Source organism: Stenella coeruleoalba (assembly GCF_951394435.1).
Source record: "Stenella coeruleoalba genome assembly, chromosome: 8".
NCBI lineage: Eukaryota > Metazoa > Chordata > Mammalia > Artiodactyla > Delphinidae > Stenella > Stenella coeruleoalba.
The window spans coordinates 108,014,807-108,086,895 of NC_137154.1; positions in this window are offsets into that span (position 1 = coordinate 108,014,807).

Here is a 72,089-nt window from a genome sequence, read left to right on the forward strand (position 1 = left end):
CCCCCCTTCCCACCAGTGGGGGGCTTGCAGCTCAGGCCTTGGGCCCGGTCCCTTGGCGGGACGCGCCGTGCCGTGGGCGCTGTTCTCTGCGGCAAGGGCTGCTTTCTGCGTCCTGGCTCAGGACTCGCCACCTACCCAACGAAGAGTCCCCGCGCCGCTCCCCTCCCGGGACCCAGAAGCCGGAGGGTCCGGGGTGGGACGAGCTTTAGGTCAGCTCTTCTTCCTGCTTACCCGCTGTCCTCCGTGGCCGCTGCCCCGTTCACATCCAGAGACTGGCTTCTTTAATTCTTGTTCTTGTTTAACTGTGCAGTGGAAACGTAACTCAGCAGGCTGCATTGATTAGGCATCCGTCCCGTGAGGTCGCTGGGTCGTGCATAGGGGCTGCAGCCGTGGACCCCAGGCAGAGCAACAGCAGTGGGGCGGGGGGACGGGGCCAGAGCCTTGCTGAGGGCACAGAGCACCGAGGCCTGATCCGGCGGACCCTCTCCCTGGCCTCGAGCCCCCAGCGCCCCCACTCCAGACCAGATCGAGGTGCCTACAGGTGGATCGCTGGGCAGCAGGACCCCCATGGGGACACCCATCTGCGTCGTCCTGACCCCACGGCCACAGCGGGGTCGTCTGGGCGGCCTTTCCACTCCCGAGCCTGTCACTGGCCCGGCCACGCCACCTCCCAGGGATGTGACCTTGACACCTTGTAAACTAGTCAAGCTCCCTGGGCCTTGGCTTCCCCCCACACCCCGGTCGTGGATGGAAGGTTGTTCTGGGGATTAAGTGAAGTGGTGCTGTGGGTGCTGACCCGGCCCGGCCTCCGTGCGTGGTTACCGCTAGTGCAGCCCGGCCAGCGTCCTGGGAGGTGGGCAGGGCGGGCCTCACATTTTCCTTGTCACAGGAAAGTGGGTGGAGACTCGAGAATAAAGAGCCATGTCCGAGTGAAGACGGGCTGAGGTTCCACCCAAATCTGTCCCATCACGAGAGAGAAACGGGTCGTGTTCTGTGCCTAGAACAGCACACGTTACGCCTGCTGAGAAGGACAGTGAGACGCTCGGAGATACTGCTTTGGAGCAACTTCTAAGGCTGCTGAGAACAGCATCGGGGCGCCCTCGCCCGAGCTCCGCCCACACCCCAGTGCGCCTGGGCGGGGGGGGGGGGTGGGGTGTGCAGGGCCCGGCACAGAGGACGGGGTGGGGCGGGTAGCAGGGGGGCCGCCAGCCCTGCTGGGAAGGAGGGCAACAGTCTTGAGGACAACCGATTACACCTAATTCAATCTATGGAAATATTTGATTACATCAATGGATGTAATTTATTATGCAAAGTTGCCCTTTCTGACAAATGGAAGCGGCTCGGGTAAGTGGGATTGTGGCTTCAGTGGGCAAACAGAGCCAGCTGGGAGCCCGGGTGCCGTGCTCAGGCACGGAGCTGAGGAGGATGCCCGAGGGGTGCCAGACTTTCCAGAACTGTGTCTGGCCCCCCCTCTCCTGGGAGAGTTGCCAGTGGAAGGAGGGAAGCTGTGAAACTAATGGGACGGCTCCACCTAAGCAGAGATTTTGGATGCGGCATTTTGGGATGGTTCCATGGATAACGCCATCAAAGTTCACACCCTCAGGTCAAGGCTTGGGGCTCTCAGCCCCTCAAAGCACCCCACGCCCCCTCCTCTGGGATCCTGCAGTGGGACCAGGCCCGACTCCCCAGACAAGGGACAGCCCCGAGGTAGCTCCGTGTGCTGGGCCGAGGGAGGAAAGCAGATGCCGGGAAAGGAGCCGGTCACCCTGGCTGGAAACAGGATGGCGGCTGTCTTGAGAAGCTGGGGACAAGCTGCACCCTGGACTCAACTGTCTTCCTTCATCTGCAGGGGCTGACTTGTACCTCAGCTTATCGTCTGATGGTTATTTAATCTGCATCTGTAGTCACTTCCCTTCCGCCCTTCATGCCGATGGGCTTGCTTTTTTTCTCTCGTCTCTGAAGCCCTGACCCACATTTCTCAGGCACAGAAGCCAGCTGCGCGGCCAGCGCTTCCGCGGGGATCAGTGATGGCCAGCGTGGTCTGGGGGCCTTGTCCTGCTGGCGGTTCTCCTAGCCTGAGTTCTCCCTGATCCTGGTGGGCTGGGAGCCTGGGAACCTTCCCCGGAGCCCCTGGTTCCCGGGTTGGTGGTCTCAGCCTGGGGTGGGGCTGCAGGGGGCACATGGTGGGGCGTCAGTGGGTGACTCGGTGGTCAGTCTGAGTGACCTCACACCACACGCTGTGTCTGCCAGGCTGCACTTTGGACAGATGGAGACCACTACCCCGAGTGGGAAGAGGGCCTGATGGGTTCTCGTGTGGTTACAGGCAAACGGGGAATCTACTTGAGATCAGGGCTGTCTCCGAAAATTCAGGCCACGCCACTGCTGTTCTTCGGCCGTCTCTTGGCGCAGAGCAGGAAGGGAGAGCAGGTGCTGTGGCCGAGGTCCAGGACTGGTTCAGCTTCACACACCGGGTGATGTTTGCAAACCTCGGCCTTTCTGGACCTGCTTAGTTGTCACGGGAGGCTCAGGCCTCGGAGCGTTTCTATGACGATCAGATGAGACCCTCACCATCTGAACTTGTGGACTAGAAAGGGTGGCCAAAAAGATAACCCTTGATCTGTTTTAGAATCTGCACTCTCAGAACTTTCTATCTCCAGCTTGAGAAGGGCAGGCTCAGGTCACCCTGTCCCTCTGGACGGCAGCTCTCACCGTGGGAACCTGGGCCGCAAACGCGTCTGGATGGAGGGGCACCGTCCGTCAGGGGCTCCCGGTGCTGACAAGGCGGTGTCTCCATTCAGCCGCCTGGCACGTGTCAGCAGCTCCTGCATCCGCATCCAGTGAGCCCGCGGTCCTGCACCCCGGGTGTGGCTTCCGGTGATCAGCCCTTAAAGGTCTCCCGGATCACAGCCCACATGTCTACTCTTGCGGGGGCACAGGCTGGAGACCAACACATCACAGACTCAGGGTCTGGTCTCTCCTGGCTAAGGTGCTGTCACCGTCCCATGAAAGATACTCCTCCTCTTGTCACTCCTGGCCCCCGAGGAAGTCAAATCATCCTTGCAGAGAGAGGTCCTTTGTGATGGGCTTTTCTATTTTTCACAGGAGCCCTTTCCCTGCCCCTGTGTCTTTATTTCTACTTCTGTAATATAGATTTATGACCTTCTATAGCCCTGGAGCAGGAAAAATGAGGGTCACTGCTGCCAGACGCCCTCAGGATCCTGCACGCAAAGGCAGGAACACCCTGATCCGTGGTACAACGCATCCCACTGGGTGGGGCTTAATAAATTGTGCACTAAACGGGTCTGTCCAGGAGACAGAATCCGTCTTACTCAGGACATTGGGCAACCAAAAGTTATCGCCCACGCTGATTCTTTTTCTCCTAGAGGTGTCCTGACTCCTGTTTTCCTTCAGCCATCATTGCCAAATAAGAAACATTTACTTAGATAACAGGGTCCAAAATTAAAAGTAAAAATGTGCAGGTAAGATTCTTTTTTTTTAATGATTTTTTAAAAATTAATTTATTATTTATTTTTGGTTGCATTGGGTCTTTGTTGCTGCGTGTGGGCTTTCTCTAGTTGTGGCGAGCGGGGGCTCGTCTTCGTTGTGGTGCGCGGGCTTCTCATTGCGGTGGCTTCTCTTGCTGCTCTAGGCGTGCGGGCTTCAGTAGTTGTGGCTCACAGGCTCTGTCGTTGTATCTCACGGGCTCTAGAGCACGCAGGCTCAGTAGTTGTGGCACACGGGCTTAGTTGCTCCACAGCATGTGGGATCTTCCCGGAACAGGGCTCAAACCCGTGTCCCCTGCACTGCCAGGCGGATTCTTAACCACTGCGCCACCAGGCAAGTCCTACAGGTGAGATTCTAATTCCTCATTTCCTACTGTCCTCTGAGCTCCTAGGGCCGGGATGAGGCTCTGCGTTACTGGTCCAGGGGTCCAGGGCCTTGCTCATCCGTGGTCCGGTTACAACCTTGGGAAGTGCTGGGCCAAGCATCCGCTTCTGTAAAGCTCAGGTTCAGGGTGGGGAGTCCAGGCAGACAGGCTAGAATTGACGTGTGCCTTAGAGGGCCTTGTCCTACACAGTTGGCTTCGTGTCCACTTTTAAAGCCTTTTTGGAAGAATTCAGAGTTCCCAGGATATCCTGTTCCACAATTTAATAACCTCTCTTCTCTGAAAGCTGGCATGTCTGTCTATCTATCTATCTATCATGACCCAAATCTCCCTAAAGCTGACTTTGCTGTGCAGCTCTGGGAACCATGCTTAACCTCTCTGTGCTCACGGTGGGTTTCAAAGCCATAGCTTTGCTCTTTATATACCATGTCTGTCTGTCTGTTGTGCTGCAGCCAGCAGGGTCTACTAACACAGAGGACAGATTTCCTGCAGCCCACAGCAGAGGCAACACGGGCAGCTGAGTGCCTTGTACAGTCTAACACAGTGGGGTTGGCCTTTCCTTGTGGGGGGATGGGCAGGGGGCTGCCCAGGGCTCCCAGGAGCAGGGCTGCGGTTTGCCTGTCAAATGTCCATCACAGCACACGGAGTCTCCAGCCCTGGGTCCTTGCCCTGCATGCCTGCTCTTGCCTGCAAGCACCGGCCGTGTTCACATGCCCTCTAGGCCCAGGCCTGGGAGTGGTGCCCATGCGCCTGTCCTTGTGCTTTGGTTGCCAGTGGGACCCCCAGCAGAGAGAACAGACCCTAGGTGAGATAGAGGAGGAGACAGGCCGGGGTACCGAGTTCCTCCCTCTCCCTTCCTGGGCTGGCTGGCTGCCTCCCTAATGGTTCCTATTAGGCGGCTCTCCCTCCAGTGCCAAATGAGAAACACCCAAATACTCGCCAATAATAGAACAAATTATAATATACTCACACAATGGAAAAGTATGCAGCAATGAGGAGAAACTGCTGCGACACCCAGCAACACAGATGCGCATCACAAACAAAATGCTGAGCAACAAAGCCAGACACGGGGTGTGTTTACTGCTCTACTTCTGGACAAAAACAGCCAACAGGGATCTGGCATCAGAGACCAGGGCAGTGTTACGTTTGAGGGCGATGTGAGCAGTGCCTAGAACAGGACGGGGAGTCCACTTTGCAGATCTCATGAGACAAACTCAGATGTGAGTACTTTTATGGAGATATGTTTCTCATTCATCTAAAAGTTTATGTAAGAATCTGTATCTCCGTGAAACTTCTTTAGTTGTATGTCATATCATGCATGGATAAGGTTTCTAGCAGAATACACAAATGCTTTCCCTGATGATTTTTATCACACACAATTGCACTTACTCATTTAAAATTGGATTCTTCTTCATCCTCTGACTCTGCTGCTCATTGTAGACTGGCAGATGTTACCACCTTAAAAAGCAGCCCTAACAAGTCTACTAGGGTTCCACTATCAATCCCCATTGGAATTGAAGCCTGCTTCAGTCAGGTATCCATTAAGAAAGGTTTTAGATGAAAACTTCAAGGTGTTAATTGATCCCTCAGGGGCATTGATGTTCCTTTCCTTTTGTAGTTTCTTTGAAGCTTTGCTTGGCTTCACCAAAGAGGCCTCCACTGATGTCAGCTGAGTGCCGATATAATTTTTTTTTTTTTTGCGGTACGCGGGCCTCTCACCGTTGCGGCCTCTCCTGTTGCGGAGCACAGGCTCCAGACGCACAGGCTCAGCGGCCATGGCTCACAGGCCCAGCCGCTCCGCGGCATGTGGGATCTTCCCGGACCGGGGTATTAACCCGTGTCCCCTGCATCGGCAGGCGGACTCTCAACCACTGCGCCACCAGGGAAGCCCCGATCTAATTGTTTGAACACATAAAAGATCTTAGCGCACATACCCCAAATGAGATTCACCTGCACTTCCTGGACCTTACAAAGTTTCCTTCTCTATAAGATTTATAAATTTCCTTCACTCTGTGGAATATTTGCTCACTTCTATTTTGGAGATGCCGGTGCATCAGACGACAGAAGTTCCCAGCGACCTTGGCAGTGGGGGCCAGCACAGCCGGGGTGAGGAACCCACCGCCTCGTGTTGGCGGTGGAGAGTTCGCTCCAGGGCTGACGCCGCATGTGGGCAGCGTCACACGTGAAGTGGGCTCCCTAGCTGGGTACCTGTCACGGGTGATCTCCCAAGGCCCTGTGACTACGAAGCCTGAAAGCTTTCTATATTCTATATTAATTCTATATTCCCCTCTCAGAAGTGATAAGTAAGTTACACATATTCAATGGTCACAAACACCTGCAATGCCCTTTTATCAGCCAAGTCTCTGCCAGGTGCTCTTAGTCTCCCAAGGAAAAAGAAAGAAAAGCAGAAGTAAACAAATAGAACCTAATCACATTGTCACCAATTAAGTAAAACTCCTTGGTATCCTCAGAGGAAAAATTTTATTATAAATTCTTAAGAACGTATTTAGAAATATCAGCATGATCATTATAATGCATTATTCAGTTAGTTAAATGTGCTTTAAAAAAACCGTGAAATATATCTTCATTGTAAGAGCATCTGCTGTTTTTTGCAAATGATTCGCCGTCACTGAATCATCAATTTTTTATTTTATTGTGTGTCTCAGGCTATTCGTTCTAATTAACGGCCACACGTGGAGCTAAGCAAACGAGCCTCCTTCTGCAGAAACGGGGCTTTCGGGCCTGCTCTGTGCATTAATTCCATATGGGCTGGACGAGCAGCCCCCAGGAGGGACGAGTCTCAGGGTGTGGGCAGGGATGTTGGGATCCCGACCTCAACCCCAGCCCGGCAGGAACGCTTCAGCCCACCAGGACCACCGAGGCCTCGCAGGGCGAGTCCAGCCCAAGTCCCCCTCCTGCCCGGAGCAGCTCTGACCCTCAGAGGACAGGGTGCAGAGGGGGCCTTGGCGGCCCGCCGTCCCGCTGCTGCCGGCTCAGGTCCCCGGGGGACGCAGGGCCACGGTGACGGGTCCCTGGACTCTGGGCCGGGAGGGAGGCTGGGGCGGGAGACCAGGGCTGGGAGGAGGCGGGGAATCCTCCCTGAGGCCTGATCTCAGTGACAGAACCCCTCCCCCACCCCGTGTCTCCGCCTCTTGTTTGTAGAAAAGCTTTAGTCTCCTAGGCTTTCCCCACGTTCCAAAGAGCAAATTTAAACAGGGAGGTGAGAAAATGCGAAAACAAAGGAAAACAGTCAAGCAAGACAAAATAATAATAGTTTAGCCATTAAACAAAGTCAAGCACCTTCACTTCCTCCTCAGGGGCTGCAGATAGTATTCTGAGCTGTGTCCTTGAATTGTCTTGCAGACACAAAAACCCCCTCCAGGTGGAAGAAGTTAACTGTTCGCTGACCACCGTAGACCCCAGACAGGTTGGAACCAGAAAACTGATACTTGAGATTCTTGAAACATCACCTTGTTACCTCACCATCACCCAATCAGAAGGTCCACAAGCTGGCCACGTACCGCATGACCCTCTCCCTCACACTGTCTTTAAAAAGCTTTGCCTGAAAGCCACTGGGGAGTTTGGGTGTTCTGAGCATGAGCTGTCCGTTCTTGCTTGGCCCCATGTTGGATGCCCTGCAGTTAATGCTGCATTTTCCTTCCATAACCCGGGGTCAGTAGATCAGCTTTACTGTGTGTGAGTGAGGGGACGCGAGTTTGGTTTGGTAATGAGGAGGGAGTGGTGCTGAGAGGCAGTAGGGGAGAGGGGTGGGCTTGGGGAGCAGGGGGCGGGTAATGTTCACTGAGAGCCACTGTGTGGGGAAGCAGTCCAATGGCTCCAGCACCATTTTTCTTAAAATTAATTTTTATTGGAGTATGGTTGATTTACAATGTTGTGTTAGTTTCAGGTGTACAGCAAAGTGAATCAGTTATACATATCCACATATCCACTGTTTTTTAGATTCTTTTCCCATATAGGTCATTACAGAGTGTTGCGTAGAATTCCCTGTGCTATACAGTAGATTCTTATAGTTATCTATTTTATAAATCCAGTGCCATTTGTTGAAAAGACTTTCCTTCTTCCAATGAATTCCTTTTGCCCCTTGATCAAAACCAACTGGACATATTAAGGGGATTCATTTCTGGACCCCCTTTTCTGTTCTTTCAATCTGTGTGTTGTTTCTCCACCAGCACCAGGCAATCTTGATGACTATAGTTATCTAGTACGTTCTGAACTATGGGAAAGTGATTCTTCTACTGTCTTCTTCTTTGTCAAAATTGTTTTTGCTTTTCTAGCTATATTTCAGAACAATGTTGCTTGTATCTATAGAAAAAAATCTTGCTGAGATTTTGATAAGAATTGTCTTAAACCTGCCTACCAGTTTGGGAGAGAATTGACATATTTACTATGATGAGTCTTCTACCCCTTCTAACTCGTGAACGTGGCGTGTCTCTCCATTTATTTAGATCTCCTCTTATTTCTTTGATGAGGACTTTGTATTTTTCAGCATACAAGTCCCGTGTATGTTTTGTTAGATTTACAGATGAGTATTTCACATTATTTTGAGTGATTACAAATGGCAGTGTAATTTTAATTCTGGTATCCGTGTGTTCATTGCTAGCATACAGACGTGACTGAGTTTTGTAGGTTTATCTTGTATGTTACAATGTTGTTTTACTCACTTATTAGTACTAGACTTTTTTGTGTGTGTACATCCCTAGAAATTTTCTACATAGGCATCGTGTAATCTGCAAATAGGGACACTTTATGTATATATTTATTTATTATTTTGATCGTTTATGTATTTATTTCTAATCTGCATGCCTTTCATTTCCTTTTATTGCCTTATGATGCAGACTAAAACTTCTAGCATTATGTTGAAAAAGAATTGCAGGAATGGACATTCTTCTACCACATAAAAGAGGGAAAGCATTTCTTCTTTATTCATTAATTATAATGCTGTAGATTTTCTGTAGATAATCTTTATTACATTGAGAAATTTACCTTCTATCCTTAGTTTTCAGAGAATTCACTTTTTTGATAGTGTCTTTTATGTATAAAGGTTTTCAATTGTGATGAAGCCCATCTTTTCTGTGTTTTCTTTGGTTGTACGTGGTTTAGATGCCACGTCCAAGAAACCATGGCTTTATCTAACGTGACAAAACTTTACTGTTTTCTTCTGAGAGATTATTTTAGATTTAACTCTTATGCTTAGTTGTTTTGTCTATTTTAAGGTAATTTTTGCATGTGGTGTGAGGTAAGGGTCTAGATTCAGTCTCTCATGTATGGAAATCTAACTGTACCAGCAGCTTTTGTTGAAAAAAATGTTCTTTGTCCATTGAATTGGCTTGTAATTCTTGTTGAAAATCAATTGTCCATAAATGTATGGGCTTCTCTGGGGACTCTCAGTTCTATTCCATTGATTAATACCTTAAGGCCAATAGGACACAATATTGATTACCATTGTTTGTAATAAGTTTTGAAAATGTGATGTGTGAGTCCTCTAACTTTGTTATTCTTTTTCAAGATTCTTTTGGCTATTCTGGATACCTTGATTTTCCATATGAATTTTAGGATCATCTTTTCTATTTCTCCATCTGCCCAGAAGCCAAAGTCCTCAGTACCACTCCATCTAAAGTGACCAAATTTGACAGTAGATTACCAGGACTGGCCCTCAAAATCAAGTGGTTTTAGGAACCACAGTGCTGTCAGTGAGTGGGGTCAGATAATCCCTGGCATCCATTGGCATAGAGTTTCTAAGGCTTTTGTATTGGGATGAGGTGAATTTAGAAGTTGAGTAGTAGTGATGGTCCCTGATTCACATGTGTGCAGCAATAAATAGGAAAGTATGGTCTTGGGATAGAAGCAGCCTAAGTGTCCATTGACAGATGAATAGATAAAGCCGTGGTACATACATACAACGGAATATTACTCAGCCAGAGAAAAGAATGAAATAATGCCATATGCAGCAAAGCGGATGCAACTAGAGAATATCATCCTGAGTGAAGTAAGTTAGAAAGAGAAAGACGAATACCATATGATATCACTTATATGTAGAATCCAAAACATGGCACAAATGAACTTATCTACGAAATAGAAACAGACTCACAGACATAAAGAACAAATTTATGGTTCCTAAAAGGGAAAGGCGGGGGGGAGATGAATTAGGGGTTTGGGATTAACATATACACACGACTCTACGTAGAGCAGATTAACAGCAAGGTCCTGCTGTAGAGCACAGGGAACTATATTCAGTATCCTGTGATAAACCATAATGGAAAAGAATGGGAAAAAGAATATACAATGTTTCTATAACTGAATCACTTTGCCGTACATCTGAAAGTAGCACAACATTGTAAATCAATTATACTTTAATAATAAAAAAGAAACAAAATAGGAAGAAAGAAGATTCACACACACAAAATGTGGTCTTGGCTGACATTTACTGTGGCATTTGAGGCCTTGCAGAAAGATTGTTAACAGGCGCACAGCATCTCAGTGCCTGTGAAGATGAAACTGGTTTTCTTCAATGCTGATCTCCTAAGCCAGGATGTATATTTCTTTCTATGAGAGGCAGTCTCCTAACTGCCGAATGAGTTGCAGGATCTGGCTGTTATGTACAGCGGGGAGTTGGACGATTGTGGAAGGTGTTTGAGAGGGTCCTGGGGGATTGGATACGGCAACAAGAGCAGCAGGTGAGGCGGAGGTGCTGCTGCGTCCTGGAGCAGGGCTCGGGGGGCTCCTGAATTCAAATACATCAGATACGACGTGGGCACCCAGCACCTTCATTCCCCCGGCCCAGGAGACCCCTCTCCTTCTCTGCTGTAAACAGCATCTCACAAACCGAGGGGACCTGAGTGCATGGAGCTCACCCAGGATATGGAGAAGGGACCTCCAGATCCCTTCGCGTCCCAGCTGTGCAGCCCTGTGGTTTCGTAGCTGTGCTGAGGCTCCCAGCACATAATGGCCATGGCCGTCTGATGCCAGCCTTCCCGTGACCCCAGCACCACATTACCCCCCCCCCCCACCACACACACACGGTTGTAACCCCCCTCCCTTCCCCACCCTGTCCAAGTGTGTCCTAGACACTGCCCCTGTTTTCAGACTTCACGGAGGATGAAACTTAAGGGGAAAAAAACCAAAGGTTTAATTTCAACAAGATATATTTAAGTTAGATAATAAACAGTGCTCCTAAGTAAGGGCTGACCAAGTCCCTGGGGAAGGGCATCGAGGCAGGTTGTGAGGTTTCCTCATCTGGAGAACATCCACGGAAGGCGAGAGGACTTTCTCCTTGTGAGAAGGACTTTCTCCTGAGCCAGGAGGAGGGACAGACGACCGCCTGCTGCCCGTGTCTGGGCCACGGGCCACGGGCCACGGACCGCAGCCACAGAAGCAGATGAACAGGCTGTGTGGGTAACTGAGCAGCTCCCAAGCATTTCGGTTCATCTTCGGCGAGAAGGGCCTGCAGGCTGCCCTCCCAGAAGAACAGCCCTGGGGCTCAGACTGGTGAGGAAAACGCAGGTTGACACGGGTTCTGCCCGAGGGGACCCCTCCCCTGTGGCTGTTGGTGGGGGAGAAGGGCCAGTTGGCTCCCCTGGGGGCCTCATCCTGTCCTGACATCGTGGTCCCAGTGCCGCGGGGTGGCAGGCCCCTCACCCCATCAGTCCTCCCCTCCTGCGGCCTCATCGGCCCTTCGGAGCTGAGCCTCGGGCTGGGAGCTCGAGAGTGACTTTCCAGGGCTTTTGCGGACACCGTTGGCTCTCTCGCAGGTTCCTTTGCGGCCTGGGGAGAGGGAGCCTCCTGAGATCTGTCCTCTGTCTGCACCTTGGGGCCCCGGCTTCCCAGGCAGGTCTTGCTCCCGTCCCTGCTGGGGGACGGCCTACAGGTCATGCCCTCAAAAGAAGAGGGGGGCTTCCCTGGTGACGCAGTGGTTGAGAGTCCACCTGCCGATGCAGAGGATGCGTATGCGTGCCCCGGTCCGGGAAGATCCCACATGCCGTGGAGCGGCTGCGCCCGTGAGCCATGGCCGCTGAGCCTGCGCGTCCGGAGCCTGTGCTCCGCAATGGGAGAGGCCACAACAGCGAGAGGCCCGTGTACCGCAAAAAAAAAAAAAAAAAAAAGAAGAAGAAGAAGAGGGGACTGGGGTCAAAGTCAAGTCTGCTCCGGATGCAGTGCGTTCCTGGGAGTGGCCTTGACCAGGACGAGGGTCAGCCGGAGGAGGCTCTGGGGGCAGAGTCTGGTCGCTCGGCAGGAACAAGCCGCGGACACCTTTGTGGAACCCACGCTTCTTCCCAGAGAGGCTCAGTCAACTGTTGGTCACATAGTTTACTGACGCAATTCCAGGAGAGGGTGGAAGATGAATTGGAGGAGCTATTGGAGATGACATTCGTGAATTAAAGGGACAGGAGTTACCTCAAGGGTCTGTAAGACTTCCTATCATCCCGACATTCCATGCCTGTATGATTTGTATCTGAAATGACACCAGGAGATGCACACTTTGGTGTCCCGGGTTCAGGCCTGCTTCAAACAACGAGCGTGTGAATGAGGAAAAGTTGGTGCTATTAAATAAGCCCCGGTGTCACCAGCACGCCTGCCTGTAGAACATGGCTCATTGACTCACATTCTAGAGACAATGACTGTCCCGTGATCTCACCCAGGGTTTTCATGCCCTGCTCTGCGGCAGAATCACATGTGAACGTTTCTGTTGACCACAGATACCGGTCATCAGCCCTGGAGTGACTGAGTCAGCATCTCCCTGGCTGGGGCCAAGGACCTAATTTTACAAAATCTACAGAAGGTCCCCCTGCACCGAGATCGGGAGCTGCCTCTGCCACCCCGAGACCCCAGGGCCTCTGCCCTGATGGCCCTGCTGTGGCCCCTGTCTCTGCCCCCGATCCCCCCACCGTCCTCGACTGTCCGGGGGCTAATCCACACCAAAGCCCGGCACCCAAAGGGGCTGAGGAAGGAGCAGGGGTCAGTGTGCTGGACACAGGCTGCTGAGGGGAGCAGGGCGGCGGGCAGACCCGACGTGCAGGCTGAGTTCTGCTCCAGGACCCTGTGCTTTCGTTTAACTGCATCTGGAAGAAATGCAGGTGCTGTTTCATAGCAGGTTTGACCTGAACTTGAATTTGCAAATTTAGCCTCTGTTATTCACATTCATGGACAAAGGATGGCCTCTCTTCTGAGAAGGAAGCCCTCTCCTGGGTCACAGTTTCTCCAAGGCTGGGAGGTGGAGTGGACTTTGGGGGCTGGGTAGAGGAAAATGTTTTATTTTTGGCTTAAAACTCATGGATCAGAAAGCCAGTTTTCCCCCAGGCCAGTGATGGTGGAGAGGGTGACAAGAGTTAACGGGGCAGCTGAGGAAACGTACTCTGTGTCTTCTACCTGAAACATGAGTCCCATGACGAATACACATCAAAAAATGCTTGTTTATGCAAAGCTGGATCCGCTGTGTTCTGCTTCAGATAGAGCTTGACAGTCAGCCCCAGGTGATAGGAGGACACGAGCCCTGCTGGTTGGATGAAATCTGCTTCCTCCTGTCCCTACACGAGGCTGCAGCTGGAGGTGGGGACCACGTGTCTCCAGCAATGTCTGTGCCCTCGTTGCAGAGTCTCTGCTTCCTTTTGTTCTGGTCTCCTCATCCCCCCTTGAGCCCACGAGTTTACCCATGACTCCAGCCATTGCTTTTCCAGGAACCATGCTTAAGGGCATTAGACAAGGCACTGATTTGCAGAGAGACCGTCAAGGCCTCTGCAAAGCCAAGAAATGCACACTGTTAAACATTTACAGTAACATCGACTGCGACCGTGAAAACAATTTTACAGCAGATTAAACACAGTTGGTGCAGAAGCCGTCCCAACCCTGGAGCTTGGTCAGCAGCTAGGAGAGCCTGGGAAGCGGTAACCAGCGGCCGCCGCCCGCCATCCTCCCGGTAATCGTCTTCAGCGGACGGGGGCTCTTCTCTCATTTGGGAAGATTTCCCTCCTGAGATGAGAGATCAAACTACAACGAGGGAGAGGAGAGGCGGGAGTAGCCAAGTCAGAGGAAGTGGAGGGAAGACAGAGGATGGAACATCTGCTCGAGCCGTGGGGAACTTGCTGTCAGACAAGGGGAAAAAGGCCAGCGTGCGGAGGACGGAGGACGGTCTCTTACCACGCGGCAATAATAGGTCTGAGAATAATGGATTCATACTTGGATGCGAGAGAAGAAAGCAATCAAAATTGCTAGAAGACCCTCTGATTCCTCTCCTTCTCCATCTAGTTTATTTTGTCCACCTTCTTCCCACTGAAGCAAGGCCTTCTCTGCTCTGCATCTGTCTCATCGAGTCCCTCCTTCCCCAGCAACCAGTCGCCACCGACGAGCGCTGAGCATGGCCGTCCACCTGACCCAGATCACCGGGCTCTTTGTGTGTGTGCTGGCTGGGAAAATCTCAGCCAACCAATCTGCTCTTAACTTCACACTTGATTTTCTGTGTTGCAAAAAGCCAGGGCCATTTGGGCACTTATAAAGAAGAAAAATAAATGACATTTGAAAGAGGTGAGGCTGTCAACATCATTTAGAATCTCCCCATTGTGAGTTGACAAGTAATCACGGGGCCTGGTCTAGAGAAGTGACTCTTGAAAAGGAGACAGAGGAATGAGTTTTGCTGGGAAGTAGCCACCACGAGCGTGAAACAGAGAAGCACGGTGTGTGCTTGAGTGGTGATTCTTCAGACCAGGCCAGGCCCTTGGGAATACAAAGCATAGGCTCCCATTATGCTTTGTATTTTATTCACCATCTGTCAGAGGACCTAGAGCTTTCTGGATTAAATAATCTCCCACTCACTGGTAAATACTCTTGGGGAAAAGAGAATTATAATCACATTCATATTAAACCTAAAAATACAGGAACACAAGGAAGAAGACAAAACCATGATATCTAGCTGAAAGCAAGTTTCTTCTTGATTGAAGTAATATGAAGATGCCACCAAGCAAGGGCTACAGAACAGTGCATAAAGGATGTTATGGGTTGAATTATATCCTCCAAAGAAGATACAATAAAGCCCTAAATCCCAACACCTCAGCACCTGACCTTAGTTGGAAATAGAATTTTTTCAGATGTAACCAAGTTAGGATGAAGTCACTATGGTGGGTGCTAATCCCATGTCACTTATGTTCTCAGAAAACAGGGGAACTTGGACACAGACACGCACAGAGGGAGATGATGTGAAGTTGGAAACCAGTGATGCGCCTACGAGCCAGGAGCACCCAAGGCTGCGGGACTGGGGGGACCTCAGTCCTCGCCCTGTGTCCCCAGGGGGAGCAGGGCCTGCCAACACCAGATTTCAGACATCCTGCCTCCAGAACTGGGGGACCATAAAATTCTGTGGTGCTTTGTGACAGCAGCCCCAGCAAACTAACATGGGGGGGTTCTGGAATTTCGTGGGTGGTTCTGTGTTCCAATGTCATTTGATTTGTTTTGCTTCTAGATTTGGAGAGTCCATTTGTTGGTCATCTTTCCACTTGGCGTAGGCCATGCTGGAAACCTTGTGCTGGGATCTGTCTGGGGAAGAAAATGGTCCTTGTTCTGCATCAAGAATGGTAAAAGGGGGCTTCCCTGGTGGCGCAGTGGTTGAGAGTCCGCCTGCCGATGCAGGGGACACGGGTTCGTGCCCCAGTCCGGGAGGATCCCACATGCCGCGGAGCGGCTGTGCCCGTGAGCCATGGCCGCTGAGCCTGCGCATCCGGAGCCTGTGCTCCGCAACGGGAGAGGCCACAACAGTGAGAGGCCCGCGTACCGCAAAAAAAAAAAAAAAAAAAAAAAGAATGGTAAAAGGTTCACAGGAGGAGGAGCGGGGGAGGTGGGGAGGGAGGAGGGTGGGGTCGAAGCAGCTCGTTCAGCATCATCTGTGCCTCAGCCTCTGTTGGTCCTTCCAGGCCTGCAATACCCTGTGCGCCAGGTGGTCACTCAGGGAGGTGACTGCGTGCTCAGAGGAGTGGTCATCCACAAGTTATAAGTGCATCCGCCTGAAGAAAAACAGACAAAACCCACTTGCCTGTAGTGACTCAGGACAAGTGAGGTTTAATTCTTCCCCAAGCACAGAGAGTCTGGAGGTGGGAAGATGCTGGCCGTGAGGCAGCACTCAGACAGTCCAGGACCAACTGCTGGATTCTCCTTCGTGCTTGAGGCCTCGTGCTCATCATATGGTAGCTGTGGCTCCAGACCTTTCGTTGGGGATCCAGGCTGGAGGAAGAGGGAATAGCAGCATCGATTTTAACTGTTTCTTTTGTTAGAAGAGGGAAGCCCTTCCCAGAAGCAGCTAAATCACATGCATTTCATTGACCTGAACTATATCATGTAGACACAACTGGTAGTTAGTTTTGTGGGAAAATAAGTGTTGAGTTTTCCAGCCTGTGCAGTGGAGGAATAGGACAAGATCGTACTGGTGACGGCTTTTGGGTTAGCCAAAATCCAGTGTGAGCCGGAGAGGCAGAGGGAGAACATGAACCCGAGGATGTTACATCCTTTCCTCCACAAGACTTTCTTACGGCGAGGCCGCCAGCCCGTTTCCTATAAGCATCTCTTCTGTTCCAGAGGACCGACCGGATCCCTTGAATGCAGCTACGTCTTTCATGCCAGGCTGCTGTGGTATTCTGGTCAAATTTCTCTGCATAGAAATAAAACAGCCTAATAGGAACCACACCATCTCAGGAGACAATTGACCTGGCTTCTAGTCCCAGTTTTGTCATAAATTTCCAAGTATTTTTCCTCTGTGCCTTGGAGTAAAACAGAAATTTATCCCACATACTTTTGTGATGTACTTGAAAATAATTTGGGAGGTTCCAAATGAGTTTTTGATTGGATTAATATGAATAATGTCACACAAACCATTGCCAGTATTTGGACAGTGTTTTTAGCTTAAAATTACTCTCAAAATGTATATGACCTCACAATAGCTATTATCAAGTGGACAGAGAGAAAGTTACCTTAGAATAAAAGTTGCACATGTAACCAAATTTCTCCCACCTTCAAATTATTACAACAATCCCAGGAGAGATATTCAAATTATGTAAAGCTTTTTTTCCTGCACATCTTCTTTATTCAGAGCAATCCATACCTTACACGTTACACAAGTTCTTGAGTCTGTTTAATCCTCCCCTTTCTGTGATTCCCCCTCTTCCCCCAGCCACAGTTCTTAAGGTGGTAATTGGTTTGGTACTCCTGTACCTGCTCCATATCTGAGTCTTATAAGTGGACTAAAATCAGAGGAAACTGTCTTCAAGCTGACATGATCAAACACACTAGTCAAAGCAACCCTCTCCTCCTTCCTGGGAAGGCGGGGCTGTCAATGTCAACGTTTCTTATCAGGGACCGTCATTTCACCTGGACCATTTGTGGAAAGAGATGAACCACAAAGGAAAGGGTCAGGTCTGGGCGGCGAGCTCCCCAAATCATAGGGGTGGGAAGGGTGAGGGTGCCGAGGGAAGAGGAAACAGAAACTTCCCATCCCTGGTTCCCTTTCCAGCATCACTACGCCTGGAGAGATGCTTATTCTTAGCTGGAAGGAACTCTGTCCTTCACGGCATTGCACCAGAGAATCGCTTAGTTGTTTTGGAAAGATGTCCCTGTTTGGGTTACTGCCGACAGGGCCCTGAAACTGACCCATTCTCCTTCCGTCTCGGGTTTTCTCAGCCACCGCAGGAACCAGTCCTAAATATTGTACACAGAGCTCTAAGGACCGCCTTCCCGGGACCCCCTCCCCCTAGCTCTGCGCTTGGGGGGCAGGACTGGCTCGCACTGCACAGCTGCTGAGAGAGCCTCCTGAGGGGGCGGGACGACCTTGGTGTCTCCAAGGGACTGAGTCACCCAGACCTAAGGATCCGTGCGAGGCCCCGGGCTATCCCTCCCCCCTACCCCAGGGGTTCCCCTCCAGCAGGCAGGCGAGGGGGGAGAGGGGCTGACCCTCTGCCCACCGTCCGCGGTCCCAGAATACCTGCGACCATCTCTGTGTCGCTGGCTGTGAAAGAGAGGGGGCTTCCTTGAGGACAGTTGTTGGTGGGAACGGAGAAGGGATGCCCCTGGAATCTGAACTCACTCCACTTTTCCTCCAAATCCCTTCCGTGGCTTGTCCTTTAGCTTCCTCTTCTGAGATTTTCTAGGGCTGGGCTGACGGTGCCTGAACCATGAAAACTGTAGAAGACCAAGAAGAGCTGCTTCTGACCCAACGTCGGCCTCCTGGGCTCCCAGAAGTGCTGAACCTGGAGGTGGGTCTGGGACACAGATGGAGATGCTGTGGGTGGCCCAGGGACCTGCAGCTGCCTTCGGTCACCTTCTGCTCTCCCGGACACCCTAGACGGAGGGCGGAAGGTCAAACAGCAACTCTGCCACAGCCTATTTTGCACCATTAAGTGTTTTGAAAAAAGTCAGTCAACAAAAATGTTTTGGAGAAATGAGTCCTCTATGAAACATATTTCTCCACAGATCAAATAAAAACTAAAATTGGCAAAAAGAGTGTTCCTGTTCTTCATAAATATACCTATAAGAAATGAAAATTCTAAGGAAGTAGTAAGAAGTAGATGATCCCTGGCGTCACAGCAAAGTTTTTGCGAGGAAAAATTTATAACAGATTCCAGGATCACGAAATATATACAGAATGTACCTCAAATAAAAGCTTTGATAACGAGTCTCAGAAAAACGTGCTAATCTTTTTTTTTTTTTGAAGATGTTGGGGGTAGGAATTTATTAATTTCCTTATTTATTTTGGCTGCGTTGGGTCTTCGTTTCTGTGCGAGGGCTTTCTCTAGTTGTGGCAAGCGGGGGCCACTCTTCATCGCGGTGCGCGGGCCTCTCACTATCGCGGCCTCTCTTGTTGCGGAGCGCAGGCTCCAGACGCGCAGGCTCAGTAGTTGTGGCTCATGGGTCCAGTTGCTCCGCGGCATGTGGGATCTTCCCAGACCAGGGCTCGAACCCGCGTCCCCTGCATTAGCAGGCAGATTCTCAACCACTGTGCCACCGGGGAAGCCCAAAACGTGCTAATCTTGACAGGAGTTGCCGTATTGTAAAAGGAGGGTCTGGGGGTTTCTCTGTCCCAAGTACTTCTGTTGGGGACACCGGGGCATCTCTTTTATTACCAATTCATGACGCTACCTGGTACAGAAACCTAGTTCAAAAATACCAATTTCCACCACCGTCTGAGACTCTCCTTTTTGTCAGAGGTAAATAACCCAATTTCTCTGTGTTTTCCTCCACCCTTCTCTCCCCTCGTCCTCTCCCCGCTTGTCCTCTTCTTTGCCCCCGCCCTCCTCTGGCACCTCTCCATCCTCCTCTCTCTGCCCTCACCCTCGAAGGTCCTGTCCTCGGCCGATGACAGAGCCGGTCACGGGGCTTATATTTTTCTCCTGGGGCAGCTCCTTGTGGGAGGCTGGTGAGCAGGGCTGCTAGAGTTTGAAATATTTCAAGGGTAAGAAAAGGTTAGAAATAAAATTCAGGAGGTTGATTCTTTCAGGACATTCTGGGGTTCTCTGTGCTGGCAGATTCATTATTTTGTGAGATGATCACTGATTGTGTCTGGACGGGCAGGAGGCGTGATTTAGATCGTGCCCACAGCTGTTAGCAAACAATATCTCAGGCCGAACCGTAAAATGAACCCTTGCAGCTGTGCCGCTGGTAATCATCCAGTTTGCCAGTTCATCTTGGTCAGAGATGGGTGAGGGCCAATGTTAGATAATGCTCCTCATTTAGCACGTACTGTTTATTTATTAAGGTCATAACTTATCTTAACTGTTAGTTAGATAAATTTGGAGCATTACATATGCCCATAAAACTACAGCAAATTATAAAGCAGAAACTAACACACCATTGTAAAGTAATTATACTCCAATAAAGACGTTAAAAAAAAAACTACAGCAAAAATATGGTACAGAATATTTCCATCACCCCAGAAAGCTTGCTTGTGCTGTTTTATATAACCCTTCCCCCTCCCAACAAGAAACCAATATTCTGAGTTTTATCACCAAAGATTATATTGGATTGTCCTTCAACTTCATGTCCGTGGGATCATATAGAATGTGTTCTTTGTATCTGGCTTATTTCACTCAGAATAATGTTTGTTCCACTTATCAGTAGGTTATTTTTGATTTCTAAGTAGCATTCCATTATGGAATATTCCACATTCCATATTCATTCTTCAGTTGATGAATATTTGGGTGGTTTTCAGTTTCTAGCTGTTAGAAAAAGGCTACTGCAAATATTCTTATACTATTAATTTGGTGAACACATGTTTTAAAGCTTCTTTGGAATAGCTAGGAGTGGAATTGTTTAGTCAGATGTGTATCTGACTTTATTAAAAAAAACTGTCAAAGAGTTTGCCAAAGTGAGTGTTTCATTTTATTCTCCCTCAGCTATGTCTGAGTTTTAGTTACTTCACACCTTCGACAATGTTTGATATTGTCAGAAGTTTTTTGTGTTGGTGATTCTAATGGGTTGGAGATGGTATCTCATTGTGGTTTTAATTTGCATCACCCTGATAAATAATGATGCTGCGCACAATGTCATATGCTTATTGGTATTCATATGTCTTCTTTCGTGAAATGCCTGCTTGCATTTTTCAATGGGTTTTTCACGTATTAGTTGTTGAATTGTACACGAAGAATGACTCACCCGTTTTATATCTACATATCTACATTGGTATCTATTTCTATATCTATCTGTGTAATACTTTCCCAATTGTCACATGCCTATTCATTTTTAATAATGTTTTTTGATAAGTAAATATGTAAATTTAATAAAAGTGGAAAATGATGAATGACTCTGCCAGGGCAACAAAGGTGCAACATTTGAGGGTTTTTCTCAAATTTTTAAAGAAAATAAAATACAGTTCAGTTTCCCTGCTGCTTATATGAGTTGAGATTTTAATATCCTATTCAATGGATAGAAATGCACCTGGGAAAAAAAATAAAGTTATGAGGACCAGAGGCAGCTTTGAAATTTGAGTTGACCTTCATGAAGCAGGGGGGACAGGAAGGCACTGAAGGCCGACTCATCCCCTGGGGACGCTCTGATGATGATGATGAAGATGATGGTGATATGGTGATGATGATGATAATGGTGATGATGATGGTGATGATGATGGTTATGATGGTGATGATGGTGATGATGATGATGGTGATGATGATGATGAGATGATGGTGATGATGGTGATGATGATGATGGGATGATGATGGTGATGAGATGATGATGATGATGGTGATGATGATGATGGTGATGATGATGATGATGATGGTGATGATGATGATGATGATGGTGATGATGATGGTGATGGTGATGAAGAATTGTCAGCCAAAGAGGCCCAGTGCCTCCTCCTGCAATTGGCCTGGGATATATGGAGGGAGAGAGACAGGGTGGTGTGAACCAGATGGAAGAATAACTCTGCCTGTGAGTCCCATAGCCGAGATGTCATTACTCACAGGGTTTTGTTTTGTTTTGTTTTCGTTTCCTTTGGTTTTCTCTGGGCTGTTTGTAAATTCTTGTTTATATTTTCCAGCCAGTTCTCAGGGGTCTGAACTAGATTAAGACCATTAAAGGGGGGAACTTCCCTGGGGGTCCAGAGATTAAGACTCCACACTCCCAGTGCAGGGGGCCTGGGTTTGATCCCTGGTCAGGGAACTAGATCTCGCATGCCACACCTAAAGATCCCACATGCCATATCTAAAAGACCCCGCACGCCACATCGAAGATCTCACATGCTGCAACTAAGACTTGGCACAGCCAAATTAATTAATTAACTAATTTTAAAAAAGACCATTAAAGGGAGAACAGCATCCCCTAAAGCCAGAGCAGGGCCAGAATCATATTAGTGAGAATCCTCAGATGATACGAGTCACAGAAAGGGGAGGAGGCCTGTGAGGTCTGGCGGCCCCCTGAGGAGACTCTCCTTGCATAGCTGACCTTGGGGAATAGAGTCCCTGGTCCCTGAGGAGGAGGGAGGGACACAGAGCCTGGAAACCAGGCAGGGCTGGTGCCAGGTGAGGTGCCAGGTGGGGGCCGTGGTACCTGGGACACCCTGGCGACCTCTACCTGCTGTTCATGCCTTCTAAAGCCCTACAGGCTGAGCTGTTCTGAACAGGAAAAGCCGGCAACCTTTGTCCTTTTTTCTTTCTCTAAGAAATTCTTCCTGAATTAAAGCCAAGAATCTCTGTCACCCACCGTCCTAACCAGGACACTTTCTGACTCTGAAATCAAACTTCTTAGATCATCCCTTGCAGTTGACATTGACATTAAGAATTTTAACCCATTATGGATCTTCCTTGACCCACAATGGGGTTACGTCCCGATAAACCCATTGTGGATTGAAAATCTCGAAGCCAGAAATGCACTGAATACCCTTGACCTACAGCATCACAGCTCAACCCAGCCTCCCCTAAAGCTGCTGAGAGCACTCATGTTAGCCTAGTTTATAATAAAGTGTTGACTGTCTCATGTAATTGATTGAATACTGTACTGAAAGTGAGAAACGGACTGGTTGTCGGGGTCCAGGATGGTTTAAGTGTATCCGTTGTTCACCAGCATTGCGGGAAAGGGTTGTACTGCATATCACCAGCCCGGGAAAAGGTCAAAATTCAACATTCCAAGTACAGACTCTACTGAAAGTGTATCACTTTTGCACCATTGTGAAGTAGAAAAATTGTACGTTGAATCATTGTAAGTCAGGGACCGCCTGCACTAAGGGCCCAAATCCCCACATCAACTTAAATAAACAAGCAGTAGGTGTCATGTACATTCTTCTTGGAGAGTCCCGAGCAATCATTTTCCCTCCTCAGTTTTGCAAACTATAGTAATAAAACACCCGGGGTTGTGTGGCAAAGGAAACTTCTCGACATGCTTATTGTGCAATAATAAATGAGTCCCGTCTTTGCATCCCATTAAAGTGCTCTGCAGCAAGGCAATTTTAGTAGAACCGGAAATATAACCTGGATATTTGGGAGGAGAGAGAAAAATCAGTAAAGAGGGCTAGAGGAGGGGCCTAGGGCTGAATTAATTAGGCTGCGATTTTAAACCATGTTCTGGAACCCATCGGCTTGACAGAATAATTATCTTGTGAAACTATCTTAATGTAAAAAACATAATTGCTGTTAGAATTTGACTGGCATTGTACTGACTTCATAGCTCAATCTGGTCTTTGACTTCTCAAAAATGTTTTGTAGTTTTTAGTGCACAGGCTCTGTACACATTTTATTAATTTTCTCCTATGATTTTAATGATTCCAGATGTTGTTTGAAAAGGTATTTTTTAAAATATAAATGTCCATAATTTAAATAGAAATTTAAGTTTAATATAAATTTAAATATAAATTTCTCATAATTTCAAACTATGTTATTTGCTACCATTTGCCTAAGATTTGGCAGCATTTAATTGAGATTATGACTAATAAATAATCATGTTTATTTCATGTCTTTTTGTAAAAACCCTGTTCTGAGCTGCACTGATTCAAAGGCAACAGTGTGTCCACTGGAACTGCCCCCCGGGCTCAGTCTTGCCCAAGTGCAGGCATTACACTCAGCCTCATGTCTCCCAGGGTCACGTTCTGACTCACCTGGATCACGGAGTGTAACTGGCATCATCCTGGGGTGCCGGTGATGTATGGTTCACCCCCTAAGACACTGCCCTCCAACTTTCGGCCACCCATGCGCTCATTGCCAGCTCCTCCGGGCAGCGGCCTGGACCTCCCTGTCCTAGGGGGGGCCTGGGAGTCGGCGTATCGCCTCCTGTTACCTTTCTTTTCTGTCTCCCCAGCTTCAAACTCCTCTACTTTTATTCTCTCTGTCACTGACACCTCTCTCTTCTTTCCTCTCAAAGCCCTTGATGCCCTTTGGAGCAGTGGTCCCCAACCTTTTTGGCAGGGATTGGTTTCATGGAAGATGATTTTTCCACCGATGGGGGCGGGGATGGTTTCAGGATAATTCAAGCACATTACATGTACTGTGCACTTTATTTCTATTATTATTACATTGTAAAACATAATGAAATAATTATACAACTCACTATACTGCTGACAGGAGGCGGAGCTCAGGCGGTAATGTGAGCGATGGGGAGCGGCTGTACATACAGATGAAGCTTCCCTCACTCACCTGCCGCTCACCTCCTGCCGTGCGGCCCGGTTCCTAACAGGCCACGGACCGGTATTGGTCTGTGGCCCGGGGGCTGGGGACCCCTGCTTTGGATGACACCTCTCTGGTCCTTCACTCTGGAGTCCAAGGCGTTAGCAGCAGGAAATCAAGGTGCTTTTAGTCTGTCCTGAACTTCCTGGAAAATGGGGCTAGTGACTTCTGCAGAAAAAAAAGAGTTTATGTTGCTAAAAAAAATTGCTGCCACACAGGTAAAAATACACCTTTTCATATGGCTTTTATTGTTTTAAGTGGCAGCAGAGAACAAAGACTGGTGTCTTTGGAGACAGAAAACTTGGGTTCCAATTTGGACTCTATACTTTCCAACACATGCCTTTGGGCAAGTCACCCTGCTACCCTGAACGCAGGAATCTTCTTCTGTAAATAGGAAGAAGATGTCCACCCACACAGTCAGGAGTGTCCCCATCTGTCCTGTGCTTCTGACTGCAGAACTCACTGTTGAGGTCCCTACAGAGGAAGGATACCCTTCTCTGATCTTTGTCATTGTAACACTATTGCCTACTCTATTTTTCCAAAGGATTCCCATTATAAAATTAAATAATTAGAACATTAACTACTATTTACCAGACACCTGTAATCTGCTGGGTCGTTTGCATATATCATCCTTAATCTTCGGTTCTGGAGGGGTGGACACGGGCACGCACTGCCCAGATCCCTCTTCAGGAGCAATCAGTATTGAGCTACAGTGAGGTCAGCAGACCACCTCCAGCTCTCAGCTCCCTCAGGGTGTGCCTCAGCGGAGGGCCATCTGGCTCTAGGTCATATCCTTTCCTGGGGGAGTCCACCTCCAGGGACATAAGACACATCATGAGGTGACTCTGAACAGCAGTGTTCCTTCCAGAGCCCCCAGGTGGGTCCAAGGCTGGGCTGAGCTGCGGTGCTCCTCCCGTGCCCAGTTTTGCCTCCTCCTCTCCTTCCACGTATACTGATCCCTGATCAACACCTGCACTCCAAGCCTGGCTCAGATTCTGCTATTGGGGAACCTGAACAGTGGTGGTTGGTACTCAGAGTCCTGAGAAGGCAGGAGATAGGACTTTAGAACTGGACCGCCCACCACCCTGTTGGCCATGAGGACCCATCACTGGTTGTAGGAGGATCACAACTGGCCCCTGGCACCAGGTGCTGGTCCAGATGTCAAAGTCTCACAGGTGGTGAAATCAGGTGGCGTAAAACACCAGTGCAAGGGTGTTCTATTTCAGGTGTAGGACAAATGGAGAAAATGGTAGTTCTTTGCACAGAGAGATCTCATGGCTACTTCTAGGTGCTGTCGTTTTACTGGAGAACAGCTGGCATTGACAGACAGTGGAAAAGCAGCAGTAGAGTCTGGGCTTCTCAGAACCCTCAACCCAGGAAAATGCTTCCTTTGGTTGATCCCACTTTGGGGCTCAAGTCACTGGTCACAAGGAACGAGAACCTTCAAAATGACAGACCAGCTTTCTGCTACTCTCAGAGGAATTTTGAGCTGAGAATATCTGATCCCTTGATAATTGGAAGTTTGCTTTCAAACAATTAATAACAAATGTCATAAAGCGCAAATCAATTCAGCAAATTAATTGGTGTTACATAATTTAATAACTAATGTTCAAGAGATAGTTCCCATTTAACCTTGAAAGAATTTTAAGACAATTAAACATCAATGGGAAAATTACATTTGTAAAATGAGACAGTGAGCTGAATATATTTGCATTTTATTAATTGAGAATGTTTCCTGAAGTTATTGTGAAACCTGCATATAAAGTGCAATAAACACAGAGCACAAATGAGCCTGTGTGGGATAGGCAGAGGCTGGGGACGGTGGGAAAAGGAGGGGGCTATCATGCCCGCCTTGAGTGAGACATCCACCTCCCCTCAGTCCATGCACACATGCACATACACACACACACACGCACACATGCACACACATGCGCATGCACACGCATACACGAACACACATGCACACGCACACACATACACACACGCATGCACACACACACACACACACACACTGCTGACCCTCTAAGGCTCCCCCACTGGACATTCAGATGTCCTGCACCCGGCCTTCGTGCTGTCGTCCACTGACATCTGGTCTCTCCCTCGTTTCACAGAAGACACCCACTCCTCCTCACATTCTGTCTCCCCTCAACCCTCCGTCATCCTCGGAGGCCTCGCCACCTACCCAAGCCTCTCAGGCTGTAACCTCCCTAGAGGTTACAACTGTGCAGCTACAACTGTGCAGCCTTCCCCGGGAACGTGCCATCCTCGAGAACCATGTGGAAATGAGTCCAGATCACCCTCTTTGGCCTCAGCTCTCATCCTGCTGGCATCCTTGCTCCAGCGCCCTGGGTCCATCCTTTACCTTCGTTAAATCTCACCTCCACCACTGCTCCATCCATCCAGGGCCTTGGGTGCCCCTCTTCTTTCCTATCTCAAATCCACGGGCCATTATTATAATTAATCCTTAAATACAAGTTCATTCTTCTCACTTCTCTGTAGGTATTTTCCTAAACTCTCACACTGGAAGGGCCAATCTTCCTAACGCAGGTGTGACAGAGCTTCGCTGAAGGAAACTGTCACTGTGGGAGGGGGGTGACCACCCACCTCAGCACTTCCCCAGTGCACTCCCTCCACCACACCCTCTGCTGACTTTTCTATCTTTTACATTTTATTCAGACTCTCAGGGGGCCCCTCATTCTTAGAGTAAGGCTACTGGCTCCCTTCACACCCGATTTAGAAATGGAAAACCTCAAAGAAACGACTTCTTTGCATTTCACTTATCTTCTTCCTCCTAATAAAATAAAGAACTATTCTTTTCTCTTTTTTTAAAAAAAAAAGTTAAAATTGACGAAGCTTTTTCTTGGCAATCACACCTAGGATCTAACGTATCATCACGACAAACCTAAAGAAACACTATCATTATCTCCTCTTTGTCCAGATGAGGAACCAGACACGAGAGGCTAAATTTTCTCAAAGATATACATGTACTACCGTCAAGTGAATGGAGTCCATCATCAAAGCTTCTCACACACGCCCGCCGCAGCAGTGCCCTCCCGTCTTGCGCTCACCTGGGGACACGCCTGGACCCCGTGCCCTGTGGGTCCCCCGCCCTGCAGGCCCTGCCACACACACGCTGCTCTGTCCGCAGCGCCTGAAGTGCCTCACAGCTGTGCCCTTCGTCGACAGGTAGTGGAGTTAGACGTGCATGGACTGGCAGCGGGGACAGACCCGCCCCTGGGAAAGGTTGGACGGTCTTCTGTGTGGTCGGCCCCCTGCCCCGTGCTCTCCAGACCCCGCCCCCGTCCTCCAGCCCCTCGCGTTGGGCGGGGCCGGCGCAAGACAGATTCCTTTTCGCTCCTCCTTCTCTTCGACCCTCCCGTCTGCCTTACTCGCCTTCGGGTTCCGCAAAGCCGCCCCAGGCTTTGAACCACCTACTTTGCCTAAATGGCAGGGGCCAGGCTCATCGGCCAGCCAGTCGTCTGGCCCTCGGCCTCAGCCTATCTGGAGCCAGGTGTTTCACCTTGATCTCAGAGTCATATGCACACCTGACTCATTGCCTCCCTGCCAGGTCGCTAACCCACCATCCAGTTAACCCACTAACTTTGAGGGACACTCGACTCAGGCTGACTTGCCTTTTATTCTCCATCAAATGCGAACCAAACGCTTCAGGGTTCAGACGAGAGAGTGAAGAGGAATCAACACTCTCTGTGCAGAACGTGCCTGTATTCACTAGCTGCCGGCCCTGGGTCACTGCTGCACGACGAGAGCTGTGTACACCGGCACCCAATGCGGCAAACACCCTCAGAGAGCACCTCAGAGTCAAGGGCAACGTGCCCAGTGCTCTCCACGGTTGTAAGGGCATCAAAATAAAGAAGGGAAGGAGAACGCATAGAGTTTATCATATCTGTTCACGGAAAGTAAAAATTGCTTTCTGCTTTTAATGATTTCCACAAACTCCCAAACGCTAGAGCAGTTTCAATTTTTCTGCCCAGCGATAAGGCTTAGGCTTAGACCCGTCTTCTAGGAATGAGGAGTGACAGCCGCTGACATTTACAGATTAAACCAGCTGGTGGAAACCCACCGCCGGCCCCTTTCCCTCTGAGCTCAGAGCAGCTCTGAGAAACCAAGCGAAGGCACCAAATCCCCCTTGATTCTGCCCAATCCACCCTCGCATCTCTATTACTGATGCAAATGCAGCCACGCATCTCTATTACTGATGCAAATGCAGCCACGGGGTGGAAAGGAAGCACTGAGAGGAAAAGGAGCGGAAAGCTGTGACGATGAGCAAACCAGGACGCAGCCCCTGGGAGCGGCGAGAAACCCTGGAGGTCACTCAGTTTATGCTTCTCTCCCTGGACTCTCCCCTCCTGCACATTTTCTGATGTTTAATTGAAGTATTTATGCCATAAGCACAGAAAAGTACATCCATCAGAGGTCCAGTCTGGCCAGTTTTCATAAATTGACGTCATCAGCACTCAGACCAAGACACCGGAGTGGCTGGCCACCCAGCAGAGCCCCCCAGTAGCCCTGTCAGGGGTGACCAGCACGGCCAGCGGGTACTGGCTTTGTTTGTTTCGTCCTTTACACAAGTCACCTGCGCACACCTGGCTAAGCTCCTCAGACCATGTTCGTGAGCTTCAGTCATGTATCGTGTGAGGTTCTGGATGCTCCTGCTCTTTGCTGTTAGTGCCCTTTTGTGAAAACACCACGTGTGCCTGTTCCACTGTTGATGCGCATTTCAGCTTTTTCCTGTCAGTGAAACTGGAGTCCCGCGGCTGCAGGGCTGTCTGAAGTTGCCCAGTGGGAGTGGTGCCCAGCACGGGGTGCTCGCTGGACCCCAGCCGAAGGCTCACTGCCCCCCCAGGCTCCTGCCCCACCTCTGACCAGGTTTTCCTGCTGTGCACACCTGCTATATTCTCCATACGGAATGCAAACCTGACGTGCCACGTGTGCAGAGATGTGCTTATACAAGCAGGTTCTGTCAATACACACCTTCTCTGGCAGATAAGCTACGAGGAACAAGTGTGGACACACGTGAATGTGTGTAACACCAAGAGCCAGGGTGAGGCTTCATCTAGCCTGAGTGTGATCTGGATTTCTGGACATGCACTTGGTGGGCATTTCTGCTCTTTAAGAGCCACTAGAATAAATTCTCCGGGGAAGCAGCTAAATTTATTTCCTGGAGATTCATCATTGAGACAAGAAATGCATCATCTACTCTTACTCCTCCCAAGACAGATCAGGCAGCAGAGGCAGTGCAGTCAAGTCCATGCCTGCAAGTGTAGACCTGCTGGTGGAGCCCAGCGTGCGGGCATTCCCCCTGCAGCTCCCACAGCCTCCCCCTCCCCTCCCCCACCCCTCCCCAGCCAGTCACCCCGCCCTCCCCAGGGAGAAGGGATCCCCGACGGAGGGGTCTGCACTTTGGTGACCCGGCTGCCCCAGCCACGTGCACTGACACAGGCACCTTGTCGCTGTCCTGCTGCTCGGATGTCGCCCAGATCTGCTCAGGCTTCTCAACGTGTCCGCGGTCAGGCAGCCTCTCGTCGGGGGGTTAACGGGTCGCATGGTCTTGCCGCTGCTCCCCCAGGGGAGAGAACTTGTCCCCAGCCAGCTGGGTCAGCATCTCAGGAGCGGGTCAGGGCCGTGAGCGGCTCTGGGAGCAGGGGGCAGGCAGAGGGAGATGGAGGGGTGACAGAAAACAGCAGTTCCCTTCGTCTGCCTTCTCTGGGGCTTCCTTCCAAGCCCAGACCAGCTCTCAAGGACACCTCGGGGCTGCACCCTTGACACTGCTGAGAAAATACTTCATTGAGTTACCAAAAGAAATTGCTGTGAATAGAATTCCCGAGTGACCTCAGGTTGTTTTCCTGCACCAGGAAGACACTTTCTCTGCTTGGATGGTGGGTGTCCACGGGGAAGCCCGGAGGGTGAGTAGAATGAGGTCCTTCCCATGCACTTTGGAACTTCCTCAGCAAAATAGGGTAGTGTGTGCATCTCGCCTCCTTGACAAGTTTGTTGTAAGGATAAAGTAAAGTAATATTTCTTTGAGCGACTGAAAGTCTCCTAAAATTATTTATTCTGAGTACAAGAAATATGGAGGGAAGAAAAGAGTCCCTTAGTTCCTGAGGAAATTATCATTTTCATTTTCCTATTTACTTGCTTTGACAGCATGGGAGTTAGATCAACAACAGAGAAGGCAACTGGAATTAAGGTTGAGGGCAAAGAAGCTAGCTAGGAGTCCCACCACGACAGAAGGTGCCCGGCTGGCTCAGTCCACGTGGCACCTTCAGGTCTGGGGGCCTGGGGTCTCTGTCAGGCTGGAGACCCTGGACATCTTGTCGACTGCTGGGCCCTGCAGGAAGCTGGTGGGCCGTCCCCGCCAGGGCTCCCCGTCTCTTTCCATGGCTCGATCATCCCTCCCCCACGCCTCACTCTCTTAAATATCACTCTTCCTCCCTGTGTTGAGCTGTTCAGCATCACTCTTTGGATTAGCGTGGCTTTTAACAATGGCAGGAATGGTGCCTCGTGACTGTCTGCTTTTCTTTCCTTCTTGGGAAAAATCCCAGTGATGGACTAACCACGGAAAGGCCTGACTCTGCCCGAATAGGCAGGTGGGGTGGGGGACAGAAGACATTAGGAACACAGACAAATCAGTACCTCAGTGTGTCACCATGTCACACTGACATGTCACCATGGAGGCCAAACACGTGGACAGAAAACCTTTTGACGGACCTGTGTCCAGCTCACAGCATTGTCTCGCCAGCCGTGAGGCCTCGGGTGGATTACGCGATCCCCGTGAACCTACACTCACGCGTGTGACACGAGGTTGTGTTGTTTACATCCTGAGGTGATTGTGAGGACCCGACGAGGCAGCCGTGTGGGGTCTGCTGTGGTGACAGGCACCCAGGGTTCCTCTGGCTTACCAGTTTCCTCAGTGTGCTGTCCTGGAGGAGATTAAACGTGAGCAGGCCAGCACACCCTTGGTTAGTTTGCAAGTTTGCAATGTGCCTGGGAGCAAAGCCATCTCAGAGGCTCCAGGGAGGACATGCTTCCCGGGGAGGCAGAGGCGCCATTCAGACTCCAAGGTGGACAGAGCTGTCACCTGTCAGTAGCCCAGGCTTCACACTGCTGGGCTGATGGCCCTGGCAGAGCGCACGATGTGGTTACAGCTCTGGACCGAGTCCAGGAGGCATCGTCATTTTAAGCCATTATACGATTTCTTGTGAATTTATGGGAACTGCAGTGTCAGCCCTTCTGAGACTGGATGCCGCTTCTGCTTTGGAGCCCCCGGGGTGCCCTTTACTGTCCTTCCTCTCTGGAGGCGTGTTGAGCTGACACCAGGCACTGATGGGGGCCTGGAACCCCCTCCAGTTGGGTCAGCTGCGAGCTGCAGCTGGTGCCGGGGCACAGGGGAGACCACCGTGGCTGAGCTGCCTTCCAGCTCCCATGCTGTCCTTACTAAGTGGGTCCTGAGGGGATGCAGCGGGGGGTGGTCAATACGTGTCTTCGTGCTTTGCTCAAAGGTAAACGAACACATGGAAGTGGCCTCGGGTGTTGACTCTTGCTTTCCAAGAGCTTCAGCAAGATGATTAGACTAAATGGCGACTCAGAGACACCTGCCTCCTCCACAAGCGAACCCAGAGGGACCGAGAGCTGGGACGGCGGTGTTTTCTGTCTGGTGCCAGGTCTCAGATCCTTGGGAGGCTGGGAGAGCTGGGGAGGTAGAAGAAGCTCTGTCATATGATTCCAGAGGCTCAGCACACCCTTCTCCCCTCCCCCAGGGTCCTCTGCCTCATGCCAGCCCACTCTTCCTTCCCACATGGCCAGGACCATCCCCATCATGGCACAGACATCCCTGAAATCCATGCTGAGGGCTGATGCTGTCACAGCCAGGAGCCCCATGAGCACCACAGCTGGACCAGGCCGGCGTCCCTGGAGGGGCCGATCCCTGGGAAGCAGGACAGGTAGGGATGGGCTGAGCATCTGTGTGGACAGAGGTGAGGACGGGGGGAGCCAGCGGGCAGGGAGCATCTACTGGGCACTGCTGGTCCCTACACTGTGCCAGGTGCAACGCGGGCTGTGGAGCGGGGTGTAAAGGCGGGTGGAAAGTCCTGATTCCTTACAGGGGCTGGGGCTCGGCTGCTGGCTGCACAGTGCGTCCAGAGCAGGGGGTCGGGGCGGACTGAGACCGGAGCGCAGCGCCCTGATCTCCTGACTGCTGCATCCGGCAAATCACAAGCCCTACCCGAGGATAAAGTCTCTGCAGGGCGTTTGGTATTTTCAGTATAAACCCTGGCTACACTCCAAACAGATGGAGATCATCCCACCCCCAGCTCTGTGCGTTGCTATGGGAACGCACGAGGCATCTCTGGGAGGGAGGGGTGCGTCTTTGGGGGGGCGGGGCGTGACTAGGCTCCACCCTTCCCTCCGCATTTTGGCTGTGGCCCCTCGGGGTGCAGGGACCTTTCCCTCTGTCTGGCCTCCCCTTCGGCCCTGGTCAGTTCTGTCACCTGCAGCATTCCGGGGCCGTGACGCAGGGACAGGGCGTTAGGTCCGGCACTGGCAGAGCTGGACTTCCAGGATTCCTGCCCCAGTTTTCTCATCGGCAAAGAGGGTTCAGGGCTGGTTCAGATAACGTCATCGATTGCATCCCTGTGTCATGCGGCGTGTCCATGGAGGCTAAAGGCTCAGGGCTAAGGGGATGGGGGCAAACACGCTTGGGAAAGATACACTAATGGTTCAAACTGCAGTATGACAGGTGGTAGAGATGGAGGCATTTCATTTGTGGTCACAGAAAAAGATGGGATGGTTAAAACGCCCAAACAAAGAAGATTCTGGAGGAAAGAAGATAAGCATACTTCATGTGGTTTCATTTGGGGTCACCAAGAACATTCTCCCAGCTCCCTGGACTGGCTCACTGAAAGGACAGAAAGTCCTTCCTTTCTCTGTCTCTGTCTCACACACGGCGCACACCAGACCCACACCCTGCAAAGAGTCAGCTGACACCATGAACAGGGTCCACGCAGACAGAGCGGAAGCATCTGGGATGGGGCTTCGCTGCTGCCTGGACTAACATGCCCCCCACGCCCACTTTCCCCAAGTCTGCAGGTCCCTGAGGGAAGCTGCGTTTTTAACAGAGCTGACTATCAGCTCTGGAGGAGCCGGCAGTGCATGTGCTTAGATGAAAAACCAGAAATTATTTTTGCTTAGGAAAGGAAAAAAATAAAAATACCTCAAACGCAAACACACCAAAAAGCTCTGGGGTCGTGCCTGCCGCTAATGGTGTGTTTGCCCTCAGGGACCCTGAGCTCAATCCTTCAGTGACTCTTTGAAGTTGGATAAAAAGAGAGAAGGAACACAGACGCCTCTCACCTCCAGCTGTAGGTGGACATTTGCATGAAGAACAGAACCACCTGACTTCCTCTTTTCAGACACAAGTGTCCTTTAGTCCTTCCCAGTGGTGCGGTGTTTTCTATCGTTGCCACTGTCCGAGGCCCACGGACACACGACGATTCTGTAGCCCAGCCCTGGCCTCTCCTCATGTCTCGTCACCCGTGGCTTTGTGGCCATTGGCTGGGCACCTAACGCCCCTGAAACTGGATTCTTCATCTGCAAAATGGGGGTGATTCCTTCCCTACCGCGTGGCAGTGAGGGCTCAACGAAACACACACTCGACCCATGGAAAGTGCTCGTGAGGGCGGCTCTCCGGAGAGAGAAACCAGTGCAGGTGCAGTCAGCCAGGGTCCCCCTGGGGAGGGCCCGGCGGCCTCCTCCTTCTCCCTGGGTTGCGGGGGGCAGCCCCGATGTGGAGATGAGAAGTTGCCTTACACTCCCTGAGCTGGTCTCCTGCGGCTTCTCCAGACCGTAGTTCCCAGCTGACTCTCAGACTTCGAAAGTGCCCAGTGGCTGCCCTGAAGTGCCAATGGCATTGAATGTACCCAGCGCCCTGAATGAATTGATGGACAATCCTTGCAGCCTGAGGATTCTGGGGTTCCAGACCCTGTGCTCCCCCATTATCCCTCCCAGAACCTCTCCCCTCCACTTGGAGTGCTTTTCTTTGGTTCTGTTCTCAGGCTGCCTCCTGGCTTCCCTGGACACCCTGTCCCCTGCAGAGTGTCCATGGTTATACCCCCGCCTGCCTGGCCGTGCAGTCAGAGGGTAGGAGCCAGCTTCACCTGTGCACCTCGCACCCCAACTGGCACCCAGGCTGCCCCTCATCCCCCCTCTCCGTCTTCCCAGTCCAGCCACCATCATCTCCAATTCACTTTATCCCATCAACTCTTGTTCCATCCAGAGTATTGTTTTCAAAATATAATTAAAATATCTTGGGGCTTCCCTGGTGGCGCAGTGGCTGAGAGTCCGCCTGCCGATGCAGGGGACACGGGCTCATGCCCCGGTCCAGGAAGATCCCACATGCCGCGGAGCGGCTGGGCCCATGAGCCATGGCCGCTGAGCCTGTGCATCCGGAGCCTGTGCTCTGCAGTGGGAGAGACCACAGCGGTGAGAGGCCCGTGTACCGCAAAAAACAAAAAAACGAAAACAAAAACAAAAACAAAACTTACCCCTGCTGTTTAAAACCCCATATAGGTTTCCCCTCGCTCTCAGAGTTGACCCAAAGTTGTGACTGTCCCTGAAAGCCTCTGGGTGGTCTGACCTGTCAGCCCTTCTAACTTTGTCTTCCTCCCCTGTGGCGTGCCACAAATGGCTTTCCCACTGATCCTGGGTTTTTGCATATGCTGTTCCCGCTGCCTCAAAGGCTTTCCCCTTCCCCTTTTCCTTGGTTGGCTGGTCCAACTCCTTCTTTGGCTCAGAGAAATGTTGATTCCTCTGGAGAGCTTTCACTGATCACCACTCCAGGTCCCCTAAGTCTGAGTCACACAGGCGTTTGGATTTAACTGTACTTTGCCTTCACAGATGTAATAGGCAGCCTTTTCCAGAAAAACAGAAATGATAGGATATAAAAGGATATTTATGATGAGGAATTAGCTGATGTTGTTATGGACACTGGCAAGTCCCATGACCTGCCGTCTGCAAGCAGGGGAAGCTGAACTCCATCTGGGTCAAGACCCTGAGGACCAGGGAGTGATGTGAATCCCAGTTCTGTCAGGAGACAAGATGACATGTGCCTGCTCAGCAGAGAAGCAGAAAAAAAGGTGAATTCCTCTTCCACCCTTTTGTTCCATTCAGGCCCTGGATGGATGGGGTGATGCCCACTCACGCTGGGGAAGACAGTCTACTCAGTCAGCTGCATCACAGGCTAATCTCATCTGCAAACACCCTCACAGACACACGTTTAAATAACATTCCACCAGTTATCTGGGCATCCCTAAGCCAGATGAGTCGACAGATACAATTTACAATCACAGCAGTTTTTACGACCATTTTGATTACATGTTAATCTATGGCCATTGCTTTGTTTAACGTCCTTCCTCACAGACCAGTGGCTTCATGTAAGTGAGTACAATTTTATGTGTTTGATTTATGACCTGACACACGGTAGGCACACAATAAATAATTTAATGATGATGCACTGATTAATTACTGAATACTTAGAGCAGGGCCCTTCAAAGTCTGGTCCATGGACTAATGCTGGTCCATGAATTGTTTGTTAGTAATTAAAGACTAAGTGCTCAGAGATTTTGTAACAATTTGAGAGATTAATTTTATGCCTGTTGAATCTAATAATAGTAAGATAGATTTGCATTTTACATACAATGTTTATGGGTAATTTATTTTTATTCTATTTTGTAAAATTAGTCTGCTTTGAAGATTCTCTCCTTGTCTCTAACTTTTGACATTTTAATTATAATGTGCCTTAGTGTGGGTCTCTTTGGCTTTATCTTCTTTGGAACTCTCTGGGCTTCCTGTATCTGGATGTCTGTTTCCTTCCCCAGGTTAAGAAAGTTTTTAAACTTTCCTATTTCTTCAAATAACTTTTTTTGCCCCCTTCATTCTCTCTTCTCCTTCTGGAACCCCTATAATGTGAATGTTAGTCCTTTTGATGTCCCCAAAGTCCCTTAAGCTATCTTTGTTTTTAAAAATTCTTTTTTCTTTTGCTGCTTTGATTGGGTGCATTCCACTGCTCTGTCTTTGAGTTCACTGATTCTTTCTTCTGCTTCATGTCGTCTGCTGTTAAATCCCTCTAGTGTATTTTTCAGTTCTGTTATTATATTCTTCAGCTCTGTGACTTCTACTTGGTACTTTCTTATTTTTTCATCTTCTTGTTGATGTTCTAATTGTGATTATCCATTCTTTCCCCAGTTCAGTAAGCATCTTTATGACAATTACTTTGAACTGTTTATCAGGTAAATTACTTATCTCTGTTTTATTAAAAACATTTTTTTCTGAAGTTTTTTTCGGTTCTTTTGTTTGGAATGTAGTCTTTTGTATCCTCATTTTGTTTGACCATCTGTGTTGGTTTCTATCTATTAGATGAAACAGCCACCTCTCCTAGTCTTGAAAAAATGGCCTCATGTAGGTGATGAACCTTGTGTTTTCACATTGACCCAGTTCTTTGTTGTCTGTGGAACCTTTGTCATTGTCCAAGCAACCTATTTTATTTTGAATAACTCCCAGTATTAAGGATGTGCCAAGAGCTGTCAGTATCCTGAAGGGGGGTTTCTTGGTCAGCACTTAGATTCAGGTTGATTGGAAGCCAGACCCTTGGGCAGCAGCTCTTAGAGTATGCAAATATATACAGTCCTGTGGGACTGCAAGTGGCCCTGCTGGCCACCAGACCAGGTGACCTGAGGTGTCCCCTGTGTGACAGTCACAAATATCAGGGCTCCAAACTAATTATAAGCTCCTTTCTGGGAGATACCAGTGCACTGTAGCAAGGCAGGGGGGAGTGCAAAGATGGTGGTCCCTGGTGCATGTTCCCTGAGAGCAGCTCTGTTGCCTCTGGATGTGCCAACCTGAAGTCTGAACCCAAACCAGGCTGAAGCTCCAAAATACGCAAATAGGCCTCTTTCACAGAAAGACTGATGATGTGTTTCTTTCTTTCTATTTTTTCCTTTTTTGGCCGTGCTGGGTCTTCATTGCTGCACGTGGCTTTTCTCTAGTTGTGGCGAGCGGGGGCCGCTCTTCGTGGTGGTATGTGGGCTTTTCATTCTGGTGGCTTGTCTTGTGGAGCATGGGCTCTAGGCATGTGGGCCTCAGTAGCTTGTGGCACGTGGGCCCCAGAGCATGCGGGCTTCAGTATTTGTGGCGTATGGGCTCAGTGGTTGAAGTGTGCGGGCTCTAAGGTGTACGGGCTTCAGTAGTTGTGACGTGTGGGCTCAGTAGTTGTGGCTTGCAGGCTCTAGAGTGCAGGCTCAGTAGTTGTGGTGCATGCGCTTAGTCACCCCATGGCATGTGGGATCCTCCCAGACCAGGGATTGAAACTGTGTCCCCTGCATTGGCAAGTGGATTCTTAACTACTGGACCACCAGGAAAGTCCTGAAGGTGTGTTTCATTCTGCTGCTGTGCTGTGCCCTGGGGGTATAACCTGCCAAGAACCACAGGGATTGTTAACCATCCTGTGTGACTCAGAAAGGAAGCCTCCTGGGCCAATAGAGCCATGCATTCAGGGGTGTCTCTGGGCATCAGCTGCTAAAACTGGGCTACTAGACACGTGTAAGAGTTCCTCTCTGAGATATACTGGTGCTTTGGAGCATGACAGATGGAGAGTGTGAAGATAAGGCCAATATGACCAGCCCACAGCTAACATCATACTCAATGATGAAAACCTGAAAGCTTTTCCTGTAAGATCAGGAGCAAGATAAGGATGCCCACACTTACCACTTTTACTCAACATAATATTGGAAGTCCTAGCCAGAGCAGTTAGGCAAGAAAAAGCAATAAGAGGAATCCAGATTGGAAAGGAAGAAGTAAAACTGTCAGTATTTGCACATGACATTATATTATATATAAAAAGCCCTAAAGACTCCATCAAAAAGCTTTTAGAACTAATAAACAAATTCGGTAAATTCGAAGAATACAAAATCAATATACAAAAATTAATGTGTTACTGTACACTAATAACAAACTATCAAAGAGAGAAATGAAGAAAACGATCTCATTTACAATTGCATCAAAAAGAATACAATGCATAGGAATAAATTTAACCAAGGAAGTAAAGTTTTCAGTACACTGAAAAGTATGACTTTGATAAAATAAATTGAAGAAGATGCAAATAATTGGAAAGATGTTCCATGCTCATGGATTGGAAGAATTAATATTGTTAAAATGTTCCTACTACTCAAAAGCAATTTACATATTCAATGCAATCCCTATGAAAATTTCAATGGCATTTTTTCAAAGAAATATTAAAAAAAATTTTTAACTTTCTATGGAATCAAAAAGACCCCAAATAGCCAAAGCAAATTTGAGAAAGAAGAGCAAAGCTGGGAGCATCACACTTCTTGATCTCAAACCATACTACAAAGCTACAGTAATCAAAACAGTTTGGTACTCACATACAAACAGACACAATAGCTCAATGAAACAGAATTGAGAGCCCAGATATAAACCCACACATATATGGTCAACTAATCTATGGCAAAAGAGCCAAGAACATAAAATGGGGAAAGGACAGTCTCTCCAATAATTGGTGTTGGGAAAACTGGACAGCCACATGCAAAAGAAGGAAACTAGATGACTATCTTACACCATACATAAAAATTAACTCAAAATTGATTAAAGACTTGAATGTAAGACCTGAAACCATAAAACTCCTAGATGAAAACATAGTGCAACATAGGCAGTAAGCTCTTTGACAAAGGTGTTGACAATAATTTTTTTAGATTTGACACTAAAAGCAAAAATAAGCAAATGGGACTACTAAAAAGTAAACTAAAATCAAACTAAAAAGCTTTTGCACAGCAGAGGAAACCATCAACAAAATGAAAAGGGAGCCTATTGAATGGGAGAAGATATTTGCAAATGATACATACAGTAAGGGGTTAATACCCAAAATATAAAAAGAACTTGTACAAGTCAACATCAAAACAACAACAACAAAAAACAATTAAAAAATAGGCAGAAGACCTGAACAGACATTTTTCCAAAGAAGACATACAGATGGCCAATAGCTATATGAAAAGGTGCTCAACATCACTAATCATCAGGAAAATGAGAATCAAAACCACAATGAGATATCACCCATACCTGTCAGAATAGCTATCATCAAAAAGAACATAAATAACAAATGCTGGCCAGGATGTGGAGAAAAGGGAACACTTGGACGCTGTTGGTGGGAATGTAATTTTGTGCAGTCACTATGGAAAACAGGATGGAGGTTCCTTTAAAAATTAAAAATAGAACTACCATATGATCCAGCTATTCCACTCCTGGGTATGTATCTGAAGAAAACAAAAACACTAATTTGAAAAGACATATGCACCTTCATGTTCATTGAAGCATTATTTACAATAATCATGATATGGAAATGACCTAAGTTTCCATCAATGGCTGAATGGATAAAGAAATGTGGTATATACATATACAATGGAATATTATTCAGTCATAAAAAATGAATGTGATCTTACCATCTGTGATGACATGGATAGACCTTGAGGGCTAGGTGAAGTAGGTCAGACAGAGAAAGACAAATCCCATCTCATCTCACTTTTACCTGGAACTAAACAACACCAGCAACATAACTGGACTCATGGACGCAGAGAACAGACTGGTTGTTCCCAGAGGCCAGGGATGGGGGTGGGCAAAATGGGTGAAAGAGGTCAAAATGTCCAATTTCCAATTATAAAAAAAATAACTCCTGAAGATGCAACATATAGCATGGTGACTATGGTTAATAATACTGTGTTGCATATTTGAAAGTTGCTAAGAGAGTAAATCTTAAAAGTATTCATTGCAAGGAAAAACATTTGTAACTGTTTGTGGGGACAGGTGTTAACTCGACTTCTTGTGATCATTTCACAATATATACAAATATCCAATCACGATGTTGTTCACCCGAAGCTAATGTAATGTTATATGTCAATATGCCTCAATTTAAAAAATAAAGCATAAATGTGCTTTTAGGCATTTGCCTAGTTGTGCCAGTGTCTGGGCTTTCTCAGCGATGGCTTCTTTCAGTTTATTCTACTCCTTTGAATGGGACTTTCCTGTTTCTTTGTTTCCCTGGTGATTTGTTGTTGTTGAAAACTGGACACTTGACTCTTTTAATGTGGCAAATCTGGAAATCAGATTCTCCCCCTTAGTCTTTTTTTTCCTTTTCTTTCTTTCTTTTGTTTTTTGAAGGTTGAAGGCTGCCTCTTTGCCAGGGATCAGCCAGAGCTGAAAAAAATGTCTCCTCCGGTGTTTTCTGAGCCTTGCTTCTCCCTGTGACTTTCTAAATTCCCTTATCTGGAGTTATTTTTTAATGTTGTAATCCTTAGATAGCTGGCTCCCCAAATGGGAAAAAAAACTACAAAAAAAGATTCTATTACTTTGAAAAATTGGGGGTCCCCTTGTCATAGGGGAGATCGCAGGCTGACGGAACCTGAAAATGTCCGTCCCCCCCTGCCCACCCCCATCTCTAGCAGGAGGGATGCACCTGCTCACAGCCCCTGGCTAAGGAGTGACCGGCTTGGCTGTGGTCACGTGAGCCCTGGCGGAGCCTCCTGGCCCCGGGGTGTGGGATGTCCTTTCGGCGACAGGAGAGTGCCGGCAGGTAAGGCTGCTGCTCAGGGAACATCCAGGTAATGTGCACATGACCTCCTTTGTCCCTGTGAGTGACACTCGGTGACATGTCACGTAAAAATGTGTAATATTTGATTTAACTCTCATGACTCACCGCTGTGGAGTGACGGCCGGCAGGGACATCTCAGCAGCAGAAACTGAGGTCCCAGCACCCAAGCTCTGCCCCACCCCACAAGGGCAAGCAGAGGCAGCTGCTGAGGCCCCCTGTCTCAAGACAGTGCCCGACACTGGGCCCCGGGACCGCGGGGACCATCTCCTGTCCTCATCTCAGCCTCGGAGGACTTTCCCGCTTGTGCACGGCCCGGCTGGGACAGGGGGACCTCCTTCCTTCAGTGAGCGGAGAGCTCAGGGCAGAGGGCTGTGCTCAGGGGGACAGGAGACACCTCCAGGGGGCCGGCCACCCTCTGTCTTCGGGTTTGTGAGAGCGGGAGATGAGAGGCAGGTCGTGATGTTGGGAAGGGGAGGCTCCGGGCGAGTGCCAGGTGGATGCAGGACAGACGGGCAGTCCGGGAGCCGCCTGATCAGGAGGGGAGGAGGTGCAGCTCCACCGAACCCGGATGGGTCAGCTGATGCTGCGCCTGGGGGGATGCTAAAAGGCCTCACAGGACCAGTGGGTAATGATTTCCGGGTCCCTCATCCTTGAGGCCAATAAATTAGAGGCCCGAAGATCGGAACGTGAGGACCCCTTTAAAGTGATAAATGGCGTCCCTGCTTCGGGTGGCTCCCGGGCAGGTGCGGGGGGCGGCTGTCCACAGGGGCAGGGCTTGGGGCTGGACGGGGGTCAGTGGCGGATGCTCTCTGAGAAGCTGAGTGCAGGCAAGGCCTGGTGCAGAGCGGCCAGGGTTCTGCCGGAGGATGGGGACTTGGTTGGGAGGAGCACCGACCTTCCTTGGCTTCTCTGTCAGCGGCTGGAGGTCGTGGGCGAAGAGCCTTGGGCCTGGCTCTGCTTCCAGCTCTGTTCTTTGACCTTGAACGAGCCACGCTTCTCAGAGCCTCGGGGCACCCACGAGCGCCCTGCTTTCCCCCCGAGGCTGGGGTAGGTGGCTGGGCTCTGGATATCGCTCCCTGGTCAGACGCTCATGGAAAGCCAGGACTCCGTCCCCACCAGCTCCTCGACCCACATGTCCTTGTCCTCCCCCACGTCACTCGTGTAAACAGTGTTTCCAGTCTGTGGAAGATCCGGGCTTCCGAGATTTGCGGCTGCCGGGCTCTTCCCCAGCCCGGGCCCAGTGAAGTCTTACGTGCGCTATTGTTTTATTATTATCATTTATGAGGAATAACTAATCTGCATGCCTTTACTCACTGCCCACTGCAGACGAGGGAGAGGGACGTGTTCGTTGACCCGGGACCCACTTGGGCTGAAGGCAGCGGCTCACACGAGGGTCCCGACTTCCCAGCCGGGAGGGGATCTGGAGGGGGAACCTGGAGGGCCGCAGCACATGGGGCTCGTCGGGGTCCCTCGGCCCCTTTTCCTGCCCTGTCCCCTTGCTCTGCCTCGCTGTCACCATGTTCTGGACGCCCGGGACTTTGGTTTTCCGGGGCCCGGGTTTCTCTTTCTCCAGGCCCTGTCCCCACCGGAGACGCGTTTCTCCTAAGCTCCGCGCCAGCAGGAGGCCGCTCTTGGCTTGTGGTTCCCGCTCGGCGACGCGGATGCAGTAATTCAGAAGGCAAGGTCAAGGCGTGGGCGGCTTCTGGGTTACCCTGCAAGGGAAGTATTTGGGGAAAAAGTATTTCCCAGACCCCTCTGTGCATAGCACAGGTTCTGCCCGCTCACCTGAACCGGGGCAGCCCGGTGGCTTTGCTGTCTCCAGGGGCCCCCTAGGAGCCTGCCGCCTGGGCCTGGGGCTGGAGGCCTGTTAGCTCATGGAACCCTTCTGGTAAAGGTTTGGGGTCAGCCATGCACGTGCAAACTTGGGGTTCCGTGTCCACAGAGCCAGAGACTCCCGATGGGCAAGGCTAATGTGGATTTTAGAGGTTGAACAAACGTGGCAATTGAAGAGCAATGCAGCTCATCGTTCAGAGAGTCTTGCCTTTGAGCTTCCTGGGTTTCTTGGCTTCTCTCTTCCCTCTCTGAGTGGACCCGGGGCGTCAGACAGGCCACCTTCTCACTGTTGGGCCACACGCCCAGCCCCGCCCCCCTCTCCGTTCCATCCTGTCCCGGACGGGGGCAGGGGGGCTTGACAAGAGCCCAGATCTCTGTCCTTCAGGAGGTCCAGACCCCAGCTGGCTCTCCTCTGGGTGAGGTTGATCATCTCCTGCTGGACTGGCCAGCTCTAGGGGCTCTGACGGGGCTTGAGGTAGACAAGGAAGCAGGACAGGGAGAGGAAAAGGCTTTTCCTGTGATGAACAGAACAGGATTATTCATTTATTTACTAACTATGGATTACGTGGCCACTGGAAGCACAGCAGTGCGGAGGGGTTGGGGGCAGCAGAGAGCAGCGGGGGGCCTGGCTCAGCCTGTGGTCCAGCAAGTAAATAACCTCTGTCCACACAAACATGTGCGCTTTGGACAAGCCCACAGCATATGTTTCCTTGTACATTTTCTGTGTGTGGTGAGTCATGTAAGAGAATCTGAAATGTCTGGGCAGTTGTGTCCATGGCTGCCCGTCTGGGGCCCCAAGTAGCTGGGTAACAGCAGCTTGTAACAGACGGTCACACTCCCTGCTCCCTCCCAAACACACAGGTGGAGAGCAAAAAGCAACTCCACGGGCCACGGGTTACAGGGCGCGGGGGAACCACAGGCTCTGTGGTGTGTCCGGGCACTCAGCGATTTTCAAGGACACTTTTATACTTCAAGGAGCACTGCAACCATCATCTGAGCAAAAGCAATTCTATTTGTTCCAAAACCCTCCACTGCCCAGAGTGAAACTCGATCACCTCCAGAGCTCCATGCACCGCGGCTCCAGAAGCCCCGACTCTGTCAGCACCACAGCTTAAAACCCCAGAATCAAAGGTGAAAGCGTTTCTCTTTGCCTGCACCATGGATCTACAGGTACAAAACCCCATTTACTCTAAGATTAAAGTGTTTTCTTTAAACACCTCTCGGATGGTTTAACATCCCAGCAGGCGATGGTGAAAGCAGCCCAGCCTTGTCTTGGGAAGCAAGTGCATCTTCCTGGTCCGTGGTCTGGTCCTCGCAGAGCCGAAACACCTGCTCCAGGAGACACGGAACAGGATGTGAGAGCAGAGAGATGGGATGCTTTATTGAAAAATAACTGCATTTTTATGCTTTGCGTCTATATTTTATAACAGCTCCCTAGTAGCTGGTACATTTTCCTCTTCTTCCTCTGCTCTCAGATGGGGACGAGCCGGGGTGTCTCCCGTGGAAGCCGGTGGCGGAGCAAAGGCTCAATGTTAGATGTTTATCATCCCGGGACGGGGTCCCTCACTCACATCGCCGGCTCTCCACCCCAGACCTCTTCGTCTTATTTTGCTAAACAAGATGAGTTTCTGTCATTGCTGAGAATAATTGACTTGTTTGTAATCTACATCAAGGCCCAGGTTAAGAGCTGGACAATGCAATGATTTATTATTTCACTCTTCTGTTTAGTCTAGTGTGAAATTGTTTTCCAGGTGGTGATTAATCCTGCCAAGACTGTCTGCTCTTGCTGGGTAACCTGCTAAGCCCATGGGCCTACAATCAGGGTGTCACTGCGGCTTTGTCACACGCCAGCACTGCTGTTGTCCTCTGTCGCTCAGCCTGGGCCAGCATCCATTACTCATTTTCCAAGTCTGGATTTTCGGGAATGATTGATGTCTTCTCAGAAAGAAAAAGAGTGAGAAGGCTGCTGGCTGGGCAGAGAGGGTCCCCCAGATGTTTAGACGGCTGGCCCCGTGATTGAGGGTGTCCCACCGTCTGCTCTGTTCTGGAAAGCGTGGGGTGACCACCTGGGGACCCTCTTGGCCGCTGGGTGGTAGTGGGCGTCATGGGCGCTGACTCCCTGGGCTGGTGGGGTGCGAGCGGGCACGAGGAGCAAGGCCCCCCACCCCGTACCTGCTGCTGCCCTTCGGGAAAAGTGGTAACAGTCGGACCCGGGAACGGTTCCCGGAGGGACTGTGGGAATGGGGCCCTTGAAAAGCAGGAAGGATGGGCTGAAGGAACCATCCTGGTGGAGACTCTCCAGGGGAGGACGCGGCTTCACCGTGGTCGGAGCCTTTTGACCTGGTGCTGTGAACATTCGCGGCTGAGTAGCCCCTGTTCTGCACACCTAGTGACACCCCGAACTTCTACCTCCACGATTACCGGCTGCCAGGAGCCCCTGACCCCCAGGTTCTGATGATCAAAACTGCCTCCAGACGCCACCAGATGTCCCTGTGGGGGTGCCCCCTCCTGGGGAGCCACTGCTGGGGGTGAGTGATGAGGACCCTTGAGTGTCCCCCCACCGGGGGGTGCACCCACAGCTGCCCAGGTGGCTCCCGCGAGGAAGGAAGAGGCAGGTTCAGCCGTCCACTCTGCGACCTTGGAAAGATCACTTAACCGAGTCGGGCTTCCCGACGGTGTAATGGTCCTTAGGAAGCCCTCAGCTGTGGAAGGACATGGGCGTGGGTTCAGAAACACTGTCGTCTCACCCTCCTTTATGGGGATCCCTCAGGGTCGGGCTGGGTGGGCAGGTCTGTCCCGCAGGTGACCTGGTGAGCTGTGAATCCCCGGGCTCCGACCTCCCCTCCCTGCGGCTCCGACCTCCTCGGGAGCTGCCCGGCCGCCTCTCCCCCGGCCCTGCATTTCATCCTGTGCAGGACGTCCAGCCATCGGGGTCTGTCCTCCCCGGGCGGTCACTGGAGGGCCTTCCTCTGTCTTCCCTCCGGATCCTCCAGCTCAGCCCCCCGGAGCCTCGTAACCGAGCACGGGGCTCCTCCGGCCTGGGCTGCGGTCTCTTCCCAGGCCTCCCCAGCACAGAGACCCCTGCCCTTGCCTCCTTCTGTTTACACAGGATCTTCAGCACTCCCACAGCCCTGGGGCCCTTTTCAGAGGAAACAGAGCCACAGAGGTGAAGCCACTCACCCGGGCCTCGAAGCCAAGGGGACCAAGTCCGGATGTGCACGGGGCCCCGATGGGCAGGGCTGTCCCTGCGTCCTCCGCAGTTTGCACGGGGTGCAGGGTCTCCCAGGATGCCCTGGGCCCTGGGTCACACCCAGGGCACACGTTTCTTGGGCAGATCTTCTCCAGGTCCCCTACCCGCCATCCCGGAGCCGGCACCCTCGGGATGCCCCACCTCTGTTCCCCTATTTAGCCCCCGGTGGGGGCGGGGGGAGGTGCCTGGCGTCCCCTGGGACTGGTTCTCCTGTCCAGGACCTTCCCTGTAGGCTCGAGTTTCCACTCAGTCTGTAGGACAGGGGATTCCTGAGCCTCCGGGGCTGTTCAGGATCCAGGAGGGCTGAGGCTGGGCAAGGTTTCCTCACCTCAGGTCAACAAAAGGAGGGAGAGGCCGCCGTCCAGCCTGGCCCACCCGAGGGGTTTGAGGCCCTAAGCCGCTGTGGCTCCCTGAGCACAGCCAGCTCCCAGTGGTTTGGGGAAAACACTAAGAAATAAGACCCAAGTTTCTACCACCAGACTTTCGAGCAGGCACTTGTGTGGACAGTCGTAAGAGTCAGCACTTGAGAGGCACATCACTCCGGGCCCTCTTCTATGCCCCGTCTGTGTGTTATATCATTTAGCTGTCAGGACAGCCCTGTGCGTGCATGTGATTTTTATGCCACTTGTTGATGCCACGAAGCCCAAGGCTGTGCGTCGTGAAAGCTGACTTTGAGTCTCATACTGTTGGTCCCCAGGCTTAATTTCTCCTAGAGGTTGGTCCCTGGGCCCCCTGACACATTCCTTCAGAAGGATGTGCGCTCTGGTGTGAAAAAACTGAAATTCGTCATCCAGGAGACACTTTGATTTGACTCGATTCTAGATTCATTTTGTCATCAGATTTGTCTTCCTAATGGAATTGTGGGTCCCATCAAGATCCGAATGAGCTTTCATCCCCCGAGCCTCAGCAGTAATGATGCGTGAGTCTGTGTGTGTGTGTGTGTGTGTGTGTGTGTGTGAGCTCTGGGGTCTGGTCTGAGGGTCTCGGCTGAGGGCGACTTGCACCTCCTTATGGCGTTAGGACAGGGTGATGAATGTCACGTGGGCCTGCCCGGGCCCTGAGGATGAAATGACGAAGCTGTGACTCCTCCTTTCCTCTGCGCTTCCAAACATTTCAGTTCCACCAGGGCCCCCCGTCTGGCCTGCTGCGGACCATGACTCAGCTCTTTTCTAAAATGAATGTCCTGAGAATTGTTCAAAGACATCCTTCCTTCCAGTTTGGCAAACCACCGCCCTCCCGGCCACGCCGAAGCCCCTGTGCTCGGGAGGGAGAGGTCTGGCAGGGCCAGAATCCCCTCCAGCCCCAAGGACTGAATTCAGCACTCGCGCTACCTCTGCAGTTCAGATCAACTTCCACAGGCGTGGCGAGTGCTCGGCCAGAGGGTCCCTTCTCCAGGGTCTGCTATTTCCAGGCTTTGAGAGACCAGAGCGGGATGAGGACGTTTCTTCATTTCCCATCTGGAGGGCTGTCTCACTTAGAGAACACTGTAAGGGCTGCTCACGGCTCTAGAATCAGAAAGCCCAGCTCCACCCCGCGTAGTGTGTGACCAGGGCGGGGACCTTACCCTCGCAGACCCTGCCTGTCACCGTCACTGTCGCAGGCTGCACTACCATGCAGAAGCTCCCTGTGCCAGGAATAAGGGTGTCGGGATCTGGTGACAGAAAGGAACCCCCAGAGTTCACAAAGCTCTGGATGTGCCAGAAACGTAGGCACAGCTGTTTCTGACAGCTGAGCTCAGTGACCTGGGGAGGAGACATGGTCACCCCCGACAGGTGGAGGGGCTGAAGTTCATGGATGTTCGCACACCTGCTCGCAGCTGCAGGAGCAAAGGGAGGACCCAGCGGGAACCTGCACGTGGGCCAAGGCACCCTTGTAACGAAGGCTCCAAGCTGAGGTGAGAGCACGGCTTCCTCGGGGGGAGGGTACTCTTTTCAGTCCAACGCTTCCCAGGTGCTGCCGAGGGCCCCCCCGGGGTCAGTTTGATCTCAAAGGCGCTGGCCCCTTTGGGCTCCAAAGGCCTCTTACACAGGACTTCTGTTAAGCCCTCAAGCGTGTTTGCACACAAGTGTGTTAGGTGATTTCCACACAGCAGGCGCTGGGGGAACGGCGCGTGTGACACCACCTGGTCGGGCTCATGGTTGAGGCTGTGAGCCAGGCACGGTGTGGTGATGGGGGGCGGGGTGACGAGGCCCGGAGCCCGCACTCCGCTCGGGGCCAGTGGCCTCTGCCCACCCCTGCCCTCCTTCTAACAGCACCACTCTGCTGGTGGGAGCCGGTTCCCCAACTCCCAGCTTGCTCGGGTGAATCACTCTCTCTCCATTTTCCTCAGATAAACGAGAGTATGCTTGGCAGAGCAAGATGAGAAATTCGAATACTTTTCTCCCCTCCACTGCTCCCTTGAGGTCTAATTAAGGATGCTTGGAGCAGAAGGCTGGGCTCTGTGATGGGGCTGCGAACCCACCCCCGCCCAGGCTCCCCAAGCAGCCATGTCTGCACCAACTCCCTCGGCCCCTGTGTCCCACTCTCCCGCAGCCCAGAGCTGGGACCACCCCTCCCTGGGCTCCAGGTTTCTGTGTGCACCGCCTGGCGTTAACCTGTTGAGTTGCTGAGGGTTTGGTAAGAAGAGCCGTGGAGGCGACGCTTCACAAACATGCTCGCACTCGGCCTGTGGGGCACCAGGGTCTGTGTCTGGGGTGCAGGGCTGGGCAAAGGGCTGGGCAAAGGGCAGGGCCTGGCGGGATCCCTGGGTTGGGTAGGCGCAGGCACTGACCTCCCTGCACGACGGGATAAGGGGCATCGGAAGGGCCTGAGGAGGTTGAAAGCTCTTCGTAAATGGACGGCGCTTCCGTCACTCCTAGATTATCTTTTGTTTTTTCTCTTACCGAGGGATTTGTGGGGTGAGGGCCTCCCTGCCTGTGTCCAGGGGCTCCTGGGGGGTCTGCCTGGCATGTGACGTCCGGGGGACTGGATGAGGCTCATGCTGCGGGCCGGTCCCCTCCCAACAGGATGGGGGTCACAGGAGACATGCAGGGCATGGGGAGAGGTCAGTGATGGGGGAGTGAGACCTGGGTGGGAGGAAGGGACGGAGGAGGGACCAGGCACTGCGGGGCCACCAGGGGCCTGGGGCACACTCACACACTTGCGCACACTCACATGTTAGCCACACTCTCACACTCACTCACACACACACACACATACACACCTACAAACACACAGCTTCAGGGGCAAGAAACAGCCACTGACGGACGTGACACCTCCTATCAATGCTGTGACGCCAAGTCCACGGCCAGTTCCTTAATTAGCAAGAAAACCAGGGCACTCCTTTTTCATGATGGGATGATTTCACACAAAGTAAGACCCTGGAAATCAACTCAGAAGGCCCCAGACACTCACTTTTCCCCCCTGAATTACTTAGAAATGAATAAATCAGAAACGGAATTCGTTTGCCAGGGCCACAGAGGCTCCACAGCCCCGGCCCTCATTCCTCCACGAGATCCCCCAGGACAGCTGATTGTAGGACGTGTGTTTGCTTCCTGCTTTCTTCCTCTTCTTCTGTTCTTTTTATTGGCTTACTTTGCCCTGTTTCCTTTTACTCTCTCAGTCCTGCCAAGCTTATCTGAGGCTGAGGTGCCTGATGAGGGAAGAGTAGGAACCTGGCACAGAAGCTTTGGGGAGGACGGTCACTTCCCTCTGTCACTCTCACTACTTAGCAGGGACGAGGATGGGGCTGCTGACCAGCTGGCAACAAATCCACGGCCCCTGAGAGCAGGATTGACACCACAGCTCTCCCTGCCCCCGGCCCCGCAGCACGGCTTGCTGCCCAGGAGCTCCGTGCCCCGACCCTGATCCCGTGCGCTGGTTCCTTTCTCTGCGTGTCGTCATCTGCCCACAGCATCTGCATCTCCGTGTCGTGACGGTTCTGTGGATCGAGGCGGGACCTGCTGCTCTGGTTTGCACCTGATGCAGAGTGAGAGCTCAGGACGTGTTGACAACTCACTGGCAGGAAAACAGATGAGAAGAGAGTGAGGGAAACACCTAAAATCCTGCTTCAGAGGCCGGACGGGCCAGCCTGCATCTGTGCTTCCGGAAGAGCCGTGCGTCTCGGGGTATCTTGGAAGGATCAACATGCCGTCTGGGCATCTGTCTCTGAGACCTTGAACCTGCTCCCCGGCGGCTGATCCCCTCCTTAGCGGGACGTTGGTTTCCTGGTGAGTTTCGCAGATGGCTTTGTACCAGTTCCCGGGGACTGGGCTTGAGTCCTGTCCGTGGACCCTGGAGGCCCTCAGACCCCTCTTGCTTCTCTTCACAACCACTGCCCAGAACGGTGGACGGTCGGAGCTTTCACGGGACCCGCCCGCTTCAGGGACCGAGGTGGAAGGCGCACGACCCCTTCGGGACCGAGGACAGCATGTGACACAGCCGTAGTGGCGTCAGGGTGTCAGCATTTCCGTGCCAGCTCCACGGCCCCAGCCCCTGCAGGGTGATGTGAGGGGGCCCAGCGACCCCTGCACGGGCAGCGGGGAGTCTCGGGGAGGAGCTCTGTGCCTGCGGAGCCCGGATCCCTTCTAAGGGGTCAAGCTGCAGGCTCGTCGTCCACATGGAGCCCTTTCATGCTCCTGGGCCCCAGCACACAGGCCCTGAGCCCCGGAGCAAGACGCTCCTCACTCAGGGTTGTTCGTACGCCAGCATCCTCGCAGAGATTGTCTGAAACACACTTCGGCCAGAGCTTCTCCCCTGCCGAGTGCAGGATGCCAGGGACCAGGGGGGCACACCTGCGTGCGTCCACTGATATTCCTGGCTTTCCTTGTTTCTCTGCGTTGACGTCCTGGCCGGGGGCTGACCATGTGGTCGTGAACCCAGGAGCTCCTGGACGTCCTCGGACGCACGCAGCAGGTGGCTGGAGGGGTGAAGATGGAGGAGGGAGGCTGGTCCCTCTTCTCCCCTTGGGGGCTTTTACTCTCAGGAAACACTAGCAGGAGGCCCCTCCCCCTGGGGGCTCCTGAACCACTGTGACATTCCAGGTGACATGCGACGTCGGGCCTTCGGTCCCCACGCGCCTCCTGCCCATCGTGGACACAACAGGCAGAAGAGCGGGTCTTCCGTCCTGCGTGGTGGTCAACTCAACTCTTCCCCAGCTCAGGCCCCGCTGCTCTCCCACTTTCTGGACACATCCCTGCAACCCGAGACAGGCTGACCGTTTGTGTCTTAAATTCTACTCTCCCCACGGGTGCGAGATAGGATGATTGTCTGGACACCTGATGCACACGCAGGTGGACTTGTCCCCAGGAACACGGGTGCACTTTCACAGGTCATTAGCCATTCTGAGAGCTGACTCTCGCCCTCCGGAGCGTTTGTGTGTTTGAACAGATGACAGGTGGGAATCAGTTTCCATGGAGGAGACCCGCTCCTCCCTCTGGAAGCACTTTGCACCTTTCCAGCGTCTCAGCCCTCACTTTTCATGCTTCACTCTTGAGTTTTTCCTCTCATGTTTTTGGCATTTTCTGGCTGACACTGACACTTACCTGGCTGGTCACCTGGTCCCCTGTGACCCAGAAACGGTCCCCCTAGGAGGGCGTGAGGGGCCCGCTGCCACTGGGGGTTACGGGAAGGCGGTGGTGGGCACCTGTGGGTGCTCAAGAGATGGAGGCTGTTCAGTTGCTGGTTGAGGTTGTGATTCTTCAGAAACTTGATAAGAAATAAGTGCTTCTTGAGATTATGTGAAAGCTAATGAGGTCATTTAGGTAAGTGCCCCGAGTGGCCGGTAAGGACCGTGTCTCGCTCATCATCACCCCACAGGGCACTTCCTACAAAGTTGGTTCATAGGGATGGCAGCATGTGTTGATCGACTGTATGAAACTATGTGCTTGATGTGTGTGGGGTGTGTGTATGTGTGTACATGTGTGTGGTGTGCATATGAGTGCATGTGTGTGGTGCGTGTATTTGTGTACGTGTGTGGTATGTGTATTTGTAGTGTATGCATGTGTGTGTACACGTGAGTGTGGTATGTGTCTTGTGGTGTGTGTGATGATGTGACGTGTGTCTGTGTATGATGTGTGTGTTTGTGTGTGTACACTGTGGTGTGTGTCATGTGGTGTGTGTCGTGTGTTTGTGATGGATGTGAGGTGTGTCTGTGTGCACTGTGTGTGTGTGCTGTGTGTGTATGTGTCTGTACACTGTGTTGTGTGTCATGTGGTGTGTGTGTGATGCACGTGAGCTGTGTCTGTGTGTGTGATGGGCATGAGGTATGTGCTGTGTGTGTGTGCTGTGTGTGTGTGTGTGTACACTGTGTGGTGTCTGTGTGATGCACGCGAGCTGTGTGTGTGTGTGCTGTGTGTGTGTGATGGACGTGAGCTGTGTCTGTGTGTGTGTACACTGTGTGGTGTGTGTGTGATGGACGTGAGCTGTGTGTGTGTGCTGTGTGTGTGTGTGTACACTGTGTGGTGTGATGGACGTGAGCTGTGTGTGTGTGTGTGTGTGTACACTGTGTGGTGTGTGTGTGATGGGCGTGAGGTGTGTGCTGTGTGTGCTGTGTGTGAGGTGTGGATGGGAAGCAGTCAGGAGGCAGCGTGAGGCCATGCCAATCCAGGCCCGTGTGGGGCTCGGGAGGTCTCTGCCACCTCTGTGCCCTGGGCGCTGGGCAGTGGGTAGGGGCCCTTCCCTGGCGGCTCTTCCCGCACCGCCTTTGATTCCTTAATAACCACCGGCCCCTTCCTCTGCCTCCTTGCTGACCTGTTTGAAGCAAGCACTTGACAGCTTAAGAGCGTCTTTTCTTCTTTCTTTAAAGCATCAGCCCCCGGGCCTTGTTAAGCAGCAACAAAGCAGCTCAGTTACAGCCTCCAGAAAGAAGCGTGCAGGCGGGGAGTCGGGTGTGAGCTTGCAAATGTGCTGTCTTCCCCCCACTCGGTAATCCGGTCCGTTACCCAGAGGACAGCACGATTCCACGGCAGTGTCAGTGAGACGGGGCCCAGCTGACCGAGTGGTTTCCATGGAAATGCTGCGTCGTGCCTGGCAGAGCAGCGGCTTCGTGCAAGAAAAGGATGAGAAATACAGCCCACATCACGCGTGTTCTGACCCATCTCCCAATTCACCTCTTGTTGTGTGTGTTCCTCTCCTGTGTGCAGGCCAGAGCCTGGGGCCCAGGGCCTGTCCTCAGGCTGCTCCCCACGTGGCACCCTGAGGGCAGCGCCATGTCCGGGTTCTGCTGCCCTCGGTCCCTTTGCTGGGCCTTTGTCAGGCACCATAATGAACCGTCCACATGTGCATCTCTCACGAGCAGCACAGATGTGAAGCAGGTGCTGCTGGGGCCTTTCTTTTTTTTTTTTTGCAGAGCACAGGCTCCGGACGCACAGGCTCAGCGGCCATGGCTCACAGGCCCAGCTGCTCTGCGGCATGTGGGATCTTCCTGGACCGGGGCACGAACCCGTGTCCCCCGCATCAGCAGGCGGACTCTCAACCACTGCGTTACCAGGGAAGCCCTGGGGCCTTTCTAAAATCAAGGACACAGGAAGTGAGGGAGTGGCTTGGCCAAGGTGTCCAGCTAATAAGGGCATGCTGCGTGCTCAGTCCTGGGGCAGCAGAGTGGCCGTCTGGCCTGGGGAAGCTCAGAGCTGATTGATTGACAAGGGGGTGCAGGCTCCTGACCAATGTGCCCTCCACCCAGGCCCTACCCCCTCTCCCGCTGCTCTTGCGTGGATGAACAATCCACTTTGGGGGTTGAATTCTGATGCCTCAGAGTCTCTATCTGGAGACATTCCAGGGGTGTAGCTTTTTTCCAGAAGCCCCTCTGGAGCCCAGCCAGCCCGTGCTAGCCCAGCTGCCGCCCCAGCTCTGGCCTTGGCTCCTGTCCTGAGCAAGGACAGCTCTGAATGGCTCAGGAGCTGTGGGGACCAGGGGGGCAGCAGGAGGGGCACTTCTCTTCGGGGAAGAGCAGGGGCTTGTGAGACCACTGTGGGCCTGTCTGGATGCTGACAGACCTGGAAGTGGAGGTGCACACCCTCCCTGTTCCCCTGGACCCAGGCCAGGCGTCTGTGTGAACAGGGGCCACAGGACCACCCCCAAACAGAGCTGCGAACAAGGGTCCTTCCAGTCTCCACATGGCTTCTCGCGTTTGCCCCTGGACTCACCTCACGGCTGCTCTTCTGCTGCAGAACGTACGGGAGGGTTTGGGGCAACGACAGCAGATGGAGGTGAGGCCCGCGGCCAGGCGAGCAAACAAATGGTGAAGCCTGGGGACCCCAGTCCCTACCATTTGTCATGTCATGAGCAGGTCAGCCAGGCCTTTGCACAGAGCTTTGCAGGCCACGGTTGTGAATGTGTGGCCTTGACAGAGGTCACCTGGAAGGAGTGGCTGGAGCACGACATCTTCAAGGCCTGATGCTTCTGCGGGAAGCGCACCCATCAGCCCTCGGACCCTTCCAGCCCCATGACTTAACCTCCCGTTCAGCGGAGCCATCCTGTCTCCTGGTGGGTGCATCCCTCCCTCTGGACCTAAGGCCTCTTGGCCAGCAGACAGCAAGGCTGTGAGGACAGGAATCAGAAGTGTTGCTGGGGGGTCAGTAGGGGTGGCTGTGGGTGCACCACTCCCATCTCTACCCCCTGATTTCTAGTCTCAAAGCATAAAAAAGTGCACATATAGATTTTCCCTTCTTTTCTTTTCTCTCCTCTGCTGAAAAGAGAATATGAGGCCTCAGAGGTGTCACGAGGGGCAGCTGGTCCAGCAGTGGCCACAGAGAGGACAGTCCACCAGAAAGGGACAACCAGTGGGATGTTGGGGGAGTGTTAATGGCAGAAAAACACCCCCTAGAGAGGTCCCTATCCTCACCCCAGCACCTGTGGGTAGGTTACCTGATGTGGCAAAGGGGACTTTGCTGACGTCACCAAGTTGAAGATCTTGCGACGGGGAGACTGTTCCAGATGATGGGGATGGGGTCCCGGTGACCACAAGCGTCCTTACGGGGGAGGATGGGGGCAGGAGGGTCTGAGTCAGAGCAGGAGATGTGGGGGGTGAGGCCATGGAGAGTGGAGGAAGAGCACCGGGGGCCGCGAGAGGCCGGCAAAGGCCAGGCAGTGGACTCTCCCTGCATCCACCAGAGGGAGCAGCCCTGGGGACACCTAGATGTCAGCCCGGTGAGACCTCCACGACGGGGGAAATGCATTTGTGCTTCAAGCTGCTAGGGTGTGACGCTTTGTAACACCACGTGTGGCTAACAAGCTTGTGTCAGACCTTTGAGATGTTGGAGTTGTCTCATTAGGGTTTGAGCTACACTAAGTCAAACACTTAGGGAGTGTGAGAAAGAAAGTGCTCCCTGATGGTTAGTGATGCCGGAATGCGACAGAGTCAGTGTCTCCTCTTGAGACCAGCTTCTCTTGTAGATGAGCCTCTGGACCGGCCTTGCCTGGGAGCTGGTCCCACTCTGCACCTGGGGGTCTTCGTGCAGCATTTCAGCAGCCGTGTCTCACTTAACACTCGGGAACGAGCAGGCTGGGAGCCGCTGCAGCTGACTCGATAGGTCCAGGTAAGTGCAACCATAGAGAGCTCAGCAGAGCAGGCAGGGGCCAGACTGGGCTTCCTCACGAAGGCAGGAGAAAGCTTTGGGAGGTGCTTATGTAGGCGTGTTCCAGCTGCTTCTCCTTTTTTTTTTTTTTTTTTTTTACATCTTTATTGGAGTATAATTGCTTTACAATGATGTGTTAGTTTCTGCTTTATAACAAAGTGAATCAGTTATACATATACATATGTTCCCATATCTCTTCCCACTTGCGTCTCCCTCCCACCCGCCCTATCCCACCCCTCTAGGTGGTCACAAAGCACCGAGCTGATCTCCCTGTGCTATGCGGCTGCTTCCCACTAGCTATCTACCTTACGTTTGGTAGTGTATATATGTCCATGCCACTCTCTCGCTTTGTCACAGCTTACCCTTCCCCCTCCCCATATCCTCAAGTCCATTCTCTAGTAGGTCTGTGTCTTTATTCCTGTCTTACCCCTAGGTTCTTCATGATATTTTTTTCCCTTAAATTCCATATATATGTGTTAGCATACGGTATTTATCTTTCTCTTTCTGAGTTACTTCACTCTGTATGACAGGCTCTAGGTCCATCCACCTCATTACAAATAGCTCAATTTTGTTTCTTTTTATGGCTGAGTAATATTCCATTGTATATACGTGCCACATCTTCTTTATCCATTCATCCGATGATGGACACTTAGGTTGTTAAGTCGCTTCTCCTTTTAATCACGATGTTACCAACTGGGTTCGTTTGCCTGGTGCCCGGGAGCCAAACGCTGAGACGCCGAGCTTTACAGCAGAGACAGGGTTTGTTCACGAGGCCGCCAAGCGAGGAGAAGGGTGACAAATCTCGGGATGTTGATGGGGTAAAGAAGCAGGGAGCTTGGGGAAAGGTGACCGGAAATAAGAAAGAGGTGAGCTGATGCCGTTCTGCAGGAAGCAACTAAGCTCCAGGCTTCTTCACAGGACGCATGTCCTGAAAGTGATGGCTTAGCAGGGTCTGAGGGTGAAGTCTGGGGTCCTCTGATGTCAGAGGTCACCAGTGGACACTCACACAGGCCCAGATGGAGGATCGGGGGTCCTAACCAGTCTTAACCGGCTGGAGCTTAAACTGGACACAGCTGACTCCAAGTTCCTGAACAGTAAGCTGGGCAAACATCTTCCTGTTTGGTCTCCTGTGGTCATCTTACTGGGTTGCTTGGAGAACGTGTGAGCTTTTGTAGCAATGACTAAAGCCAGCTTGGTCCGTGCCGGCAGGTTACAGTTTACTGGATCTACCTGAGGACTCCCCTCGGTTTCGGTGACGATGATAAGAACCAGTTACCGGGATTCTGTCGGGTCCAGGACCAGCCTTTCAGGGTCTGCGGCCCTCAGTGCAGAGGGCGTTTGGGGGAGACAGGGTGGGCAGCTGTGCAGCCTTGTGGACGGGGACGGCATCGGCCTGCGGGAAAACAGAGGGTGGTACCCAGGGTGTCAGTGCTGAGCTTGGGTCAGAGGGGAGGGGGGTGGGTAGGGAAGGAGCCTCCAACGCGCTGCCAGAGCGGCTGTGAGCCTCCAGGGAGAGCGCCGGGTGCAGCCCTTGGTCCCCCGCCACCCTCGGAGTCCAGCCAGGCTGCCCACTGCCGTCCACCCAGGGTGGAGCTGGGGCTTGGACGGAGGTAAAACTTCGTAAGGATTGCGTGGAAGATGCTCCTAAAGGCTTCCGACTCACCGACCCGTCCTCGTAAAACTGCCCCGGACCTTTGAGGATCTGACCCACGGCACCCGTGACGTCAGGGCCTGGCGGTCGCCTCCTCTGAGAAGCCTTCCCTGCTAGCTGCCCGCTGTACTGGGCCGTCCCGGGACTCGGGGCTTCTGGGGCTGGAACAGGGACAGCCTTGGGAACCCAGACGCTGGCCGCACTCCTGGACCTCCCCCCTCCCCCCTGTCTGATGTCAGTGCCGTCCACGCTGTTACCTCCTCAAATGGCCGTTACTCTGCTCCTTTCCTTGTAGTGATTAGCACAGGCCCACCCCCCAAATGAGGCGCCTGTGTGTCAGCGCTGGTTCCTGGCATGTAGCCCTCGCCTGGCACGTGGGGACATTCAGGGCACATTTATGCCACAAAGAGGTGCACTGCCAGTCCCCCAGACGGTGTGTCCTGTGCCTCCACGAAGTCATCCCACCCCGCATTCTCTCTCCCCGAGAGCTTACCCCGTCTTCTCCGGCTGAAAAACCTGGTTTGTTTCTTTACAACTGAGCTCAGACGTCAGCTCCTCTCTAGCCCTAAGAGGGAGCGTGAGTCCTGAGACCGAGGTGCCCTCCACAGCGGTCAATGAATGAGTCTGCGTTTATCCCTGGAAATGTCAGCTTTCCTGGCTTCAGCCCATCGTTTCTGAATTATGTTTGAATCCTTATTTTGTGATGCAATCTATCAGTGACCCGTAATGGGCTATGTCATCCACAATTAAATACATGTGCCCTCTCTGTATCCATCCTTTTATTTCTGTCTAAAACACGCTGCACAGAACAGTGCTGATAAATGTCATCTGTCATGTAGTTTGAGAAAACAAATGAGAAGGATCTGACCAAACTCGAGGGCTGGCAGGAGCTCACCTCGCAGGTAAACGCGGGTACTTCCTGTACCTAGAACTTTCCCTCTCACCTCCACACCATCCCCGCCCCTCACCAGCTGTGTGTCCTGGAAGGAGCTCTCTCTATGTCACCAAAGCTCCATTTGGTTCAAATGCAGTATCCCTTCTCCTTACAGTTCTTCAAGCACTCAGCTGCTTTACTCATTCATTCAATAAATATTGGTTGATTTTTTTAACATCTTTATTGGAGTATAATTGCTTTACAATGGTGTGTTAGTTTCTGCTTTATAACAAAGTGAATCAGCTATACGTATACATATATCCCCATATCACCTCCCTCTTGCGTCTCCCTCCCACCCTCCCTATCCCACCCCTCTAGGTGGTCACAAAGCACCGAGCTGATCTCCCTGTGCTATGCGGCTACTTCCTACTAGCTATCTATTTTACATTTGGTAGTGTATATATGTCCATGCCACTCTCTCTCTTTGTCCCAGCTTACCCTTCCCCCTCCCCATGTCCTCAAGTCCATTCTCTACGTCTGCGTCTTTATTCCTGTCCTGTCCCTAGGTTCTTCAGAACCATTCTTTTTTTAGATTCCATATATATGTGTTAGCATACAGTAATTGTTTTTCTCTTTCTGACTTACTTCACTCTGTAGGACAGACTCTAGGTCCATCCACCTCACTATAAATAACTCAATTTCGTTTCTTTTTATGGCCGAGTAGTATTCCATTTTATATATGTGCCACATCTTCTTTATCCCTTCCTCTGTCGATGGACACTTAGGTTGCTTCCATGTCCCGGCTATTGTAAATAGTGCTGCAGTGAACATTGTGGTACATGACTCTTTTTGAATTATGGTTTTCTCAGGGTATATGCCCAGTAGTGGAATTGCTGGGGCAATAAATAAATAAATAAATATTGGTTGAGAATCTTGTGATTTTGCAGGCACTGTCCTGTACACTGGGTCACAAGGAAGGGTGAGGAGGGTTTTGTCTTGTGTTATGTCCGTTTGCAGATGTCTTTTTTTTTATCTTGTCAGTCTTTTAAAAAAAATTGGTATCGGGGTATAGGTGATTTACAACATTGTGTTAGTTTCGGGTGTACAGCAAAGTGAATCAGTTATACATATACATGTATCCACTATTTTTTAGATTCTATTCCCATATAGATCATTACAGAGTATTGAATAGAGTTCCCTGTGCTATACAGTAGGTCCTTATTAGTTACCTATTTTATATATAGTAGTGTATATATCTCCATCCCAACCTCCCAATTTATCCCTCCCCCCTTCCCCCCTTGGTAACCATAAGTTTATTTTCGACATCTGTAATTCTATTTCTGTTTTGTAGATAAGTTTATTTATAGCCTTTTATTAGATTCCACATACAAGCAATATCCTATGGTATTTGTCTTTCTCTATTTGCAGACTTGTCTTAAGCCACACCCTATCACTTGTGTTTTGGGCAAGTTAGGAAGACTCTGTGAACCTCTGGTTTACTTCTCTGTAAGATGGGGATAACATTACTGTTTTACCCGGCTCTGCAGGTTCACCCCTACACAAAGGCCCTGACACGGCGTCTGGGTGGGGCAGGCAGTGTCTGAGGGTGCTTCCTTCTGCTCCTCTGCACACGAGACTGTGGATGAGGAAAGGCTTCCCCGCCACGCCCAGTGGACCCCGACACCCCCGTTCACCGTGCTGAATGGAGTTGGTGGGGGGGGGAGGGGTGCAGGGGGGTCACCACCCCAGGAACCGGGTGACCTGCCTTCCTGGGGCAACCCCTTCAGGGCCCCTGAAGTCCGGCCTGTCCCCTTGGAGCAGGGTCCTCTGCAGTGACTCCAAGTGCCCTCAGGCTTGCAGGGTGAGGGGTGCGGGGGACTCCAGGCTCGAGGGACGGCTGCGGGTGCCAGGCTGCGGGGGTCGTGGGCTCAGTGCGTCCTGATCTGTGGGATCGTCTCCAAGCCCCTGACCTGTTTGATCTCCTTCCTCTTCCTCCTCGTGTCCCGCTCGCACCCCTCTTCATGCACGGCCCCCCCCCACGCCCCCGCCCCAACTGTGGGCCTCGGACAAATTACCAGATACCTCACACAGTGGGCCTTACACAGTGCTAAAGACTCCCCAGAGCAAGCCTACCCATTTTGGGGAGTCCCACGCTCTCCCTGCAGACATCTGCGCCCCTTGCCCTGGGCCCCTCAGGTCAGGGCGGCCTCTCTGCTCCCCAATTACCTCCTCTCTCCCTCCCCTCCTGCTCCCCCCACCCCTCCTGCTCCCCCATCACCTCCTGCTCCCCCTCCCATCCTGCTCCCCCTCATCCCCACCTTCTGTCTCTTTCTCCATCGCCTGCTGCTCTGTCTCTTGAAAGGTCATTAGAATTCTACAGAAGAAATCTCCCTCTTGTATTACAGAGCTGGTTCTCTGCTAATCTCACTGCATTTGATGTAAATGCCTTTAATGCAAATAAAAAGTTGTTTAATGAAATGAATGATAAAAAATTTATAGAAAGCCCTGAACTGCATACAACTCACTCAAAACAAATACTAAATCTGTTGGCAGCACGGAGCAAACTTCCTGCATTATTTTTAAAACTTTGCAAATCAAGGGGGCTCGGCATACTTTGTCTTTTCGTCACACACACAGTTTTCTCACCTCCACTGCGTCCAACCAGGAATAAACGAACATGTTGCATTTGCTTGGATAACTGGTGGGTGTGTGAAGCCGTGGCATTGACTCTACTGTGTGCAGTTTCCTTCACTACCGTTCATGATGATTCTGAAACGAGAGTGGGGTCCAGCGGAGCTTTCCGCCTGGACTCCAGGCCCTCTGGGCGTGGGGAGAGGGGATGAACCGACGTGAAGCCAGAAGAAGAGGAAGCTGAGCTGGTCGGGGCCTATAGGGCCAACGCTGAGCGGAAATGGGCAAGTCCCCCGTGGAAGGTGGGGCTAGCGGTGAAACCTCCACCCACTGGGGATGGAGCTGCTCAGGAGAAGGAGGACTGGCCAGCCTGTGGGGCCACCTCCTCAAACCCTTTAAACCTCCCTGTCGCCGCACCACACGCACCCGGGTCATGGCCGGGCCGGCCCATCCTCCAGGACTCCGGTCTCTGCCCTACATGTCCTCCTCTCTCCCCATCGGATCCAGATCCGCCGTCTCAGCCTCTTCACCCCAGAAGCCTCGGCCCTGAAGTCGCCTTCACCATCCGTCCTGGCCGGCCTCGCGTGGGTGACCTCACTGGGCCCCGCGCACGCCTGCGTCCTAAGCCCAGTCCGTCTGGACGTGTTACGATGTTATCCTTCTGCCCCTCACAATACTAGACACCATATGTACAAAAAGTTAATGATCCATCTTGAATTAATTTCTCGTACATACAGTGGTCCTGTGGCCCAAGCACCATTCTGGATGGACAGCAAAGAGAGAAGGTGGCCGGTACCGTCTCCATGTTACAGTGATGGACTTGCTAGAAACTCAGAGGATCAGGCCCGGCCCCAGCATGGCTGGATCAGGCCTTTGCATAGGACCCCTGCAATGCTGTGGGCCCCTGCTTCTGGTTTCTTTCATTAATCTTCCGCTTTATACTGATTCATTCCACTCCCACACTCAGACAAATCACAGAAAAATGGAAATGACAATGATAAAGGAAAGACCTTTTTAAAATCAGTGTTTCTTGTGCTTAGAAGGGAAAAATTAGTGACTTTTCCAAATCTTTTCTTATACGTGTTTCACTTATGCCTCACACCAGGCTTACATCTGTCCCCACGACCACAGAGTTACCCGAGGACCACAGTGCCGGGCGTGCTAAAGACGTGACCACTCAGGCTGACCTGTGAGCATCCCAGGCAGAGAAGCTCGTCCTTTGCTCAGAGAAATCATCTTGACATCCGTGTGCGTGCATCAGGAGAAAGGGGCAGAGAGAACTTCCTGCGGCAGGAGGGCACCTGTGGCCCAGGCCAGGTCAGGGGGACCACGGGACTCCAGACCCCCGGGCGAGCCCCGGGCACTCAGCTCCAGGCCCCTCTGCCGGGGCACCAAGTAGGCTGGGAGGATATTGCTTCCCTGCTGGCAGGAGTTGCCGTGCAAGGGGGGAGCCGGCGGGGGGACAGCCGACAGGCCCTCTGATGATGGGGAGCTCCCTGTGGACACTTCTCTGAGCCTGTCTCGCCGTGGCCTGACTCCTGGGAAGGGAACATGCAGAGGACGATTAGAAGCCCTGCCGGAAGGACCGTATCCAGTTTTTACCACAGAATGGACTTGAGGACATGGGGAGGGGGAAGGGTAAGCTGGGACAAAGTGAGAGAGTGGCATGGACATATATACACTACCAAACGTAAAATAGCTAGCTAGTGGGAAGCAGCCGCATAGCACAGGGAGATCAGCTCGGTGCTTTGTGACCACCTAGAGGGGTGGGATAGGGAGGGTGGGAGGGAGACGCAAGAGGGAAGAGATATGGGAACATATGTATATGTATAACTGATTCACTCTGTTATACAGCAGAAACTAATGCACCACTGTAAAGCAATTATACTCCAATGAAGATGTAAAAAAAAAAAAAGATAGCACGGCTACCTTGTTTGATAACACTCTGTTGTTAGTTAGGGGAGCTAACACTCTGTTAGTTAGTTAGGGATTTGATTTGAAATCTCTTTGCTTACAAAGTTCATGTTTTTTCCAGTTAAGCTGCTGATCTGGAAAGCTGTACCTTGCTTGGTAAAATTTGGACTCTGTAGTCTCCCTACTCTTGCCATTACCTGTAAGTAAAATTTTGACTTCTAAGATATTGTTCATTTTACTTTTACTGTAAAATTTATAATAAAAATTTAAATTAAAAAAGAAAAAGATAAACTACCTGGTTGATAGTTTGGTTTCAGTACTGCAAAGCCAGGCTGCATATTAAACCCACTGTACTAGAAAGTGATCACAGGTCAGTCTGCAGATACTCCCTGAGCACAGCCATCCCTCCCATCTGACAAAGCCAAACGTTTCCCAAGCTACGGCAAATATAAATGATGCAGCCAGGGATTCACCACAGTCTTCAAGAGCATGAATGATTGATTCTTTAGCTAATTTAGACACAAGGCGTTCTCTCACGCCATTTTTACCAAATTTATCTTGTGGTATTAGAAGCTGGAGACAAAAGAAGACTCAAGCTCCTCTTACTGCCCCAAAATAAATGGTTACGTGACTCCTGATGAATATAGGAATTGGTGAAAATGTTTTGCTATTTGATGTTGGAGAAGAAGATGCAGACAGAATTTTGGTATTAGACATGAATCCAGCTTAGCTGATTTGGTAAATTATGAGGACTGGGTATGTGATGGAACATTTCAATGCAGCCCAGATATGTATCTCCAGTTATATACAGTCCATATATTAGTAAGAAATAGTAGTCTCCCTCATCTGTTTGTTTCACTTCCAGGGAAATCTGAAGAGACTTACAGCAGATTTTTTTTATATCATGAAAAACTAACCTCCAACATTAGATCCTGAATCTGTAATGATCAACTTTGAGAAAGGAAATATCACCACTTTCTGTAAGATGTACCCAAATAAAACTATAACCATGAATCTACACACATTTTATAGGAGTTCAAATATTTTTTGTGTTTTCATTTTTTACAATAAAATCTTTAAAATATTTCGTTGTTAATTTTCCATATTTCATTATGTCCTTTTTAACGTCCCTCTCTTTTCTTTCCATTATTTTATCTTTTATGGCAAAGTTGTCTTACAGTCCATTAGCTGTGCAGTGAAACTGCTTACAACTAAGAGTCTAATGGTGAAAACACCCATAGGGCCCAAAGGGGCAAGGAAATAATGTAAGTGACCACAGGGCAGGTGGTTCAGGTATAATAAACACCTCGTCAGGGGTCCCCTCTCCCTGGGGACGGTGGGGTGACCGGCAGGGCGGAGGGTGGAGGGCAGAGGGTAAGGAGGGAGAGGTAGTGGGGACTGCGAGGGGGACGCCCCGCCATGCTGGGCTCCACGGCAACGCCACCTGTCAAGAGGACGGCTTTAGCCCCCAGCATTTGTGAGACTGGCCCCTTTCCTCCAACACCCTGACTGCCCTGATGGGGGTGAGACAGAGGACAGTCTCCTTCTCAAGACTGGTCTCAGGGAAGGAAAGCCTTGCTTCCTGATGATCTGTTCTAAGCAGGCTTGAAGGACAGATACTCTTGGCAAGTATCTCCCCCCTTTGAGGAAGCACTGCATTCGGGGCGGGTGAAAGATGACCGTCTTAGCCCCTGGCACTGTCCACCTTCACGGACAGCTGCGTTTGTCTCTCAGGGTCCACCTACCAGAGGACAACCACCACCAATGATGACACAGGCAAGGGTAGAGGAGCTGGACCGCTGGTGTCAGCCTCATCCATTACGTGTAAGGTGCCCAGTTTCCATGCAGCGCAGGGTCCCTGAGGGAAACGTGAAGTGGGAGGAGGGCAGCTAGGAACTGGGCCGTGCGTCTGAGTCTGGCATCCTGGGGCTGCGCAGCCCCACGAGACCCGGGCCGGCTCTCTCTGGACACCGTGTCCTTGCTGATGACATGACGGGTGAACTGGATGGCCGAGGTCTCCCATCCACGAGGCCTCGTTTCCACTTCTCAGATTCTAACCCAAGGCCTTATGCTTCGTCAGCACCAAGATCACAGAGCATTTTGGGTATGAAACGGGGCTCAGTTTCTCCACGTGGGGCCTGTGAGCAGCTCTGGCTCCGGGCTTAGTGGGTAAAGGGCTGCACCCACGACTTACAACCAGGCTGGTGCTTACGGGAGAAAGATGATCGTTCCTACCCCTCTCCCTGAAAACAGTCCCTATCTGGAACTCTGAGTTCTTCAAGGCTTTGAGGCTTTGCCGAGATCCTTAGAATTAAAAAACGTTAAAAAAAACTCTGTATAAATATGATGCAACAAAATATTTGCTCCTTGCTTTCTTCACGTCGCCTCCCCGGGGTTCAGGGAGAGCTCACGTGCTCCACGGGAGCCTTGGCCTGAGGGGGACATGCCCTTTGAGAATGCTTTGTTGCTTCAGGGCTTGGAATATTGGGCTGCACCACCCCTATCTTTTCCCCAGTCCTCCTTGTGACAAAGTGAGCAGCTTCCTAGAGCTGCTTCCTTACTGTCTGGGGGTAAACCAACTATGCTTCAAAAAAAGTGAAAACATTCCCATGAATATAATTATTTTTCTGAACCATCTGAAAGTGAGTTACAACAGGACAATTCATCCCTAAATCCTTGAGCATCTATCTCCTAAAACAAAGGCATTCTCCTACATGACCAACCTTCAGTGGTCCCATGAGGACATCTGGCACTGATGTTTGCATATTATTTATATTCATTTCCCCCCAATTATTCCAAAAATGTCAACAAGGACGTACTTTATGAACATAATCACAATACTATTACCACACCTAAAATCGTTAACAACAGTTCCTAAAATCATCAACTATTTAGTCACTTTTTTATTTCCATCACCTCTCTCTTCCCAAACTCTCTCTTTCTCTCTCTCTCTTTGTAGAAGAAACCTGGAAATTTGTTCTATAGAATTTCCCCAAACATAGGTTTTGTTGAGTGTATCCTTGTGGTCTGTTTTGAAAATACATTTCTCCACTCTGTATTTTCAATAGATACACCAGAGTCTTCATAGAAATCAGATGCGATTTTTCAGAAACCCCACTTCACAGGCAGTAGCAGGTACTTAAGTTAGGTGGCACCTAATGTCTGATTGTCCTTTGAGATTGTACCAGCTGTTACCTAGGGCCATTAATTTACTGAGTTGCAAAGTAGTAATATTCTGCAATATTCTATCTTCCTAATCTACTACCTGTAAAATTTTTAGAAAGTTTATAAAACGTCTCATCTCTGCTGTACAGCAAAGTGACTCAGTTATACACGTGTATACGTTCTTTTTTAATATTCTTTTCCACTGTAGTTTACCCCAGGAGGTTGGATATAATAGTTCTCTGTGCTATACAGTAGGACCTTGTTGTTTATCCTTGTTGTTTTATATTCCATATATACGTGATATCATACAGTATTTGTCTTTCTCTTTCTGACTTACTTCACTTAGCATGATAATCTCTAGTTGCATCCATGTTGCTGCAAATGGAATTATTTTGTTCTTTTATAATGGTTGAGTAGTATTCCATTGTATATATGTACCACATCTTCTTTATCCATTCATCTGTTGGTGGACAGTTAGGTTGTTTCCATGTCTTGGCTATTGTGAATAGTGCTGCTATGAACATAGGGGTGCATGTATCTTTTTGAATTATAGTTTTGTTTGCATATATGCCCAGGAGTGGGATTGCTGGATCATATGGAAGCTCTATTTTTAGTTTCCTGAGGAACCCCCATACTGTTTTCCATAGTGGCTGCACCAACTTACAGGGAATGTGTGAATTTTTAATAATAGTTGAGAGGAAATATTTATATCTTTTAGAGCTGCATAATGAAATACTTTTAAATAAGATGATGTGATTTGCTTCAAAATAATTTAGGAATGTGTGAGTATAGAGTTGAAACAAGATGAGCCATGAGCTGATAATTACTGGAGCTGGGTTGATGGAACATTGGAGTTTATTATACTATTCTCTCTACTTGTGTATATGTGTAGAATTTTCCATAATAAAACATTAAAGGAATAAAGACTTAATGAGTGTCTGCAAACATCCCGCCTCCCTGCCACACACACACACACACACACACACACACACACACACACACACACACACGGGTTGTGGCTTTGATGAGGGGAGAAGGACACAGAAACAAGTAGCAGAGCCTGGGCTCAGGTGCCCAGCACTTCACAAGGATGAGCCCCGGGCTCGGGGTCTGGGAGAGGCAGCTTCCATCCCAGAGCAGAAGGGCAGCGTGGCCTTCCTGCAGGGGGAGAGATGCAGCGCGGTCCAGAGCTTTCATCTCCAGGGAGGCTCCCATCAGGGCCATTCCCCGCCTCCGCTCACAGGGTGTGTCCCTTGTCGCAGACCCTCATGTCTGGGCAGTGATGTAGGAGCAGAGTTGCCCCCCGAGCCCTTCCCCCCAGCCTGGAATGGACGTTGTGAGGTGCTGCGGCAGGATGCTGGGGACCATTGCTGAGATGCTTCTGGAGCAAGGCCCACAGCACAGTCTGGTTCTGTACGGGGGTGGCAAGGGCAGAAGCCCCAAGTTCTCAGCTGCCTGATAATGGAGGGGTTGCGCTCTGTCAGGTGCATTCACTACAGGAAGTTACCCTATCTTAAACTTTGCCTTATGTAGCTTTTCAAAAATACACAAAAACGGAGAGAACAGAGTAATGCATCCCTGTATCCCTGTCACATAGCTTCAACAATTACCAATATATTTCTCCATCCTGTATAACATGTATCTCCACAATTATTTTTCTGGAGTATTTGAAAGCAAATCCTCAACACTATTATTTATTCTGTAAATAGATTATCATTTATCTCTAACTAAGTAAGGATACTTCCCCATAAACTCCCTTCCATTACAGCACCTAAAATTTAATAATAATAATTTTATGTGCAACATCTAATACCTGGTCCGTATTCAGATCTCCCGGATGGTCTCAGAAACGTCTTTCTGTGGGCGCTGGAGTATCCAGCACCCCAAGCCCTCAGGTTGCTCTCGTCGTTATGCCCCTAAGTCTCTCCTCCGAGAGACCCTGCCCTTCTATTGCTTCTCTGTGTTACTGCTTTCTTGGGAAAGCCCAGTCCTTTCCTGTGTAGAAGGTCACACATTCTGGCTTTGCTTTCTTGTTCATTAGAGCTAGATTGATATGACTCAGGTTCCATTTTTAAGAATGCCTTCTCAGTGGTGTGGAATCGCCCTGCCCCATCACACCTCCAGGCACGAAATGCCTGCTTTCCCTACCTTCAGTGGCGCAAAGATCGATCAGTTAAAGCTAAGATTTATCAGTCTTCTGAATTAATGTCGGTCTGATCACTCCATTATAAAATTCCCATCAATTTTTTCTACTAATGGTTTTCACATCCATCAACGACCACTGCCTAGATCCATCATTTGAAGTTTCAAGATGTTAATTTCTAACCCTACCTTCCTTTTGTATTCCTAAGCTGGTATTCTTCAAAAGAATTTCCTCACCAACTCTGGCTACCATGGAATGTAAACTTGTATAGATAAGGCATAATAGAGTTCGGTTATTTTAATTTAGTTTTCAAATTTTATATTAATATAAAATGCATTGATTTCATAACAACCTTTTCTACTGAACATTTTAAAAAATACATTAAAAATTCATGGATTTGTGGGTATTTGATAATTGCAGGTATGTCAATCTGCTGCAAACGTTAGTTGCTTTATGCCCAAATCGTTACATCTTAGGCCAGTGGTAGTGTCTTCAGCAAGCGACTGTGTCTTTGTTTTCAAACATTTTATTTTGAAAAATGTGGAACATGCGCCTGTGTCTTTTTGACAAGACACTGCAGTGTTGTTTATCTTTCTTCTTTCTGGCACAATAATCATTCCCAGACTTATCTTGTATAATTCCTGCCCCAGACCCGGACTCAAACATTTCTTCAAGGGTTCCTGGATTCCTTCAGAGGGAAAATGCACTCATACACCAGAATCTGGGTGTGTGGAACACATGACTTCATTTAATCTTTACAATGACCTTGAAATATAGTTACTATAATTATCTTGTATTTCTGTAGTCCATGGGAAATCTGCAGTTCAGAGAGGTCAACACATTTAGTCCCGGCCACAGCGAGTTAATTAAGGCCTCGGGAATAGTCTACTTGCTGTGAGGGGATGTGAAACTCTGTTTAACTTTCTGAAGCACAGCCTGGACCCTGGTGGTTTTATTTTCCAAGCAAGAGAAACTTCTAGACTAACAACCTTTCTCAACCTTAGTGGGCATCAGAACCACCCACAGAGCCTTAACTTCTCTGCTGCCCAGTACCCACTTCAGGTCCTTCAAATCCCAATTTCTGGCTGTGGGCCAGGCTTTTGCACTTTATTAAAAATTTCTTAGTTAAATCTGATGCAACTCCCAGATTAAGACCCATTGATTTCGGACGAGGTTCTTATTTTATTTAAGTGAAAACTGAGGATCAGAGAGTGGTAAAATGCATTCATTACACACTAACAAAATAGACTGGCTGTTGTGTGAGAGAGGCAAAGGTTTTAAATGTTTTACTATCATTTGCAGCCGTATGTGTCTCATCTGCCTCAGAGTTGGGTCAGTTTGGAGGGACAGGCCATAGGATGGGGTGGCGGTGAGGACTGGGGACAGAGACATGGAAGGGACGGGACACGGTGCTTTAGCACAGGATCCCTGCGGTATGTGTGGACCAGTTCCCCTCTGGTTGTTCTGTTGCAATGACATAAATTCAAATACATGCTGTGCATTGATGAAGGCCCACTGTTTCCTATGCATGGATCTGAAGGGCAGGGCCTGGAAAAGCAATGCGGTCTATTAAGAAAAGCGTCCCAGCCATGTTTGTCTATAATAAAAATAAACATGAAAAGGGTCCCAACATCGAATAACCCATTATGGAAAGAAAGAACTTCATGTAGCAAAGTTCCAGCATGTTTGTGATTTCAGAATTAAGGGACTTTGTTTCCCTTTATTGCACACGAGACTGTGCATGATGGGTACGATGACAGTGCCGGGTGGGGGTCTGTGGGGGGAGACCCCCGGGAGAGTGTGAAGGAAGAGGCAGGGGAGAGGCCAGGGGAAGAGCCGGAGGAGGGCGACCTTGCTGCCCCCTGGGCTGACCACCTCCAAGAGGCCACTGGGAGGGACCAGGCAGTGGCCGTGGGAAGATGTGAAGGTGGCAAACCCCATATAAATGCCAGTCCTGAACTGCATCCACAAAGAATGATGACTTTATTTTCCCCCATTGCTAATTGGAAACAATAATATACAAGGAAAGACAAGTTACTTCATGTGTAATTATTCCATCAGCAATTTTCAAATCATAAATGTGCATCGCTCCGAGTTATCCCATTTGTTCTTTGAAATAGAGAGCAGCGTATGCAAATGTGATTAACACAGCCAAGCAGCTCTGTAGTGCGAGGCGGTTGTTTTGTTTGTTAATAAAGTGATTGTGCATCCAGGTGTCGCTCATTCGCATTGCTGAGTGATGGTTTCCTTCCCTGTTTCCGACTCTTTACTCTCCAGAAAGGTCGGGACAGGCTGGCAGGCTCCTACAAGACCTGGGACCAAGACTAATCCGATAAATAACAGGTGTTCTGCTGCAGGGTCCGAGGGAATCAACTGGACAAGGGCGCGGCGTGGGGTCTGCACCCTGGTGCCCGGGAGGAGGGGCTCCCCACCCTGCCACCCACCCCATGTCTTCCAGGCCAGCCGGTGCCAGGGGTGCCCAGATGCTTCTGATCTGCAGAGCTGTAGGGTCTCCCACACTGAAACTCTACAAATGTGAACGTCCTCCCTCATCAATCTTACTTTGGTTTTTACTGTCCTAGGAAATGATAGCAGCCAGACATGCAAGATCTGAGCCAGAAATTGCTGAGCCAGAAATATGAGTGACATTGACACCTCCTTGCCTTACCGCCGTCCAGTCATACGTACTTCCCTTCATTTCTACCTCCAAACCCACCTCTCGTCTCTCCACACTTCTGCCTTCGCAGCTGCTGTCAGACCGTCGTCACCTCCCCCGGTGGCCCTCCCCTGATTCCACTCCCCCCGTCATCCTCCGCCTAAAATCCAGCCTCACCTTTAAGAACGTCTATCGGATGCCACGTGCTTCCACATCTCACATCGAGCCCCCGGCCCGACCAGGGAGGTTGTCCTCATGCCTTAGCCGCCCCGCCTGTGTCCCTCTCCTCCGCTGCACCATCTGCCAGGGACCTTCCCAGGGTGTCCTGGAGAGACCTGGGCCAGGCTGCCCTCACAGAGTGCTCGGCGCAGGCCAGCCCCTGAGGAGGCCACTCCCAGTTCCTCAAGCCGCTCGGCCACGGCTTCGTCCTTTCCCACGGCCCCGGCTCCTTCATATCACCTCCCACAAACTACAGTCGTGCACGTCTCCCTGGCTTTCAGGTTCTTGCAGAGAAAACACCTACCATGCTGTGTGTGTTGGCGGGACCTGGGACCAGAATTCGGGAGACTCCTGCCCCCTAACAGAGCCAGGGCCTCCCCTTACGCTTTGGGCAAATCTCTGCGCCTCTCTGGACCCATGCGCCCCGGCCTGCACCTGAGAAACTTGAAATGCACCCCCCCGTGTGGCTCTGAATGTCATAATAATAAGGGACACTTCAACTCCTGGTACATTCCTATGTGTGCAGGGCACTGAATCTGCGCACAGGGCCCCTGCGATGCCCCTTTGGTCACTTTTGCCCATCAAGGAACTTCATGGATTAAAATTTTAATCATAAGATTCACCCAAGTCTAATTTCAGGGTCTGAAAGGACCATCAGAAGTTGTCTCTGTGTGTTTGTGAACGTTTGGGCTGCAGAGCAGCCGGTGGGGGTAAGGGCATAATTTTTGTGCTGGGTGTGATTCTTTTGGGTCTAGAAGCTGCAGGGCAGTGGATTCAGCAAGTAGGCAGCTGGAACCGATGGCCCGAGGGAAACCATGCTCATGATTCTGGCGAGGATGTGTTGTTCTGATTTCAGAGTGATCGGGAGCCGGGCCTCCACTGTATCGAGGGCCCTGGGCCACGGGCTCCCACCTGAGCAGCTGCAGACTTGAAGGAAGCCGGCCTTTTATTCATGGCAGTTGCCTGCGTCTGAGCAAGGTCTGTGGGCTCAGACTGTCTAAATAGCAGCAGAAAAGTAGAAAAATTAGATGTTCACCCTTAAACACGTTTCGGTTTCCCAGAAGAGGGTGTACTTTGCAATACGAACTGGAAAGTCCCAGAGGTACCAGCGGTAGGTCCTCCTCCCCTTGCTGCCTGGCAGGTAAGGGGCATGGTTAAATCACCGTCTTTGCCACTTCAGATACCAATCAGTTAACATTTCTTAAAGTAATGAATCTGCCACATGGGAGAATCTCAGAAGGTCTTGGTGGACGCAACCTCTTGTTTTATTTTTTCCCCTAACCTTCTCATGCTCTTGAAGAATGTCAGTTTCCCAGTTCTCGTGGGCCTCAGAGGCCGAGTTGTAACATGAGAGAGATGCACAAACAGCAAGCCGTCTTCGCTACATGACGGGGCAGAGGGCGGTCGAGGGAATGAGAGCACAGGAGCCTCCGCTTCTGTACAGTGCTGGGGTATAAAACACCCTACAAGTAAGACCTTTCAACCAAGCCGAGCGCAAGCACACTGGAC